Source organism: Pempheris klunzingeri, chromosome 16 (assembly GCF_042242105.1).
Source record: "Pempheris klunzingeri isolate RE-2024b chromosome 16, fPemKlu1.hap1, whole genome shotgun sequence".
Lineage (NCBI taxonomy): Eukaryota > Metazoa > Chordata > Actinopteri > Acropomatiformes > Pempheridae > Pempheris > Pempheris klunzingeri.
The window spans coordinates 23,222,687-23,293,474 of record NC_092027.1 but is presented as its reverse complement, the minus strand read 5'-3'; the positions used below and the strand labels follow the sequence as shown (position 1 = coordinate 23,293,474).

Here is a 70,788-nt window from a genome sequence, read left to right as displayed (position 1 = left end):
GGGGTTTATTTTGGGAACAGTTTCAGGTGAGCGACCATGTGTTCATCCATTGTACCGTGATTTAGCTGTTCCCATATGAAAAACATTCACCTCCTGTGGAAACAGAGGACCACTTCCACAGCCCTTTATTTGGGTGACTTTAAAGGACAGTTACAATTTTCTACACCTTATTATCATGGTTTTAGCCAACGAAGTCTGAAAAGGTGATAAGAAAACATGAGATCAGACAGGTTGTGAATAAGCCAAGCGTAGTTTCTTTATATTGGCTAAAACCACCTCATTTGGTGGTAGAACCCAAAACATCAATAATCATTTTGCTGTAAAATGGTGTGCATTCATAACTGCAGCACAAAACAGTTTAGGTAATTATTTTATTGTTTGCTAAAGTTTTTCTCTTCTAAATCAGTGTAGGTAATTTTTGGTTTTATTTCAAATCTGTATGATAATGTGACTGTTTATTTCTTACCCCATCAGATTTCATTTAAAGGCCCGGATGGTGGAAGATAAAATAACATCTGGCCCTATCTGCCCTTTTACACACCCTCTCTGTGTCATTCAGGGTGCACAGGTGAACATGCTGCGAGCGTCGTCCAGAGCCTCACCGACCCACACCTGCTTCATGTTGACTTGTTTATGTAGCTAATGTTTGCTAGCACATTAGCTACAGCAGCAAAATAGATGGTATTTATGTTCATTTTTGCCCTTGACAGTGGCGCCTGACCTCACCAGAGGGGCATCTGTGTACTATAGCAGTACTACATTTCTTGCTGTAAGCTCAATCCAATTAGCCAAAATGGCCTGAATCTGGCACACCTGCCCGCATGATTAATGATGCAGCAGAATCGTTACACTCCCAATACCCAGTAAGCACTGATTTGCAGGTCAAAAGATATCTCCACATCGAGGCTAAAACCAGGCAAAAAGTGGATGAAAAGTCAAAGTTAGACCATGCTTCATGTAAAACAATTGTAATTTGTAAATACTAACAAGCTCTGTTGCCAAAATTGGCCCAACTCTGACCTGAGGGCTGCTAAATGAAGTTGACTGTTGAGTCAGTATGCACCAAACAAGGACCCTGGAGCTGGATCACATGAATGAAATGCAGTCATCATAATTGATATTAGACGCCAAAGTATAAGCGTGAAGGTGTCCCATGAGGACACAGGCATTTCGTAGTTGAATAAAGGTTTTTAAGAGCAGTTACACACTGGTGGCCCGAGGTATATTTCACTAGGAGGTCATGTATGACTTTGGTGCTCACTCTTGAACGGATAAGTGAATCCGTAGAGCAACTGTTGTGTTTCTTTAAGACACTGAGCACTGGCGAGAGAGATATTTCATTTGAAGAGGAGTGAGTGTAGGCCTACATGTGTGGGTGTTCATGATGCAAGCTTGTGAAAGCATGTGGGCTAAATGATAAAAGTGAACAGGCTCTTCAGCGTACACAGCAGTAGTGGCAATTAAATGACACGCCACGGAGTCAAATGGATGTAAGTGAGCTTGTGACATGAACGGGACAACTTTGTTTGCTGCATGTGTTTTTAGTCGACTGAAATTCAGATGGACCACACTGTCCAAAGAAAATAGAAAAAAATATGTTCAGTTCATTTGGGAATCAGTGCACACAAATACACATCCACAGACACGCTCATCCACTCTCTGGGGGGGTCAGTTCCTGTGGGATGCTCAGCAGGCGGAGGAGGAGGTCAAAGTTTGAGGGGAAGCGGGGTTGGTAAAAGACAAGAGTGACACACATGCATCCATAAACCTTGCATATCTCCCCTCCTCCTTCTGCACAATCTTCCACTCAGTCGACATAGTGACCTTCTCCAACACACACACTGACACACACACATGTGCCGGTGAACCCACACTTCATTCCCTGTTGCGTCGGTGTTAATCTCTCGCTCCATTTGCACTCGTCAGGAGATAACGACATCATTAGCACACATTAACATGTCTTTGTTATCATTCCCTCAGTGTCCCAGAGTCCCTTTGCGTGTATATGTGTGAGTGTGTGTGAATAGAAAGAGTGAATGGGGATGAAGCGTGAATGTGTTTTTTTAACAGTTCAGTCTATCATAGCCTTTCACAGAGGTGCACGTGTGTGAGCCAACACACCCATTTACACATCAGCCAAGATATTCCACAGCAAAAAGTACTTGTTAATCACTCTCATTATCTGGTTAATTGACACGAGGTGTTTCTTTTTGTTGGAGCTACATTAATGCTCGTAAAGTTTGAAGCTGGGGGATCATAGCTGTTGGTTTTTGGTCACAGTGGGAAAGTTTCTTTTGTTGCATTTTTGTATTATGGTTGTTTGTCTTAGCTTTATCATACCAAATAATAAACTATGTGCCAAAAAGAAAAGTCAGACTAATTTTTTTTAGTACTTTATTGGACCAATATAATGTGAAATTTTGAATGTCTTTGTCTTTTGTGTCCAAGGAATAAAGAGTTTCCCATTTACAACCCAGGATGCACACACAGGGTGTCATATAAAGTCATGATAGTGTAGATATGGACATTTTTAGTATTTAGTGGCAACTTGTTGGAGACTTAAGGTCTATACATACTCCGAAAGAACAGAGAAATTTGTTGGTGGCAAGAACAAGAACAAAGTTCGTTCTGGCCAAGACATTTCATACTTCACGAGAAACTCAAGTGCAGAAAACATTTCCACTTTTAGCATAAACAAAGTAATATTAGTATTAAAAAAACACAACATAGCATGTATGAAATTCCATTTGTTTAAATCAGAGCACAATAGTTTCCCCTTTCTGGAAATTAGCATGTAGGCTATGCAGGAATTCAGGTGTCTCATAATCTCATAGAAACCGTATTGACTTTGGGATTTTATGAAGTGTAACAACATGATGCACTTTCCACTCAAAGCCATCAGTCTGCACCTCTGTCAGCTGTCATTAAATCACCCACTGAGACTGAACTCAAATGTCAAACTGATCACCAAAGTATCTATCACAGAGCTTTCACTCTACGCTTTAAACAGCCATAAACACGCAACAACTGTGTCAGCTATCCTACCTTAAAAGAGACGCTTCCGCCTCACCAGTATCTGTGCAAAACCATCAACAACGTATTTAAGTCTGTATATACCAAATGGCACATTTTGCACTCTGAGCTAACAGGACTTTCTTTTTTGGTATACTGAGCATTGAAAACAAAATACTGAAACTACTGTCAGAATTGGGAATTTATTGTAGTAAATACAATTCCAAACTTATAACTTTGTGTTATTTTTGCGTGTTTGAGAAGGTTAAACATCAGAAATCCCTCCCATTAACTTTCACCTTTTACTCTGCATTCAACATGCCTCAGAGATCCTACTCTGAACGGCATGTTAACATTTCCAAAAATGGGTTGGGCCATCAGTGATTTGCTCAAGGTCACCCAGGAAGATCACACCGTCCATCCTAATAGCCAGTAGAAGGGCAATCTTCTCTCTCTGGACCCCCCCAGCACCAAAAAAGCAGGTGATGAGGGATACATTCTTAATTATCCTCTTTCTGGAAGCTATTTTTCCAGTCAGGGAATGTATTTTTACTGAGGGATCCTGTCACAGTTCAGACATTCTCAGTCACAAGGTCCCTGTCCATTCCTTGATGTTTAGGAATGACCATAAATCAGGTCCATCTGGGAGCTCTGAGGATGGGAATTGGATGCAATGTGTCATCTCTTCTGTATTAAAATTCCCAGAGGAACTGAAAGCCACCTATGTCAACAGCTGGTGTCCTGTACCTCAGGCACACTCAGATGCATTTGCACGCACCTGAAAAGCACCGTGTCAATAAACACAGATGGAAGGGTTAAAATGTCAAGGCTGTTCTTCAAATACGCTGCCAGTGAAAACACACGACTGTGTCCTAGACCGTACAAATCTTCTACCCAAACGTACAATTCACATTAAACAAAGAAAAACATGAATTAATTATTCAGGCAAAATGTAACTGATTTTTTTGGTTTGTTTTCAAGAATGACTTGTCCTCGTTCTTATTAGGTATGTTTCCATTCACCTTTATTTATACATGTGTATGTTTATACACGTTTTCATCTATTCATGTGATGTGATGTGCAATAATCATGCTGTCTAATCAGCACCTGTGAGGTGGGATGGATTATCTCGGCAAAGGAGAAGTGCTCACTAACACAGATTTAGACAGATTTGTGAACAATATTTGAAAGAAATGGGGTTTTTTTGCATACAGAAAATGTTTTAGATCTTTGAGTTCAGCTCATGAAAAATGGGAGCAAAAACAAAAGTGTTGCGTTTATATTTTTGTTCAGTGTAGATAACACAGCTGTAAATACAAACCACACCTCTCTTTTTCTCCTCTTAGCTTCTTAGCTTTCCTCTTCGGTCTCTTCACCTCGGTCATGATGTCTGTTCTGAGAATATCGCACTAGCTCCTTCTTATAGATAGATAAATGCCCATGGTTGGTGGTGGGAGCATTGGCTGAGGTGGGAAACTTTGCATATTGAAAAAAGAACATATAATAAGAGTCGATGGAAAGATGTTGCGGACCCTGCCTCTGCTTCTTCTTCTACTGAAGACAAAGACTTCACACCCTGCTGCCACCCACCAAAAATGTGTTACAGCTATATAGGTTTTATTCAAGTGGGTTCCCTTATTAATTTGAAAACATGGGGAACTTAAACCCCAATGTGTCGGGGGCGAAGAAAAACATGGCTTGGATGGGGGACCTAGAACACATTCTTCACATTATGTAAAGCAATGCTGAGAAATTGGATAAAGTAATGTTCAAAATGTTAACTTTAAAAATCACTCATAGAAACATTGGCTTGTTGGCATCCTGCAAGAGAGACCTGCACCTTCACTGAAACATTATTATGCATAAAAATGATATTTTCATAGTAGATCAGTGAGATTTTGTTGTCACAACAACTTAGAATCTGTAGGAATATTGAAATTTATTTGCCTGTGTTCAGTTTTTTGCTGTTGCCTTTTAACCTGCGTCATGTATTTAACTGTGTGATTTAGATGTTGAAGAACACTTGAATATATAAATGATTCCCAGATGAGAGTCCCTATTGCCATATTGTCACTCATCTTAGGCGGGAAGCAGGAAAGAAAACACCATCATGTGCCATCTTGAGTTACTGGCGTTCAATTAATTATGTAATCTTGTTACATCCTTTTGAAGACATTCACATTAATTGTGTTGACGGAAACGTGCACTGAGCCACATTTGATCGTGCAGAAATTTTCAAAAAACTTGTGCAAGACGTAAATGGAAACAGACTGTTATTTGCTATTGGACACTTCAACAGATAGACATCTGTTGACTGGAAGCACAATTAAAAAGATTTCATCTGTCATTTTGAAGGCAGTCTCTCCTTCCAACGACAGTATAAATCTGTTTTTCCTTATATTGGTGCACCAGCACACAGCGACACAGAAAGTAGGACTTCTATGAGGGCTGCATTTGTTCATCCTCTCTATCTCCTAATTCCTCTCCCTCTCCATGACCCTCAAACTGTTCCTCAAAAACCTCTGGCTGGGCCTTTTGGTGCCCATCCCAGGCCCACAGGGGTGTATGTGTCCAAGCCAAAGCCGCCTCTCCCTGCTTGACCTCGCTCGCTCTGCCTGCCTGCCTTCCCGGGCTTTAATCCTGATCAAGCATGTCTAGACCTCTCATTACCAGCACATAATCAGGGGGCAGGGGAAGAGCGGGGTGATGGGGCCGGAGGGAGCCTAGGATGGATGGTGGGAGGAGAGGAAAGGAAAGGACGAAGGGAAAGTGACCCTGACAGTGACCTGCACATTCATTCCACTGTTTACTCTCTGGGTAAACAGACAGACTTACACGGGGAGTCAATAGACAGGACGGAGGAAGGATGGAAGGGGAGATGTGAGGCGGGGGGGAGAGAGAGACCAGATGTAAACAGAGGATTAGGGGGAGAAAGGGAATCCTCAACAATATGTATCTTGAAAGTCTCAACATTTTGAAAAAATACTGCAAGGAATGGAATAGTTTATGAGCTTCAAATACAAGGCAACACTTGTTTTGTGATTTCCTTGATAGTAAAGCAATAGTTTGTCATTTAGTTTTAGGGAAATGAGCTTATCTCTTTTTTTTTTTTTTGCCAAGAATTAGATGAGAAGACACTACTGTTACGTCTGTCCATTCAGTATGAAGCTGGAGACTGTTAGCGTTTCTTAGCACAAACACTGGAAACATGGAGAGACAGCAAGCCTGGCTCTGTCCAAAGGTAACAACAGTGGCCTGCTAGTACCTCTAAAGCTCACCAATGTTACACTTCATATCTTGTTTGTTAAATCAAAACAAACAAAACACAGCTCTACTGGAGGTTTCCAGTAGAGCATAGCAACGTAACTTGTCGTTTTTACAATTACATTACAAAAAAGTGTAATTTAATTGATAGTAGTATTTGAGTTTTTAAAATAGACTTTTAAACAATAATAATGAAAACACTGGAAACAAATGAATGCTTTTCAGAATCCAATGACTTTTCGCCAGTGGCAATATAATCAAACAGAAAGGGCCACACTGATAGAAAATTAAAGGGAGGAAATACCATTGATGTGACTGGATTTACCATCATGAGCTCAATCCCATTACCACAGATATACTCAGGCTCCGCTAAGCCACGGCTCCAGTCAAGCAGCTGAGTGTGACATGCTGAGATTACTGAACATGAGAATATGTGATGATGAGGGGCTAAATGCATGAACTAATGACACGACCCATGTTGATGGCCAACCACGGGAAGGAACAACCTCACAGAACCATGAAATAATATACAGCCTGTTTAAAAAGCAAATAGGGGTACAGCTTGTGCGGTGTGTCTCCATAAATGAAGCATGCTGACACCCAAGGGAGGGAAGAAGATAGATGTGTGTGTGTGCATGGTAGAGGTGATGCATGCGCCGCGTTGTGCCATGGCACGTCTTTCCAGTGATCAAGCGCACTGGCGTGATCCCATACGAAATCCACCACATGGCAGGGTTTTCATCAAGTCTCAGCAGCTGAAGCTTATACTTCCACACACACACACACGCACGTTCGTAGAATCTGGTCTATATGATCAAAAGGAACGCCTAGAGTCTGCACCTGCATACGGCCCCACACTCAAACACGCCCTATAAAAAGCTGTGTTAGTATGTAGGGTGACTGGAGGCCTGTTTCACTACGTCTCTGAAACATTCATGTGGGCAGGCATTTGGCATCCCAGTCTCACTCTCTTCTTCTTCTTCTTCTTCTGCTCTGTTTCCACCCCCTCACCCTCTTGTCCTTTGCCTTGCTTCTTCTTTTTTAATCTCCCAGCCCTCCCTTTATCACTCTCTTTTCTTCCCACACTCAGTCCTCTCTTTTAAATACACATATATTCCTCATCGAGTTCCACTCTCTGCAGCCTCCCTAATTACATGTGCATTCATTTTTCAATTCTGCTGCCTATACTTTTGCCGTCTCCAGCAGCACTTCAGTGCTTTTCTGCAAATTCCTGGCCTCATTTACATAGGAGGGACTTAACATTGGTGCTCTAATTGGCTGTCTGGTCTGTATTCGGTGTGCTAATTGCTTGTCTGTGTAAGTGTCCACCCAAAGGGTTGATCAACCCCCCGTGGGGGTCGAGGGGCTTATTGCCTTGGCTGTCAATCACTGCAGCCCACCCAGAATGCCTCTGTGGAAACTGCAGTACCTTTGTCAATACACATATACTGTTGATAAGTTACAGTGCTTGACAACAAAGCTACTTCAAACCAACCATATGGCAGCGTTTTAGTTAGCAAAGGCTGGCCTAATGCAAAATTTGGTCCTACACAGAACTAATTAGTGATGTTTACTGTTAACTAAGTCGAAAGCCTGTTCCAACAGAGGCTTACACTTTCTCCAGCAATTAGACCCATCCTTAGGAATGAGCAAGGAGGCTGTCTGAGAAACACCCTTGGAAGAACCTGTGTTATCACTGTGTGGTTGATGCCTGTTAACGCGTTACACATGCTGTTGCTTTGTAATGGCAGAAGATGGTTGGTACCATAAAAGAATGAGTTGTTTTAGATAAAATATAAGCTCTCCAGTTATAAACATTACACGCATAAGGATTTAGATTGGCGCTGTTTTAGACTGATGTTAATTTCTTGTGTGATTACTTTTTTAAAACAGATGTCTCTACAAGGAACACTGATTTACTTTACATTGTCATAAATATCATTACTGACTTATTTGTAATTTGCTATAATATTTGCCCTAAGTGACCCTAAGTAAATAGTAGGTGACCTATGCATAAGTCATAATTCGAACCGACCTGACCTTACTTCTTTTTAATCTGTCACGTTAAAATCAAAAGATTCAATCAATCAGTTCATTTTCACACGAGAAATAACACGAGAATGAAGTTTTACCAGTGCACAACTCCCTTGTGTCCAACACCTCCTGCTGGCATCATCCCACTGTTAAATGTGTTCTGCAAACACAGCCTGTGATTCCAGGAATGTTTATCACTGAATCCTATAACAGCTGCATTGTGTGCCGTGTGATAATGTGGCAGAATGAATGCTAAGAGGCATTCGGGCTGCTGTGCTGTTTACCTTGCAGTCAAAAAAGCAAGTCATTAACATTCTCCTCATTGTTGTGTACCGCTTCTTAGACGCTGGGCTGCATCTCAATGGGCTTTTCATTGAGATAGTCAGGCAGTCAATTAGCTTATCTCGCTATTGGCAATATCTGCCTTGATGTTGTTGTTGTCCCCATGCAGGGGCTGTCCACATGAACTCACAACAGTTTCTGTACGAGGAGTCACGTAGAGGCACGCCGGCCGCTGATAACACCAGGGCCATCTTAAAAGAGACCTCACACACACATGCGCATTGTAGTATGGGCACACACACACACACACACACACACACACACTCCTCTCCATGAATGTTCCCCTGGGCTGTAATTGAGAGCAGGGAGGCCCCCAGCAGATAAACAAGACCTATTGATTCAGTGTCATTTGACTCACTGGGTGCCATAATGACATTATAGGACAGGACGGTGTGTGTGTGTGTGTGTGTGTGTGTGTGTGTGTGTGTGTGTGTGTGTGTGTGTGTGTGTGTGTGTGTGTGTGCGTGCGCGCAGGCACTTGCTATAGTGAATGATGACACATTATTCAGCTGTGCCAGGGGAATTTAGCTGATTGGAAAGTGATATGGAAGAGGTAGGAAGACAGAGAGACAGATAGAGAGAGAGAGAGAGAGAGAGAGAGAGGTAGATGAGGAGGTAGCAGAGTGAGTGTGTTTTTCCACGGGCACACAGCCATAAATACTGTCTCTCTGTGTAAAACTCCCAGGCGATCAATGAGCCATCAGAATAATGTTTTACTTGCTAATCAAAAGGAGGAAAGGCGAGAGAAAGAGGCCGCTCAATGGTGTGTGAGCAGATAAAGTCTCTAGCTGAATTCCAATCATTCCCCGTTTCATTCCAGGGTTTGACTACAGATTTGGAAATGTTAATCAGCCATCTGTTGATTGCAGACAGCAGATCAACGCCGTTCTTTCACTTCTGGTGGATGCACTTCAAAAATAGACACTCATTTGGAGAGCCAAGGCATTTGTTTGGTTTTACTTCTGGCGCAGAGCGTAGCAGGCTAACACATGCAAACACTAAACACTGTGGTGTTAAACTGATAACGATTTTTATAACCAATGGTGGAACTGCCAAGAGCAGATGTTTTGTGCTGATACTCTGCATCATTTAATGTGATAACTTTAATACAACGTATTGCCATTCTAAAGTCCAGCTTAACAATAGTAATAAAATATTTATGGATAGGCCTATTTGCGTGGAGTCCAATTGATATTTTGCGCTGTCGTCAGTTCAGGTTATGACCTGTCCATAAGCAATCTGTGTCCAATAATCTATCAAGTACAAACTCAATATCTGCATCATTTTTATGGTATTAGATTCACTCAGATAGCAGACTTTAACAGTGAAATCGTCCTCATCTAAGCACACAGGGTGAGCCACGCGGCATGATGTTGAGTTACGCTGTGTTCACAGTGCGAGTCATGTCATAAAGAAAATCATTTTAAATGGAAGCCCCTCAACGTGAAGCTGCAAATTTATGCTCAACACGTGTTGCTGCATGATATGCTACAAATTTTTTTAGCGCTCCAATGATGAGTAAACTCATCATATGTTTTCGTTTCAGAATGTTTTTACTTGTGCTCCCCTTCCCTCTCCTCGTGTTATTTAGCTAACATATGCTATGCTGTGCGGTGGAAAAATGTGATGCTTGTAGCTCTGTTTCTCACACTGCAAACACAGAGGCTCTGTTCCCAGGTTGTATTTTGTAGTTTTAGTTTTGTGAGAACAGAACTTGGAGGTTCTGGTTTCACCTTGGCTCTCTATCGGATACATTTACATTTTGAATTGATGACAGCACTAGTTGAAAAGTCATGGGATTTCTTAAGGTTTCTTAAGGAACATGATATCTGATGCTGCTCATGTGGGGATTCTTGAATCCTTAATGTTGAATTCCTGAATCGTTGGGTCTCTCTCTTAATTAAAGAGTTTGGTCTAGACCTGCTCTTTATGTAAAGCGTCTTGAGATAACGCTGTTATGAATTGGCGCTATATAAATAAAGATTGATTGATTGGACATTTTTGCCAAATTTCATGGCAATCCATTCAACAGTTTTTGAGACATTTAATTTTTTAAAAACCAGTCCGAAGATCAAGTGGGAGGTCAGTATAGGATTCACTTTCTGGTGTCTGTACAAAAGTCCTTATCATCCCTTGTTGAAATATTTTGGTCTGTGGCCAAAACGTTAGTAATGTATTGGTTTAGTATCAGACACACACACATACAGATCAGAGATCCTGGCTACTGTGAGAGTCTGTAACCCCACCGTGTCATCTTGACTTCCTCTGCCTTTGCTCTCCTCCAGTTGACAGGCTGAGACCGGGGTAATTGGTGCCACGTATGATTCTGTCAACTTGGAGGACAGGTAACAAGACACAGAGGGAGACACAGAGCGAAGAGGCAAAAGACAGACAGACATTTATTTCAAGCGGGTCTTTTGCTTGTTCTAGTGAAAAAAAAGATTTGTGTGTGTGTGTGTGTGTGTGTATACATTCCTTCCACTGTGACCTAAAAGTTTAAATCCCCTGTTGTGCTAATGTAAAAGAGTATCCAATTTTTCATATTTTTTGTTACGCCTCCACTCCTCCACAGAATTGAGCAAAATTCCTGCTACCCTAGATTTCTGAAAATTCAATTATAGTCCTGAAATTCAAAAACCTAAACCCTGAATGCTCAATTTGTTCAACAAGATGCATGAATTTGTTCCCAGTTTCTCCCCTCACTCCATTTTGCAGCAATGTCTCTCCTCCCCCAACACCCAGATACACACATTTTTGAGCAGTATGGCAAAACTATACCATATCGTATTTGAACACATGCAAGGATTAAATACACACTAGATACACACACACACACACACACACACAAGCATGGCTCAACTCCAGTCTTAGTCAATTACAATGTATAGCACCAACAATTCTGTCTATCACTCGAGCAGCCATTTGCACAGAATTAGGTCAACACTTCACCACACAACACCCCTCCTTCTCTCCATCTCTGTCTTTGCTGATTACCTACTCATTTGCCTCGTCTAGCTGCCTGGTTATCAATTCTCGTTACTGTAATTTATATAATCATCAGCCTGTAGCGCGACACCCCCGCCCCCCCCCCCAAAAAAAATGCTATACTGTGCACATATTGCACCCAAGGTAAGGATCAAATTCTAGACGTGTTTTAGGAGCCATTTCAATGGTGTAGTATCTGCACTGAGACCTGAAAGCATTTCCAGTAAAAATTATCCACCAGGAATCATTTTGGGATTTGCCCAATATGTGATGTGTGTTTCTTTGATATTTTTCAAAAGCACGGCCTGTGATTGCTGATGGCGAAGCTGCAGATGTTCAGATCTCAGCAAATGAATTATTCCGCGCGGTGCGTCTAGTTTAACAGCCTGGCTCGCATACAGTCTTTAATTTACCAGGAGTGTGAGAGGCAGGCTGAGCCGCGCAGCCATCTTGCCATCCCCGGCTCGCTCTCTCTCTTTTCAGTCTCATCCTTGGGCATGCAGCCTCCCTCCCCCCACCGCTCCATGTGCCAGCCTAGAGGGTGTGCTGGGAGGGCAAAGTCGATGTCTGTGTGTCTCTGTGTGTGTGTGTGTGTGTGTGTGTGTGTGTGTGTGTGTGTGTGTGTGTGTGTGTTTGTGTGTGTGTGTGTGTGTGTGTGTTGATGCCAAGGGCAGCCTTGCTACTGTAGCTGTTCAGGCTGCCAGTATGTCAGTGCCACTGCCCTCCTCTTACAGGTCGACATTTTGCCTCCAATGCTGCTTTCCTCCATCACCCATACTTGACCTCATTACCTCACCGTCATGCAAGACCACATGCTACTAAAAATGATACAGATTCTCCACATACTTTGGGAATGATATGACCTGCCTGCGGTCTGCACAGCCCTGGGTTGGGAGTTAGGCTAAGGATGGTTGTGGTTTCATGTCTGGGGTTTTACATAGTGGACCTTTATTTCCTCCAAACCAGCTGACTGACTTATCTTATATAAGCAGCGCCTTTGGCTAAAGCCCCATATGGCCAGCAGAGAACCTGCCTCACCTTGCTCTTCTGTTTATTCACACCTAATGAAATGATGAAATGCTTTATGGCGCCAACAACTACAAATACAAACAAAAGCCCTGCATTCACCGAGCCCTCAACTCTCTGTTTGCCCTATTTTTTCTCATAAAGGAGATGGCATCCCACTGGTGTGTGTTTTCATTGTGGAAGGTCTCTAATGGTGATATTAAAGGGGCAGTATCAAGCCACCCTGAAAGAGCACATATCCAGCCAGCATTCTCACACCAAACTGTCACTAGCTTTCAGTCACATCACATCCTAATACAGAGCACTGTGTGTGTGTGTGTGTGTGTGTGTGTGTGTGTGTGTGTGTGTGTGTGTGTGAATTCTCTCCCTGGGGATATGTGTCATCATTGCATTTTGGTGTGTGTTTGTATATAAAAGATCATTTCACAGAGACATCCATCACTGGCAGTGCTGATGTCTTTGCAAGGTGTTGAGCTTTTAATTAGATCTATATCTCCTTAACATACACAGATTGACTTCGTTAGTCAACTACACAGTGACGGTTCTTTTATGGTGATAATAACGATAAATGCAGATATTACAGAAATGTGCATCGAATGCGAAAGCCTCCCACAGTGGCCTAAATGTTTTCCACCTTAATCCTGGGAGTTTGGGTTATTTTGATTGGAGAGAATCAGAACCAAAGTTTTAAATCATCGGTCCGGTTATTCTGCAAACATTTCACGTCCACAAATAGCCACATTTTACAGATTCTGTCTTTTCATTAAAGGAAGAAATCTTTATTTAATCCCACTTTGCTTCTTCCCTCATCAACTCATTAAAGTTGAAGCTCAGGAGACATAAAGGAATAGTCTGACATTTTGGAAAATATGCTCATCCGCTTTTCTGGCGGAGAGTGAGATGAGAAGATTGATACTGCTCTCATGTCTCTGCAGTAGATATGAAGCTACAGCCAGAGGACATGTGGTTTAGCTTAGCATAGACCCTGTTCCAGCTACCAGCACACCTACAGTCGTCAAATTGGTGCCTTACATCTCGTTTTTTTTAATCTGTACAAAATCTGAAGTACAAAAATGACAAATTTGATCATATTTTCATGGCCAGGTGCAGCAATTTCCTGAAGTCTACACTTTGGTTTTTGAGAGCATTAAATGCACAAGTTATAGTGTGGTAATTAGTGAGCTTTAGAAGTGCTGAATGGTGAATTTAGTTTTTACTTTGGACAGAGCCAGGCCAGCTGTTTCCCTTGTTTCCAGCCTTTATGCTGAGCTAAGCCAACCATCATCTGGCTGTAGCTATTTATTTACCACACAGACATGAGAGTGCTATGGATTTTCTCACCCAACTCTCTGGAACAAAGCAAATAAGTGTATTTCCCAACATGTCGCACTATTCCTTTACATTCATTTAAAAGTGTAATTCAAACAATGAAATTTAGATTTCACATATTTTCTGCACTAGGCTACGACCTGAAACTGATATTTTACTTTGCACTCGTGATGATCGTCCTGACATGTTTTACCCTCTCACCCACACTGTCGAGGAAAAAGACTATACTCTGAGACTCATTAGACATTCTAACCCAAAAATACATTTGACAGATTTAGAAACACTAGTGGGGGCAAAAGTTGTGAAACTCGTGTGTGTATGTTTCCTGTACAGGCTCTGTGCTGCTTCCCCCATTTCATGACCTTTAGAAGCAGTCAGTCGGAGATATTAGCAGAAGTGTGCCAGCCTGCGGTCTCCGTGATTAATTCAGCAGCACATATTCAACATTTAATGTTACGTTTGTGGATGATCCAATTCTCTGGTACGAATAAAGGAAACTGAGTCGCACTCTGTGAGAACCGTTCCTCTTATTGTTTTTTAAAGAAATTCCACGTCCTGCCCTAAACCCACTCCCCTTAACGTGAACAATGAGACCCAGCCAGTCACAAGAGGTGGATGTATTTGTCCACTGCAGGGTTTATACTAGTGGTATCTGTATATTTGTCTCTATATATAATACATCAAATATTGTTCAAACACTGGCTGCAGTATATGCCTTTTGCACAAGTGTTATTTTGATATGTAGTGTTTTACTATACGTGCTTTTTTTTCATTCTGTCAATAAAAAGTGTTCTAATATCAAGTTCTGCATGAATTGCATTCAAGCCGAGGCGACTCTATTCACATATCACATCTCATACATTCAAAATAGCAAATTCACGGGTTAAGCAGAGCGATGCGGTGTCTCCTTGTATATGTTTACAATGCGGATCATTGACATTAGGTCTGGCAATATGAGTAATTTGGTGAAACGAAAGGAACAAGGTCATAAGATCTTCAAGGACTTGTAAACTCCACCACTAGTGATCTTAAAATCTCTGTCTGAAAATATTCTTTGGTGTGGTGTAAAGGAGTAGTACGTCAAAGTCAAAAAGCCAGTCAAAAGGGCTTATTAACGTCCATGTGGATGTGCATGTATCGCTGCCAGTGTGTGTGTGTGTGTGTGTGTGTGTGTGTGTGTATATGTGTGTGCATGTTTTACCAGGCCAGGCAGAGCCACTGGCAATACAAATGCAACATTAGTGGGTCAGTGTGCCATCAGCCCATTCATCAGCACTTCTCCCTCTCTTCTCTCTGCCTCCATCTCCCCTCTGACTCACCACCCGTCCATCCATCCCCCGCTGCCTACCTCTCACTCCCTCTCCTGCCCACTTAAATTCACCAAGTGTCCAAGTGCAGATTATTTTTTAGTTCTGAATGAGTTCTTTCAGATTGACGACGCCAAATGAGGTGTGGGAATATAATCAGCCAACAAGGTACACGTATGCACTGCTAATAGATTCCCAGCAAGGATCTGACGGATGGAGATGTGAAGGTGGTGGCAAAGCTCAGAATAATCTAAAATGATCTAAATTTGAGATTTTTGAAACACATGTCAAAGCAGCTTTGACTAGATGCAACTTTTACCTGTAATGTGAAGTTAAGGTGTGAGAGGTCTGACTTTCTAGGAAGGTGCAAGTAGCATCTCAAGAGGACTACTAGCTGGGATCTGGCAGATTTTGACTCTCAATAAGGTCAGTTGTTCAGAGAGGGTGAGTATGTAATTCAAGTGGAAGCAGGCAGTCGGAAAGGCTTTGGGCACCAAGTTTTTCCTCTTACATGGGAACTCTACTGACTTTACACATGGAGATGTGTTGACAGGTTTTGAGGAATACTCCTGCATATGTGAAAAAATCCTTCTGTGGCTCCAGAGGGAGAAATCTAACAAACTACCTTGAGTGATGTCACACGAGTCAGTGTCAGTCAGGGCCAAAGACTACAAGATTGGAAATGAAAACAATCTGGGGTTGTGGAATTAGAAAGCTGTGAGCTTATCAGACTGCTGCACATCTGCTCCTCCACTTAGGCTTGAGGCTACATTAGCCACCACTACCAGAACACCACCAAAAGTTGAAAGTTGTATTTTGGGTAATAAGGGCACCAGGTTTCAGGAATAAGGAATAATTGTTCAATAGTGTCATTGGTTTTTAACGCTAAATTGGGCGAGTACTCAGAGGCTAACCATCCGTTTCATCACAAACAAACAAAATTACATACATATTGTATATTCCCATCTGCAACTAGATCGATTTTCAGCATCATCAGGCTTATTTTGTGATACTTCAGGAAAGTTCTGTCCTGTACCATGAAAGACATCAACTACTTTCACTGACTGGTGAGTGGTACTCTTTGTGAGGATCAAACTGAGCCTCATACGTAAAATAGATGGAATGGCCCTTTAATCTAAAATGAATTGAGCTGAGCTACCATATTGAATATCCAGCTGTTGTTGTACAGTAGTGCCTTCTATTTTACTCCTATTCTAATCTCCCTTTCCTCGAAGCTGCCGCCCCTCAATGCATTCATGAAATAAACATGAAAATGTTGACGTGAGACAAAAACGAGACAAACGGAGACTCTCACATTTCTGGTCAAAATAGCAGGCAAAACCCAGATTTTCTCTCTTTCCTGGTCTTCCCATTCCCCTGCTTTCCTCTGACATCCTCTCCAGCTCTCTGTCTTAGGATGGATGGAGGAAAGCAAAGGAGAGAGGAGAAGGCAGAAGTGGAAAAGGGAGGGGGTGGATGTGTTGTTCAGTTCTGCTGAATGCGCTCACATGTATGAAAGAAGAAGCATTTATTTTAGGACTCTCGCGTGGGTGTACACAGATTTGAAACACACACACACACACACACACACACACACACACACACACACTGGGGAAGTGAGAGCTCACAAGCCCAGAGATAGGCCTGACCTACCTTTATATCACTCATGTTTTGAAAGCTGCTGGAAGGATGCTTTTCCTTTATAGCTCAAAGACTTTTCCATATACCTGAATTTGCCAAATGCATTTCACATTACCCGACACACACACACACACACACACACACACACACACACACACACACAGAAACACAAGCAAATCAGGGCAAATAAAGAAAAAAGACATGAACTACATGAGGCGAGGGGCAGAGAGAAAAAGCGGAAAAGCAAAATAGAATGCGAGTGGTTCACCTCTCAGCAACACATCGCACAGTAAGTGTCCGCGCTGTTGTGTCATATTGTGTCAGCATTGCCACAACGTTATTATCCTGTAGAAACTGTTGTCATGGTAATAAGGTCACTGGCATGCTCATATGTCAAAAGGGATTTATACTGGGCTGACACCATTTCCAGTGCTGCATGTGCCAGGCGTGTGTAGGCCTGTGTGTGTGTGTGTGTGTGTGTGTTTGTGTTTGTGTGTATACAGCACATTAGACAAAGACAGACTGGGAGGCTGAGTCGGGTAATTTCTTCGTTGGTGAGCAACAGCGAAACTGAAGTTCCGCATTACAGACAAATTACGCTTTATTTCCTGAAAACACAGCCTGTTTCAGAATCTTATAACACTCCATTAAAGAAAACACTGGAAATTCTCATGTTGCTTAAAAAATAGCAGCATTCTAAAGAGACAGCTCATCTTCTCTCTGTTACCGTACTTACACTGTGACACATACACATAAACACTTGGTGTGTAGGGGAAATCCCCACAGGGATTCTCCTCTCTGACCATAAATCGATGAGAGATGGAGAAAGAAGAAGTGGACAGAAAGTGAAAGTAAAACGTTGTGAGTGTGCTTTGAAGGCTGGTCTGTTGCTCTGAATGGGCCAGTAGTAGTATTAGGGTTGTAAATGGAAAGTCCCAAACACTTCTCTCATTTGTTGGCCTTGTGCAGTTCCCCTGAAAAGAGGACAATAAGCCAAAGTCTTGTACTGTAAAGTCAAACATCTCCTTTGTCACTCCAGACAACATGTTAATGTGACCTACTTAGCTGGTATTTAACTGCACTGGAGTATTACAACACTCCACCTCCCTGTTTCCTTACACCGTTGTTGTTTGCCCCCCAAATCTGACCCCCCGTGACCCCCAGGCCATTCTGGCCTTTCAGAGCTAAAATCATGATTATTTTGTTATTGCTCTCTATTCGTCCAGCGTGGACATCTGTCAGTTCAAACACTAGGCCATATGCTATCTATTGTCCCTCCGCGGGCTCTGGGAATCAGTGCTTATATGATTGAGCGAGCACTTGAGAGATATTGACCGCAGCTTGGCCTGCTTTGATTAAAATGGCTGATTATAATCAAGGGCGGGGACTGATATGCTTTTCAAAGAATTTGAATTAATCATCTAAATATTAAATTGCCTGAGCTGATCACTCTCTTCAGTGATCAGCCCAGTTTGAGCTGATTTAATACCCATACTCCTTTATCCCCTCAGTCTCTCTCCTTAACTAGCTTCACCCACCCATTGCTACTTCTTCTCGAACCCCTCCGGCCGGACTTGTGATGCTCATCCATAGGGTGCTAAAGCGCAGAACAATGGCGCCTTTGGGAGACAGAGCTCACCCGCAGTCCAACATCGAGGAATACATACAGAGAACTTCACTGACTGCAGCCAGACAAACAAGAGTGAAGGGGTGGGGTATGTAGCTATGTGGTGAGCTGACATGAAAATGAATTACGGCTGCCGCGGGATGAAAGACACCGGGCAGGTAGCAGCGACCCAGAGGTGAAGTCCTGCACCAATCAGGGCAAAGCTGCACGGCGGGCCTCGGGCGACGACCCCCAGTCATGCGATCAAAGGGTGGTAGTAGGCTGGTTCAAAGGACAGAGAAAACTCCTACAGAGCAGTTTCCCCTGAGGCTGAGCAGTTTAGCACGGTGTGACACGGTGACACCAAGCAGTGGGGAAAGTTAAAGGCTTTCATTGGCTCAATTAGACTGTCAATGAGGTAACAAGTTCCTAATAACCCTTTTTCCGGCAGTTTGAGGTGATTGGTGGTGAGTGACTGGTTCGGGCTGTGAAACTAATCTGATATCTGCTCTTTGAAGCTTTAATGGAGTTAACGGAACGTCTTTAGTTCTGCACACCATGAACCATGACCGCTCAACTGAGCCAGTGCAGCTCGTCCATCATTCAGGACCATCAATCATCAATCATTCAATGCTGCGTCAAACCGATAAAAATGGAAGCTTTTAAAGTCCTGATGTGAAAACTAAAGGACCTGTTTCATATTGGTGGGTATTCCCCTTTGTGAATGTGACATTGTACTTTTAGTTTCTCACCTTTGTCTTTCCCCAGCATGACACTGCTGCCTGAGTGGAAAGCACCTTTCTCACACAGCACACCCTGACACACAGTTAAACACACGGCCACGGGAGAGTTAGGTGACTTCCTCCAAAAGAAGCACGTCATTGTTTGTTTGCCTACACAAAATGCATCACACAGTCAAGTCAGTTTCATGTCTAAATTGCAATTGCATTTGCATCCTCAGCCCTGATTCCTCCTTGTAATCATCTTAATGTATTGCGTATAGTATGATCGATAACTATTGCAGCATATGTTTAGATAATGAATGCTGCATTGGCGTTTAGTTTTCTTCTTTCTTTTGGCACTTAAACTTGCACATCACAATGATTGCGCATTCTGTACATACATAGTTTTGCTTTCATTTCTCCCTTTTACTGCCACTTTTATATACTTCTATATTCTATTTTATTGTTTTATTCTGTTTTTATTTACAGATTTGAATATGTGTGTGTGTGGTATTGCATGATGCCAATAAAGTTGAACCTTGAAAATAAATTGACCGCACAGTTTGATCAGGCTCAACACGGGTACATAAGCATGATAAGACTTATGATCATTACTCATTGACAGCCGATTGCACCAGCCATTAGTAAATTCACACTTAGCCTAGCTTAACTGGACCTTTACGTGCTACAGGCCACTCATTCTGAACTGGCTGAACACCTAAACACAAACATTCCTCCGTGTATGCAGAGTTGCACCTTCATTATACAAAGAATTATACATTGCTTGCATTAACAGTAATGCCCTGTTAACATAGCTGAATGCTCATGATTGGACAGCACTACACCCATGCAGTAATTGATTTACATATTAGTATTTACTCGCTAAGACATTCCTTATCTTTGACTGGCGCAGCCTGATTCAGTACATTTGTGGTTTAGAATTTAACCCAGGCCTTCTCCTCCCACTTATCGTCACTGAATCCTCTTTGGTCTTGTACCATTTTTTTTTTCTCCATCTTGCTCTCCTCTTTCCAATCCTAGAATCCATCCCTTGGCGGTTTGTGTATGTGTTGGGGGGGGGCTTAATCATTGTTTGATGACATCTTATCACTCAGCTATCAGCACGTCATCCCCTCGCCTGTCACGTCTAAACAATGATGTGACTGCCTCTACCTGTCTGTCTTCTTTCACCCCCACCGTCCTCTTCTTTCCATCTAAGGCGCTATCAGAAACCTCCCTCCTCCTCCTCCTCCTCCTCCTCCTCCTCCTCCTCTTTTCTCCTCCCCTCTGCATTCCAACCTTCGGCACATCTATATGAACTCTGTCACAGCTGATGCCCTCCTCGCTTTGTGTCTTGTGTGCGCGGATGCATAATGTGTGTCTATGTGCGAAGGATGGCTCCTCTGTGCCTTTCACCCCCTGACGCTCACTGGTCCCATGACAATGCTTCCCTTATATGCACAAAACACACAGATGCACACGGGCGAACACACACAAACACACATTACACAGAGCAAAGTGTCAAGTGCAGTGATGAGGAGACGATGAGCCTGTGTCTTGTCACTGCCCTCAACATTGTCGTCATTAGCATCACACAGGGGCTGAGTTTTCGAGGAAGAAGAAGAAAGGAGCACTTGATGTAGCTCCATCTGTAAAAGTTAACCGTGATGGCGTCTTCCTTTGGGGCTGAGTTACCTCAGGCAGGCTGAAGAAGCCTATTCACGGGAGAAGATGGCCTGAGGACCCGGGAGGGCCTGCGTGCCAGGCATTCCACAGTACACAGTGGACACATTATTATGACATTTACAAGGCTGGCTAGATAGATACAGCGTGATATGTGTGTGAGAAAAGGTTGTCCTCTCGGTGTGACTGCCATGAAGCGAACACAGGCGAGGGCAAACCACAGAGTAACGCAGAAAAGGCCCTGATGTGTTGTAACGACGCCGCTGCATCGATTTTTTTAAAATCACATTTGGATGTAAATGAGAAATAGAGTCCTGCAAATGCAGCAAGAAAACCTCTTCCAACTCCCCATGACAACCCTGATAAATTAGTGCAGCGCTGCTCCTCATTTAAATAGAGATGGTAAGAATTACAGACTTTTGTGAACAACACAAGAACTATTTGTTTTCAGCCGCCTCACTTTAAGATTTCAGTCAGTTGTTGTTCTCCACCGTCATCTTGTTCACATGCTGTAGTTTTTCCTCCCAGTCACGTCTTCCAAACTCCTCGTGTTGACTCCTGGAGCCGTTCGATGCTCGAGGCCTACTCCTCTTCAGCCTGCACATGACAAGCATGCACATGTAAAACACAGTTCAAGAAATGTGACAAAGGCATACAATTTGGTATGTGAACCCCTCCTTGCCCACGTAAGGTTGTGTACCCTGCAGGGTAGGGCCAGCTTAGTTTTGGCTGTCCCATACAATGATATTTTAGACAGTAGACTAAAATAGTAGTTAGCTTAGCTTAGCTGTCGTACGTAACAAAATCTGCCTTTTCACATATCGTGTTGACTTTTTTCGTCACTGTGCAGCTGCTGGTAGACTGATCTGTTTATTAACCTTTGGACAGAGCCAGGGTTGCTGTCTCCCCCTGCTTCCAGTCTTTATGCTAAGCTAAGCTAACCAGCTGCAGTTTTAACTCCACCACACAGACACAAGAGGGTTATCTAATTCATACAACATTAAACTCAAGCAAACTTTTCTTGATGTCTAATTCCTGTAAGACAGTCACATGAGCAAACATGAGTCTTCACCACATTAGTGAAATGTCCTCATGGGCTGTGAGACACTCGCATAATTGTCTTAACTGCATTATAAACACATTTTTATTCCATTATAAATATAATAATGTGGTTAGTATGGAGGAGTAACTTGTGCTCTGCAGCACTGATTTAACTTGATTAAGTCAGACGTGAAGTGGAGAGCTGGTGGATTTAGCATCAAGACGGGCTGCTGACACGCATTCCAATGTTCCCAAGTCTTGCAAAATCAATTAGGCTGACTGGTCGCAGTTAAATATCATTTGTGACATTGAACACTGAAGTCTTTTCCTCCCATAATCAAGACCCGTAACGTGTACAGCTGTTGTGAGGAATGTGTGCGGGCGAAAACGATCAGATGGAATGTGCATGATCATCACATTGACATATTTTGCTCCTGGTATGTTGTTGACAAGCGGAAGTGAACAACAAATCCAGTCATAGAGCCATGAGGACTCAGCGTGACATGTCATTAGCCCCAACGCTGATGCTGGTCTCCAGTCAGATCAGACCACGTCCCCGTGTCCCAACAATATATTAAACCCCTCATTCACCATTGTATGCCAAAAGTGGGTCCGTTTTTGCTGTTGAGCTGCTCCTACTGGCGAGGACAGACGGACAGACAGACAAAAGGGAAGGGTGTGACGGGGAAAGTAGACACAAGAACTCTTAAGTTACGTAAAAAAGTTCCTGAACTCGTCTTTTTCTCCTCTGTCATGTCATCCCCCCACATATTTTACACTTATTTCTGAGAGGCTGTGACCACGATCTCATGACCGTTATAATTCACTTATGCGGAATCAGTGCCGTGCGAACCTGGCTAGCACCAGCTCATGAAAACAGGAAGATGTGCACCCAGGTGTTTCTGGAGAATCTGATGTATTGGTTAAGCATATAAAGATCATAAAACACATTAGAAATGCTTATGTGGTAGACTACACATTGCCCCGTCCTGTCATAACAGGAGCCTGAATCATGGCATGACAAATATATTCTTCTGGCAACACCAGTTGTAGTGGATTTTACTGAAACTGTGACTAAGTCCTGTGTCAGATTGTAATCTAAGGTGCTTGTCTACATTTGTGACAGTGAAACCAAAAGAGACACTCTCAGGAACATCCCTGTTTGCTAAATAAATACTCAAAAGCAAAACTGTTTCTTCATGCTGTGAAGTGAGTCAATGGCAGGAAACTGGAAGTGAAATGATTAGCTGATCAATGGATCAAAAAAAAAAACAACTGCTTTTTTGTGAATTACTTAATCATTTATTGCATTTTTAAGCAAGATAAAAGAAAAAGAAAAGAAGAAAGTGAGCTGTTTGCTCGTCTTCAGTGGTAGTTGATTGAACATTGTCATATTTGGGGTTGTCGTTTTGTCAAAAACAGGCCGTTTGAATAAATCAACTTGAGCTCTGAAAACTTTTTTGACATTTTTCACTATTCACGGGCATGTTATGGATGAAACACTTCATTGATTAATCAAGAAAATTTAAATAACCATTATTTTCAGCCTTATAAGTGGAGATTACTGCTTTTTATTCGTATCAGCCGATCTGGATGTTATAACAGTGAATAGAGTTAATAGGACTTTAGTTTCATTCAGTTCTATTACAGACTTGTTATGTTTATAACAACTTGTAGAGTAGTGAGGGAACACAGGTCCCTGCCCTGTCACTTGAACGCACTTAATAAAGCTAGTTCTTATTATTGCTTGTATTACTGGCAAGATGCCCCAAGTGTTGTGGATATTCCTCATCTTTGAATGCTCAGAGGAGGTAAACGAGCACACACACAGTAACAGACACACCGATACAGGGAGAGAAAAGGATTTTATGGAAAACATGTTCATCTTCCAGCCCGGCGCCATGTGAGTGTTGTTTTTTACTGTCATGCCTATGAAACAGTGCATTCAGTGGAGCTAAATTGATTTCATTGCTGGGGGTCCTCCGGAGGGGCGGGGACAATTAGGGAGTCAGAGGTGATTGGCCAGAGCCGGTCGGACTTGCCCTTAGACTGCGCGCTGATTGGCCGGAGCCGGTCGGGTGCCGCCCACGGGTGGCGCCTTGAACCTGCTGTATGTTGAAGCGTTGCGCTCAACCAGTGCCGAGCTTAGAGGGTCTCTCTCTGCCGGGGTGACAAGTCCGAGCGCAGGAGCACCGAGGGGAAGTAGTTACCGTGTGAAGAGAGAAAAAAAAACAAAAAAAACACCACTTTTCATCATTTCACCGCTGGATACTTAACTCACCCTGGGGTTGGATTAACTTAAAACCACTCTTTTTTAGTTTTTCTTTTTAATTTGCTTTTGAAGACACCAAAACTCACCGAAGACAATGGGATCCCAGGCATCCAAGGGAGATGTGGCCGCGGAGGGAAACGCTGCCGCCGCTGACGGTGCAGCTGTCAAGACCAACGGACAGGTAATTACACTCAGCCCGGTGCTCCGTCTGTCTGTCTGTCAACGGAGGGGGTGGGAGAAATCAATAAAAGTGTAATTTCTCACACGAAAACATTAGTTGGACACATTTTAGTCGACGCTGGCTTGATTAAACTTGACTGTGAGGGCATTTGGGGCACGTCAGGTGGGGCTCCGAGCATCGCTGTGTCTCCTTCCGCCACTGAGCACACAAAAAGTAGGAAAACGAGCCAGCGGGTCGTTGTTACTTATTTCGGTCGACAAGTTCAAGTGTTTATTTGTGACTGAGGTCTTTAACCCAACGCCCTCACAACGTGTTTGATAGTGCCAGGCTTAAAGGGGGAGGGGGGGGGGGGGCAGCTCGGCGCACGTAGGCAGTCTACCTCCGCCCCCCCCCCCTCCTTAAAACAGAGCCTGACTGTCGTCTGGACTCATCTTATTCAAAGTGGGACTCCACTAAATGTAATAAAAGTAGGATGAGTCACATCTAGACACACGTTTGATGCTCTAGTCCATAATTGGATCAATTTTGAATGTAAATTATTATTATGTGTTAATTACATTTAAATAAATCAGACTTTACTGAGGTGTTAATGAAGCAGTTTAAATGTTAGGCTGGGTGTTTGTGTAAAAATGATCAAGTGGAAGTGTTTCCATCCCTCCATCGATGGGCTCCAGCCTCGTCTTTGTTGAGCCGATGTCTGTCTGGTACCTCAGGCGCTCTGTGAGGCGCTACCGCCGCCTATCGCCCGATGAGGGAACTGCAAGGCGTCGCCTCTGAGCCTGGCGACACGGTGGTTAATTGATGAGCACGACGATGCTGTGAAAAGAAATGAGTAATGCACATCTAAAGTCGGCCCCTTTTGTGTTTTATGCTTGTGCACAGAGGTTTTTCTATAGCAAAGACGTGGTTTTCTCTGTCAGACGCTGTAGGAACAGTTGACTTATTTTGTGACCTGTTTTACAGGAGAATGGACATGTGAAGACCAATGGCGATGTCTCTACAAAGCCTGATGGGGATGCTGCCGCCACCAATGGCTCCGCAGAGGCGGCCAAGGAGCCTGAAGCCGGCGCAGGGGGCGACGCCATCGAGCCGGCGCCCGCCGCAGATGGAGAGGCAGCCAAACCTGAAGGCGAGGCTGCAGCTAAGGAGACCCCCAAGAAGAAGAAGAAGAAGTTCTCCCTGAAGAAGTCCTTCAACTTCAAACTGAATCTGAAGAAGAACAAGAAGAGCGAGGCCGTCAAGGAGGAGGCGGCCCCTGCCACCGCCGCCGCCGCCACCCCCGCTGAGGAGAAGCCCGCCGAGAACGGAGCAGCCGCTCCTGCAGAGGAGAAGAAGGAGGAGGTGAAGGAGGAGGCTGCTGCCGCCGCCGCTCCTGCTCCTGCTGCTGCAGCTCCTGCTGCTGCAGCCGAGGCCCCAAAGGCAGAGGAGGGGCCGGCTAAAGAGGAGGCCCCCAAGGAGGAGGCCAAGGAGGCAGCTGCTCCGGCCCCCGAGGCCACGAAACCAACAGAGGAGAGCAGCTCGACCCCCGCTCCCTCTGAAAAGAAAGAGTGATTGTACCTTTAGCTCACAATGAACTGGGTGAACTGTTTTTCAAGAGAGAGAGAAAATTTAAGAGTATATATATATATATTTATATATATATGTGTATATGTATACATATGTATATGGATATATGTATATGTAAATATATACACATGTATGTGAGAGACTCCTTTGACGTGCCACTTTTCGTCATGATAACAAGACGACAGACTAGATTCACTAGATCACTTCCCTGGTTACTGCTCGACATCTGGACCCGGACTGAGTTTGAGGCTGTGGGCTGGTCGCTGTGTGGAAAATGGATTTTAACGGCTAGAGCGCGAGAAGAATAAACTGACGGAGGATGGATGGAGAGGGATGGAGTCAAAGCATCTTTTCCCTAAAAATCTGCAGATCAAGATGCCTCCTTGCTGAAGGAATGAAGCTAGATAAGATACTAGGACACCACCACCACTTGAAATGACTGTTGAATAGAGAAAAAAAAAAATGAAATCAGAAAAATTAAGAGACTCGCCAACTTTTTACATTCCTATATTTTAACCCAAATTTGAAGTATTTTGTGGTGTATTATAGAGAATCATCTTAAAGATTCAGAGAAGCTATTACTTGTTTGTTTAAAGAAAAAAAAATAGACAATTTTGATTTTTACCTTACTATGAAAAAAGAACACTTAAGCTTGCTATGTTCACTGTCGCGGTTTGATATGAAGCAGAGTTGTTTATCTGTCGTGTGTGAGCCTGAATCTGCTTTGTCTCTGTAAATACATTGGATTGATTTCTGTTCTTTATTTTGCTAATGTTGACAGATGTTACTGGTTTTATTGTAAAGTTGATAATGGTAAATAAATGTTGGTTACCTGCCTGTCGATGTGTCTTTATGGTCATTCACACCACGCATTACATTCGTCACCACGTCAATGGGAGCGCCTGGAGCCTGTCTGTCTGTCTGTCTGATGACAAGTAAGGACGCACCACCTTAATTCATCCTCCCATCATAACACCTGTAACTGAAGAAACACAGATTAAAGGCTGACGCTCCATCGACTCTGACATTTCACATCGTTTTGGCGTAAAAACACGCCATAAACCCAATTTAAAGCGAGACTGTCAACATTTGAAAGATTAAATAAAACCGTTTTCCTTTTACAAATTAAAAGCTGAGGTCATAAGCAATAAAAGCACTCTTTCTAGTTTGACCACACTGCTACAGTCTCTCTTGGTCTGGTATGACCAGTAGCTCCTGGTAGCAAACTTTACCTAGAGTTCTCTATGTTACTGACATAACTGAGGTCAGTTTTCTACTTGTGCTTGTGCTACACTACATTATACCTTTTACCATTATATTAGAATTGTCACCTGTGGCCACAGTGGCTGGTGTCCAGCACAAGTTTAAAAGTTTGGCTTTAAAACGCTCATAATTTTCACCAGGAAAAACAAAAAAGAACATTAACACAAAGTTGAACAGCAGGTGGTGACAGTACATTAGAAGAAACCTGTACATCACAGAGCGGTAATAAGGTTTATTAGTGCTATATTTCTATCAGGTGCAACATACAAAGTCCGAATAGGCCAAACTTTGATACCAATAAAGTTTTATTCTACTTTTACTTGTATGGCTATAAATTATTATTGGATTGGCACCGACTGTGACCAAGCTTCATTCAATCCAGGAAAAAGGGAAAATGATTAAACGGTAAAAACAAAGATGGGCCGCTGGCTATGAAAGCAGAGGCCCAGTATTTTATCTGCTTTGAGATCAGGTGCCGAACGATTCTGAGATTTGCTATCAAACAAGAAATACGGACATGATTACATCTTGTTGGTGTGGAGATAAGCGAGCACATCAACACTGCCGTGTTAGCTCCAGTGACCCCCGGCCCTCTATTAGTCTTATGGCCCTGGGATCAGCACCCTTACCTCTGCCTCCCCTCCCTCACCCTTCACATCTACAGTACTCCTTTCAATATAAAGGAGGCGCGCGGCCTCCTGGACATGGCTAACTAACTGAGCACAGCAGTCCGGCTCCGGGTGAACTGACCTAGTTCACATGGTGATATGATGAGTTGAGATCTGTGCTACATTTGGATGCAAGCCTTCAAACAATTATGAATTATTTAAACGAAGCTGTGGCTCCACACTGATACAGCTCTCTGCCTCTGGAAGCAAACGATTTGTTCAACCTAAAGCGGGAGATTTATTTTATAATAAGTGCCTTTAAAAACCAAAGCAAAATCATGAGAACTCGTGCTTAAAATGTGGAAACCATCCACGTCTCGGCACGGTTCTCTGGCACCAGGTACAGCACAGCATAAATTATGAATGGCTGCTCCACAAGGAGTCGAGCTGCACGTTGTTGTGTTCATTCTCTGTATCGCTGTTTTGTTTGCACAGCATACTATACATGAGATTCTGTTGAGGGATCAGCTCAGGGGTGCAGCATTTCTCATTCAGCGATGACAGAGTCTGCAGAGATTTGGAAGGTACAGTCACACACACATGAGCTCACCCTGACACCTCCTGGCTGTGATGGGGAACGGCACAAAGGCGACCACCGATTGTCTGGTCTCCCACTTTGCTCCAGTGCTGCTGAAGAGTCAGTCTCGTTGTGCACGGCAGAATAAAACGAGAAATATACATCTCACATTTTCTGTATTCTTTAAATTGTGTTTACAGCTGAGATGCACACACATTGGCAAGAACATGCATTTGCGCACGTTCTTGTCTTACATTATTTTGAATGTTTAAAGTACTCAACCTATACCAGATCCTTGCAAATGTAATTGTATTCTATTTTGATGCATTCACATTTTTACTGTTGGTGGATGAAAATCCTGTGAAATCAATGAAACACAATAGAATAAATGCAGTAATAAGCTGCACAGTCGATGTTGTGCAACATCGGCTGTCTTGTCCTAGTATTACATGCAAACAGAGGCGATAAATGTAGATACACTTCGACCAGATGACTAAACCATCAGTACATACAGAGGAAAGCCTTCTGAAGCCTCCCATGTTAATGCTGCTTTGTGATAGGAGCTATTTATTCAAGGCATGGTAAGCAGTATTAAACCTGTCGTTGTGGGATCTTCTATTTTGAAGAATTTTGCTTTCATACCCACAGTCCTTACACCCCCTGCACCCACATCCCCACATGGCCATGACACTGAAGCCCAGTGACTTATGACCCCCTGCAGAGGAGGAAGCTGCTCATGTTTTGTGTCATCAGGTGATTCCCTGGTTAACTGGTCATCACTGTGTGGACCTCACATGTGCTCCTCTGACCTCTAACACCAGTGAATGAAACCCTTGAGCCTGTGCTCTGCACCAGTCTAGACACTGTCTGGTTGTGGCACTAACCTCGGCGGTCCTCGGTTTGTAATACCGGCGCCTCCCAGGCGGGCGGCTCGGCGTCTGTGATTGGCTGGCGAGAGCTCAACGCGAGTTCCCTGGTGCAAGAGAGGAACCGGTGGGCACGGAGCAGAGGGGTAATTGGTGTAAAATGGCGCTGTCTCAAGGAACAAAGAAAAAAGTTTGCTATTACTATGACGGTAAATATCCAGCATTTGCACCTGAGTTTGTCAGTGACTGAAGCGGTGTTGAAGGAGCGCACGTGGCTACCAAATTGTACATGAATTGTTTCAAAGTGTGCCGCAGGACCAAGCTAGCACGGCTAACGTTAGCTTCCCCGGTCGGCTAACTAGCCTGCTTCAGCTAGCTTACACTGTACAAGCCTAGCTAGCTGTATTTTATCATCCGGCGTGCACACCCGTGTCAAGTTATCCAACAACCAGCCCAGTGTCCCCAGTGTGTTTAAACACCTGGACTGGGCTGGGAGCTGTGCACGTGAGGGAACCTCAGTCATTTTGGGAGCGCGGAGGAGCCGTGAAGCTAGCCGGCGCTAATAGCATCACTGTTCCCTCAACTTGATCGCAACTTCCGAGAAGTGGGGACCGATGCACCGCTTGTCGGTTTGATTATTTAGCGACCGGTGTTCGTGCGAATGACTGCTGTTAAAGTTACACTGCATTTCCCCTTTTTCAGATGTCAATGAGCACGTTTACTGTAAGGCTACACAGGGAGTGTGGATGGTGTAGCGGGTGTTAAATGTGGTTATTGTCCGGTGGTCAGGTGTGCTTTTCTGTTTTTCTCTTTGTGTGTAAAGACAATAACCCAAGTGAACACTGAAACATCTGGTCAGTGCCTCATATGTTGTGTGCTGGCAGACATTTAGGTCAGATGGCTAGCAAATCATTCATATCGAAAGGAAAAGCTCAGAGTTTAATAGCAGGTGGTGTTATTGCCCACAGTGTAGTTAGTGTGCAGTAGAAGACTGTAGGAATAACAAGGGAATCTGTCGAACACGCTGTGAAAAGGAAGGACTGGGTGTCAGTAAACTGCAAAAATTGAATGGAGTTTGGCACAAAGTTTCCCTCAAAATGCATTAAGGCAGCAGGGTTTCATGCAGATTTTGTGATATCGACTTTGTCCGGGTGATGTTTTCTTTCCAAGGGGATGTGGGGAACTACTACTACGGACAGGGTCATCCCATGAAACCACACAGGATCCGCATGACGCACAACCTCCTCCTCAACTATGGACTGTACAGGAAGATGGAGATCTATGTGAGTTACATCACTCCACAGACCTCAACCCTCAGGTCCATTCATACATTGTGCATTCCCAGTATTCTTCCTCAGGAAAATGTGGCACTGTAATCTTTGAAGCTAGAGTCTTTAACCAATCCACTGCACCGTGATCAGCGTGCTCAGCATCTTTCTCTACTGTTTCCAGAGGCCACACAAAGCCAGTGGCGAAGAGATGACAAAATACCACAGCGATGACTACATAAAGTTCCTGAGGTCCATCCGACCAGACAACATGTCTGAATACAGCAAACAGATGCAGAGATGTGAGTGTCTGCTTTTCTCCCGCCGGACCATGAAGCACTCCTGCCTGTTCACGTGTTGAATCTCTTTCTCTTTCTCTTTCTCGCAGTCAATGTCGGAGAGGACTGTCCAGTGTTTGATGGTCTGTTTGAGTTTTGCCAGCTCTCAACAGGTGGATCTGTCGGTATGTTGTTCCCTTAATCCTTATCGTGCACCAGCTTCACACAGGAGTCACCTTTGTGTCTGTGCATGGCAGAGAACCTGCGTTTTGATTGTGGCGTCTCGGACTAAGTTAAACAAGAATATTTCAACCGTCTGCGGTGGTTCTTCCTACGGAGAATCTATGCACACGGCGCTGTCCAGAGCGTGCTCCGCAAAGCTGTAACGGATTCACACAAAGCCCAGAACAACCTGAGTGGGGAAATTATACACATTTATAAATGTTAAAGCAAATAATCTCCGTTGGATCAACACACCAAAGTCCTGAAGTAATTTGACTCTGTTCTTTCTGTCCTTTAGCCGGGGCGTTGAAGCTGAACAAGCAGCAGACGGACATCGCCATCAACTGGGCCGGCGGACTCCACCACGCCAAGAAGTCGGAGGCCTCTGGTTTCTGCTACGTCAACGACATCGTCCTGGCCATCCTCGAGCTGCTCAAGTACGCCGCCGCCTTTTTTTAATGCGTTAAACCATCCCTCCTTTCCACCCATCTGTCAGCCTCTAGTTCTTTCGGTGCCTTAAAGAAATCTGGCACGTACAAATTGGACATGATTAGCTGGATTGCATCTACACCTGACACACCGAGCACACAGTCAAACTATTCTTCTTTCACGCCAAACACTTGATTGTTGCCTTTTGTCATTTTCTTTTGGTGCTTCTGCCCTTTTGAAGATAAGGGATAAGATAAGTGCCTCGCTGCGCTCACTTCCCATCCATCAACAGCGTCCTTTGAAAACTAGTTTGTGACGTTTCTGAGCGGTTGGCTCGACGCACAAGATAAATATTTTGATATTTCAGGAACACCTTGAGGGAATTTCTTTAAATTTGGCTCAAACATCCACTTGAGTTGATCAGAAGTAGATGGTTACTGTTGACCTCAGAAAATACACTTTTGGCCATAAGTCAAGAATTCATCCACCAATTATGACAACATATAACATTTCATACAAATGTCCAATACGATAAAATAATGAAGTGATGACATCTTATATCCAAAAGGTCAAAGGTCAACTTCACAGTGACACCGTAGTGTTCTGTAAAAACATCTTCCTGGCCGTTCTTCATCATAACTTTGGAACAGAGGAGGAGAATGTGACTGTATGCCAGCTCAGTGGTTTTGCTGATATTGAGCCTCGGGTCACTGTGGTCGCTTCATGTGATGAAGCTCTCTATCAGGCCTCGGTACTCTTCTGTACAGCATCTTCCTCACTGGAAATGATTCACTTGAATCATCCATGTCAGAATAGTGACAATATAAAAATATCCACTTAATACCTTTCATTAAGTTCCCTTAAAGCCGTGCAGTCTGCCGTCCTGCAGCTGACAGAAGACATACTTATGTCCATGTTATTGGCCCGTCACCTAACTCGGGTCATTAACTGAACTCTCTGTCCTCTGAAGGTACCACCAGAGGGTGCTATACATAGACATCGACATCCATCACGGCGATGGAGTGGAGGAGGCCTTCTACACCACAGACAGGGTCATGACGGTCTCTTTCCACAAGTATGGGGAATATTTCCCCGGCACCGGAGACCTGAGGGTTAGTTGGATTGTTCTAAGTGTTCCTTCAAAGACCATTGGAATGCCTTGTGTGTATGTGGGCAGCAGCTTAATGATGTGTCCGATGGGTGCAGGACATCGGAGCTGGAAAGGGAAAGTACTACGCAGTAAACTACCCGCTTAGAGACGGCATCGATGATGAGTCCTATGAAGCCATCTTCAAACCTGTAAGAGCTTCATTTAGGTAACACGTAATCACCACGCCAGACTCCTTCCTTCCTTGGGCATGGTTGTTAACGTGTGTGTTTGTGTGTGTGTGTGTTAGATCATGGCTAAAGTCATGGAGATGTACCAGCCAAGTGCTGTAGTGCTCCAGTGTGGAGCTGATTCTCTCTCTGGAGACAGACTGGGCTGCTTCAACCTCACCATCAAAGGTATAAACACAATTCAGCCTCCCTGGGACAATACTCAATCAGTGCCTTTCCTCCTCCTCTAATTATATATGTGTGTGTGTGTGTGTGTGTGATGCTCTCGCAGGCCATGCCAAATGTGTCGAGTACATCAAAAGCTTCAACCTGCCTCTGCTGATGCTGGGCGGCGGCGGCTACACCATTCGCAACGTGGCCCGCTGCTGGACCTATGAGACGGCCGTGGCCCTGGACTGCTCCATCCCCAACGAGCTGCCCTACAACGATTACTTTGAGTACTTCGGGCCCGACTTCAAGCTGCACATCAGCCCGTCCAACATGACCAACCAGAACACCAACGAATACCTGGAGAAGATCAAGCAGCGTCTGTTTGAAAACCTCCGCATGCTGCCGCACGCCCCCGGGGTCCAGATGCAGGCGATCCCAGAGGACGCCCCCCACCCGGACAGCGGGGACGAGGACGAGGAGGACCCTGACAAACGCGTGTCTAGTAAGAGATCCATATCATATATATAATTTTTCTGTCGACTTGACTAACTGATCTTAGTAATATGTCTGAACTGGGGGGGGGGTGTGTTATGGTCACGGTCTAGTCTGTGTTCAAAGGGATGTTAATGAAACGTGGCTTTGTCGACGTTGTGCGTTTCAGTCCGGGCCCACGACAAGAGGATAGCCTGCGAGGAGGAGTTCTCTGACTCGGAGGACGAGGCGGAGGGGCAGGGAGGAGGCCGCAGGAACGCAGCCAACCACAAGAAGGCCAAGCGAGTGAAGAAGGAGGAGGAGAAGGAAGGAGAGGAAAAGAAAGGTGAGAGCTCCCCTCCAAGTCCTCAGCCCTGTTGGTATTCGTAGATGAAGAGGTGTGGTAATAATCGCTCTTTGCCTTCTAGAAGTGAAAGAGGAAGAGAAGGAGGAGGAGAAGATGGACACATCAGGGTAAGAGGATTGAATTTTAAAAATCTGATTAATGAAGTCATCTTGGAATATAAAAATGTTTCAAACCTGGTAGTGAAAACTCGTCCACGTTGTGCTGTTTCAGTTTAAATTAAAATCAATTCGAAGCTCACAGGCAGCTGAATCTGTTAGGGAAGGGTTTTCAGATCTGACTTGTTTGGTTTTACTGACCACATCAGAGACGGTGATGTCTGCAGCCTTTGTCTCAGCTCAGTGTTAACTGTAACTTCAGCTGTGGCGTCTTTGCTACAGATTTTAGGTGTCATCTTTTAGTGCGCAACACAAAACCAATTCTGATTTAAAATGTTGTTGCAGTAAATCAACATTGCATGAACAGAAAGCTTGTTAGTTAAAAATGCGGGTCCCTTTTTCTTTGTGTGACGAGGATAAAACGCTAATAGTAGCCCTCATCATCTCTTAGACATGTAGAAGAGTGATAAGATGGTTGACTCTGACATATTTGTATATTAGAAATCCTGCAAAAACCCTCCTGACTAAGGCTGTTGTACATGTGAGTAAAGAGAAGTTGGTCCTCAGGTCTTTTGGTGCTCAAACCTCTCAACTGTTGTTTCAGACCAAAAGAGGAGGTGAAGGCCACTTGAAGTCCGGCCCAGGGACACACGGATGGTTGAACCGTTGTCCTCAAGCCCCACTGATTCCTATAACTCTCCTGCTGCGGCCATAGGACCCTATTTTGTATTCCAGTTTTATCATGTATTGTTCCGGGCAGACCTGGCTCACGCTGGATCGTTTGCTTTTGTTTCCAAGATCAGTGAGCGCCACACGGCCACAGCTGCGCGTCTGATTATCAATTTGGCAGCCATTTCTGATTCAAAATTAGTAGACCCCACCCACCTGGGGCTCCACGTGGTACAAAACAAACGCCATAAATCCTTCTCAGCTGTTGCGTGAACCAGGTCTGCTCTCAATGTGAAGAAAAACCAACCAAGTAATCACTGTTCCTATCATGGCGTTTCAGATTTAAACAAGTTTGTGGGGCTCGCGCTAAAACACCTGCAGAGACGTAGATGATTTCCAAGTCTAGTGCTCACATGCAAAAAAGGTTGTTTTTTTTCTGTTAGTTTTTAAACATCTATTTATGATACTGTTAATAACCAGCAAACTGCTGTTTGGCTCGCTGTGTTAATCTGTCAGTGAACGCATGTTTAGAATGATCTCGCCTTTAGCATGTACGTCACAGCCCCCGACCTCTGCTCAGTAAGTTATTTTAAAGAGTCCCTCTCCATCTTCCTAGGAATATCTGCTCAGTGTTTTTTTTTCTCTTCCTGCATTGTTTGTATGTTTACGTGTGAATGGGCGCGGACCTCTCTGGAGGCTCAGTTGCGAAGGAGTGACTTGTTTTAGATATTTTATATCATTATACATAAAGGTGGAGCGGGCTGGCAAAATGGCCGTCCACATGTGGTTGTTTGGAGTTCTATCCTTGTGAAATGTGCATTATCATAACTTTGTTATAAAAAAAATAAAATCTAAAACCAGTTTTTCCTCAAATTCATGTATACGCTCTGAAGATAAAAACCAAAACTTCACTATACCTTTGTGGAAATGTAGGTTTGTTAGGCTGCTTCAGTATTGCATCTGAATATACTTTTTTTTGGCTCCAGGTCTAATTAAATTTCTTCTCTGGTAACTTCACGTAGTCACGTGTAGTTGAAAAAGGGAGGTGCATAGATCACACAGACAACTTGAATTCAGTCATTTTATTGTGACTTGTGGCGGAATGGCTTACAACAGAAAACACACCAATACCTTTCTGCCCTTTTGTAGAATTACATTAAATAGAGGTGGGAATCGGGGGAGTGTGGGTTTGAAGGTCCGGTCACCGTAGCCTTGCAGATCCAGGGTATAAAAATGCTTCTGATCTCTAACAGGTTCCATGTGACGTTAGAAAAATGAGTTGAAAAAGACACCACATCCTTGTCGGGGAGATGCAGCCACCCTTTCGGACCTTTTTTCCGTTATTCAAAGTAATCTGAGAAGTAAGCTAACCTGATCAGTTCAGACGAAGGGAAGGAGGCGAGGTGGTCGGTAGACTGAAGAAAAAAAAAACACTTTAGTCTGTTATTCCTTCTTCCTGACTGGACTGAGTGCGGTGTTAGTCGAAGCTGCGGGGTCGAGGATCCTGACTGTTTATGCCTCCAGCTCAAAGTCGAAGTACTGTGGGTCAAAGTAATGAATCCTTACGTATCCGTCCTCTCCTCCGCTGCTGTAGCTGTAGACGCAGAAGGATTAAAGATTAAACTGTGAGCAGTGACGAAGAGGTTTTGACTGGACCGCTTTACATTTTAGGGCAGCAGATTTCCAAGTATGTCGGTCTCTTACCTCTTGCCGTCAGGGTGGAATGCCACACAGTTGATGGGGCCGAAATGACCTTTGACCCTGCCGAACTCCTCTTCATAGGCAGCGTGGAAGAACCTGAGGATGGAGGAGAAAAGGCAGGTTACCACTGAAAATCCTGAACTACAAACAGTGTTGTATATACAAGCTGCACAACATGGGACCAAGCACCCTGAGGCTGGTTTTCACCATCAGGTTTCCTGAATGTGGGGAGGGGGGGGGTTCTTTTCCTCACCTGGCCTCAAACTTGCCGATCCTGGTGGAGGTAGTGGTGACCTCCATGGCCTCCTGTCCACCTCCCATCACCACCTGAATCACACACGCCGTACACACCAGTGTCAAAAGTTAGTGAAGAGGGACAGGTAGCCTTTGACAAAGTGGGAAACGGTACATAGTCACAGGACACACGTCCCTACGGCCCTTAGTGGTTTCCACAGACAGTCCTGTGTGAGTCACTTACATGATCCATGATGGGGGAGATGGCGGCGGAGTTAACGGGTCTCTCTGTCTTGAAAGTCTTGATGTGATCCATGGTAGCGCAGTCGAACAGCTGAGGGGCAACACAGACGACACCCAACCCTCAGTACCACAGTGTGTTATAGGGCTCCAGGAGGCCACCAGTTTTTAATGTGAGTGACTTCAAATTTCACTTGACAGAAGCAGTAAAATCACACCATGGAAATAGTCCGTTATAAGCAAAGGTCCTGGATTAAGAATTTGATTTCATGCCAGAATAAGAGATTGGATAATATTATTGGATTATAACTATTAATGTGCTCATCACTTTGATGCTGAAGCTCATTTTACTGATTTCTGTATCTATTTCATATATTTACATACAGCTGGATAGCTTGTGAATTTCTGCTGGGGAACATTAAAGACTTCATGATATAATTCATTTATTCATCATATTTTGTATTTGTATCTTAGTCTGCAAAGTAATTTAAGCTATCGGACAAATGCAGTGGAGTAAGAAGTACAGTATTTGGTTCTGAGATGTCGTGGAGTAGAAGTACAAGGTAGGAGAAAATACAAATACTCATGTACAAATACTTCAAACTCGTAGTGAGCTACAGTTGTTGAGTAAATGTACTACTAACACAGTACCTGTGGTTGCAGTTATATAATACAGAAACTTAAAAATATTTGTAAATATCAAGTCTCGAGTCGTTCACTCAGCATACACCCAAGTTATTCATCAGCGTGTGAGGACACTGATTAATACCATGCTGTGCAACCACATCACCAACAGGTTGGACCACATGAGTACGGTGGTGACAAAAATGCTCTGCGATATCAAACAGCAGGCAAATTAAAAACCACATTATACTACAAAAGAAGCGGTTTGGTGCGCCACATGTTCGCCAGCTGTGTGGTTGTGTCTGTGTGAACGGGCCTGGGGAGTACACGGGGCTCTCACCTTGGCGGAGTTGTCCTTGGAGGCACTGATGAACATGGTGAGATCCACTGATGTCTGGATGTCGTTGATCTGCTTGCTGTGCTCCTTGATCTTCTTCAGGACCTCTCCAGACTGTCCATAAATAACAGGCACAACAATCAACTTCACAGATTCTGAAAAGTCGTCTCTTCAAGCGAAATACCGAACATCTTTGACCAAAATGCCATGTTTCTATGCTTTACAATACTGTTTTACTATTAAATTGGTTTATTAGCGTTAAATCCTGCAGCCACTTCCACATGAGCACAGCTTATCTCATTCCCATATGTTCCCAAACAGACTGTGTGTGTGTGTGTGTGTGTGTGTCCAACCTTGGCACTGAACTGGTTGAACTCTCCGTTCTCATGGCCGGCGATGACAAACTCTCCCAGAGGTCCCCACACAGCACTGGTAATCTTGGGGTCACTGCAAGGTACAGAGAGGTAGGGCTGGTTGTCCTCTGCAGAGAGAGAGAGGGAGAGAGAGGGGGAGGGAGAGAGAGACTCACTCACTATACTGTTGAGAAACATGATAAAGAACGCCATAAAGTTTCCCGCAGAAGAATACTGCAGTTTTTACTTTGTCATTTAGAAAAAGATACATTCAACATTAACAAGCGATCGATCGCCCGCCGTGAATCTGCATCAATAAGCACCTAACAATCTCTCCCAATGTTCTCCAACAGAGCCACGTGAGTAATAATATGAAGGGGAACAACGGTATGTGCTATCAGAACTTTATATTATGTGATCTGACAAGTTAAACAATGATGATTTTAAAATCATACAATGCATGTTTCATGTAATAACCCCAAACAAAAGCTAGTCAGATTTGGATACGGCTGCCGCTTTTTCAGATCAACAACTTCCTGGTAAACTACTGAAAGTGGCAGAAGTCAGTGTGTGTGTTTTGTGGCATGTACCAATCTGCTGTGGATCCCTCAGGTCGAAGAAGTTCAGGTAGCACTGGTAGCCCATCTGCTTGTCTGTGGAGAACATGATGATGTTGCCGCTGAAGTCAAAGCCGCACGTTCTGACAGCCGAGTTGGTGTGGAGCAGGGCCAGCTGTTTACCTGTGCAGCGCCGAGGGATTAGACGGGCATGGGGGTTAGCGGATGTAGGATTTGACTATTGTGAGCTGCTGCTTGTGCGGCGCTCTGATGCTGAAACCTTTGCATGGAGAAGACAGTGCAGCTTGTTTCCACCTACCGGTCTCGCAGTCCCACAGCCGACAGCTGTTGTCTGCTGATCCTGTCAACACGTTCTTAGTGTCCCCTGAGGGAGGACGTGTTAAGGAGCCCAACATGTATGACATCACTGTATCAGATGAATACATGATCGCGCACTACATTTGTTTGAGATAAAACACAAACATAAGCGTATTTCCAGAAAAAGGATACAGTCACAGTCAACACACCACACGGCTCCTGTGTGCCCATTGTACGTGCCAAGCCTCTCACCGTTGACAGAGTACCACACGTTGGTCACCTACAGTGGGAGACAAGGCAGATGTTACCAAACATGCTTTAACAGCAGGAGGCTGAGCGTGTCTTCATTACGATGAACTCACTGTGTCTTTAGCCACAGAGAAGAGCAGGTCTCCCTCTCTGTTGTACTTGATCTGTGTGATGGACCTCTCATGGCCCTGGAGCAGGATGGGTTTCTGTGGAGAGGAGAGTACATCGGCATCTGGGCAGTCTCACAGATGTAGAAACACACTTCAGGCTGTCAGCTAGAGGTAACAACAGTTATACAGCGTTACATCCTCACTGAAGCAGCTCAGTGTGTGAAGTGCTGTGACGGTTTTTAAATGTGGAGGCTGTGGTTAGTGATGACAAACTAGTTACCACTGTTTACTTATTTATCTTCACATCAAAGTAATCGTGTCCACATCCACCAGCTGACAGAGGCCAGTGGATCGTCTTGCATCACCCACATAATGCCGCTAACAGTAGCTAGCATTTCTGTTAACGTTGGCTTGTTCGGAAGCTAAGCTAAGCTAAGCTAACGTTAGCTCTGGTAGATATGCTAGCTAAACTGGATCCAGCAGCCTCAGCGAGGGAATGAGCATTATTCTGGGTGAGATATGACTCAAGCAGACGGTCACCAAGAAACATAGTTACCATTTTGTCAGCTGAGTGTTGCCACTCGGTCCAGTATATTAACCGCGTCTTCAGTAAAGGGAGGAAAGATGAACACTCGTGTTTCAGGCGCCGGAGCCGCGGCGGAAGAGGAACATGACGTATTTCCGGCGGCAATATGGCGTTAGCGCGCCCTCTAGCGGACGGTGTACGAATTACCACCGTCCGCTTTATATTATACTCTTAATACAACTGCTGCAATAACAGGACACCTTAATATGCTTTCTACGTGGTTTTATGGGTTTGAAAGTGTTAATACACGTTTGAACTTGAACTAAAACCTTTAGTCCTCTCTAAATAAGCCCACAAGGTCAATCACCCAAAGACCCAAACACGCACTGTTACATCTTTTATTTAACAAGAAACAAAATATACAGAGCCAGATAAAAGTACTGCAAAAGACAAAAAAGGAAACATCTTTGGTTCCTTCTCATGGTCAACAAACCTCTACACCCACCACGGGACCAGAGGAATCTGTCCTGTGAGACAATGGAAGAAATTAGGTTTGCCATTTCTGTTTCAAGTTCAAAATGACTGTGATGAGTCTGTAAGTTGACAGCTTGTTACAGTTGCTACATATCAGGTAGTACATAAGAATGTCTGAAGAGAAGTGGATATGTTTGGATGTGAAACTACAATTCAGAAGTCCAATAACATTTTCCCCCCCATGTTCCCATGTCACTGCACCGTCTAAAAGCATTAGGGAGATGCACAACGTTACGTTCAATGTCAAACAGTAATTTAGAGGCAAATGAACAGGGGATAAACGTAGACAAAAATAGAGTTCTGCTGTGAGATATGTTGTCTGTTTCCATGCAGGACAGTGGATATAATGAGTATACATTCTCAGCTAAGTGCTTGTCAGTTCAGACTGCCACAAAATAAAACCAAGAGGCAAGCGTTGCATAGAGGTCCTTGAACATTCTCTTGTTAAAACCTGATCACAAACTACTGCAGTTACCAGGGCTGGGAGGAGACAATCATAGCCATGTAAGACACACACACACACACACACACACACACACACACACACACACACACACACGCAGACACGCAGACACACACACACTACTTTTCAAACATGGAGTTCAACAAGCTTAAAGTGGTCGTCATTACAAGGTTGTAAGCAGACTGACTGAAAACAGGTCAGGAAGGTTAATCATGAAAGTAACACCTTTATAAGTTTTCTAAATTAATAAAAATAAACTGATTTGTTTTAATAGTGGTGCTCTGTAAGATACATACATGTCAGAGATTATGCTTCAAACAATAAATACAAACTACAAAAATCAAACACTGCGCAAATGAAGCAGTGTGATGCAAACAAGAAAACAAAGAAATATTTCGCTAAAATGGTATCCAAACCAAGAACTGACACCTCTGGTGAAACAACATGCTCTGAACATTTGTGCAGTGTAAGAAAAACAAAAAAGAACTAAGTCAGAATGTGACATTTCCTTCAATAATTACGTATAATTCTGTAATATTTTTTATGATATTAAGAATTGGATCCGCTAAAGACATTATTTGTTTGACATCTCTGTTAAGACTTCACCTGAAAGGAAAACATGAAGAGGCCTTTAGGATACTGCAAGCTATGGATCAAACCCCCTCAAACGCCGACACCATAGACCGTCTAAAAGAAGTCATCGTGGCCTCCAGGTCTGAAAAGTGAAGTCAATGTGGAAGTGCCTTAAAGCTGTATTCTTTCTATTGGCCAGTAGGGGGCGACTCGACTGGCTCCAAAATGCAGTATGGATGCATTACCTCAGTAAACATTTCCTCATGAGCTAATTCCAGGTCTTCTTCAATACAGCATGATGGTCGTTTAGTAAATTGAGGTTCCGTTTAAAAGTAAACTAGATGATAAAGCGGGGCACGCTGCTTTGTGACTAACCAATCAGAGGCTGGCCGTCCCTAAGTCCAACCAATCAGACGTGGAGTGAACGTCACTTCTTATACACAGTCTATGGTTAACGCTCAAGATGCACATGATGTAGATTTAGTGACAACACGCGCACGCACATCGTACAACCTGCGGTGACTCCTCTTGTCATACACCTGTCTGTCTGTCTGTCTGTCTGTCTTGTGTCATCCCAAGCAGCACTGGTGTTCGTTTAGCCGAGCAGTTCTGTGTTTGATGCGAGCTGAAAGGGAGTGTGTAGTGAGACGGTCTGTGCACTTACATGCACGCCGGTAATGACGTTATTAGATGGTTGCATCTAGCGTGTAAACCAAGTTAAGGTTGGAGTTGGAGCGAGTCTAACAGAATTGGATAACTTGTCACTTATCTTTGTAACTCCTGTGATGTGTGTGTGTAATACTTTATATTACCATGACTGCACCTCAGGTCTGTTCTCTTTCAGTGTTTCTATCCACGCTTTTTGAAGTGTCACCAAAAATGGGGTAATTCTATGACTAATTGTTGAAATTAGTTATCAACTTGAAAAACAAACCAAAAAAAAGATGCTCCTATTTTCCTCCTGGACTCTATGCTAATAAGATATAAGGCTGCCTGTGGAAATTACACCTAATAAATCATGAAAGTCTGATTATTGTGAAAATAAGGTTTTTGCCAACTGTTGCCTTGATCGGGCTGTTCACAGTATCGGAGTTATGGTGTGCATGTAAATGTACTGACGGATGAGGCACCTTAGTTAAGTCTGCAGAGCATGCTGGGAGGACACAGGTTAACCTTGCGGTCTGATCTGCTTGTGGACCAGTGTTAAACTCAGCTCCATCCAGTAGAGGAGTAGTGGCTTTGCGGGCTGGTGGCGTGATGCTGGAGGGGAGGGAGGAGACGCCGAGCAGCGTTGCCTCATTCCTGCGCAGCGACGGGCTGAGCCTTCGCCCCTTCTAAAAGGGTGTCAGTGTCCAGTTCTGGCTCACAGTGGCAGGACTGGGGGCAGGGGGTGGCGTCTGGGGCGGGGAGGCTGCTGGGTTCCAGCAAAGAGTCCGTCGGCGGCGGAGAGGGGGAGTCGGTCCCTGGGTCTGAGGTGGGGGCTCCTGCGGTGCCACTGTGCGGATCACTGAGGTTCTGAACCTTCTTGTTGAGCTCGTTGCGCTCGACCTTTAGTGCCCGCCGCAGCTTCTCGAGCCGCTGGACTTTACCCTGAAGCGCCTCAAACTCGTGGTCCCGTACAGATTTCTGCAGACAAATAAAACACACATGAAATGATGCAGACGTCTGTCTTTGTGCCTTTGGTACTGATCTGATACACTTTGGCAGACAAACTAACTCTAATGTTCACATTTTCATCCTCTTAGGCCAATAACACAAACATAACATAAATGATGGGATGTTTCAGTCTGGCTTGGCCCGATGTAAATTAATGTTCATACCACAGTGATATTAAGACCGGACTAGACCAGCAGGTGTTACATGGAGCATAATGAGAAACCAGTGTGCAGTTTTATTCAGGTTAAAGCGCTTTACCTCCTCTGCCATCTCCAGAAGAGCCTTGTTGCTGCTCTCCCACCGGGAGCGATACATGGCCGTCTCCTTCTCCAGCTTTTTGATCTTTTTAGTCATCTGTAACGCAAAGAAAATGAGACAAATCCAGCAGAGGGTAAAAACAACTCTCACACCAACACGGCAGCACAGACGTCTCACCTTCTCCATCTCCTGTTTGAATGTGGTGAAGACCTCGTTACTCTTGGACAACGTGGTCTGAAACTCTTCAAACTTCTCCGTGTACAGCGACAGCTGAGGAACGGCACAACGCAGGTTTGATTATATAAAGACGCTTATTGCAGCCAAAATGTTCGCGGTCAAGCGAAGCACAGCTGAGCTATAAACGTGAAGTGTTAAGACTGATGGGAGACCTGCTGCTTGAGGTGAACTTCCTGCTGCTTCATCAGCTCACACATCCTTTGAGACTCCACTGCTTCTTTCAGCAGCTGAAGAAACGACAGGAGAAATGCAAATCGATTAAAAACACGCGTACAACAACAGGACCAAATGCTGCCGTTTTATTTTGTAAATGTACGAGTGCCCGTTAAGTGCATGATTACAAAGTCTTTCTCTCTGTCGTGGCGTTCCTCCGACTCCTTCAGCAGCTCCTGAGCCTGGTGCAGCTTGGCGTCCACCAGCTGCTGCTGCAGGTCCTTGTGCTTCACCACTTTGTCTATGTGCTGGTGGAGGTTTCATGAGGTCAGAGATATAAAAACACGCCTGTTACACGTCCTGTTAAAATGTGGTAGACGGCTGGATGAACCTGGCCACGTACCTCCTCTCGTAGTTTGTACTGTTCGTAGAGCTTCTTCAGTTTCTCAGCCAGCTCCGTATTCTCTTGTCGAAGACTGGCATTCCTCTCATTGTGCTGCTCCATCTGAGCCTGGATGTCGTTCAGTGTCACCTGGAAATGGGAGGTCACTTCCTTCCTTTTCTCCTCCTCCAGACGCGTTCTTTGCACGCCTTCCTCCTGCGGAGCCAAACAAGTGAAGCATGACACTATCGTGTGCAGAGGGAACGTCATGCTGAGCATCTCAGAATCATGACTTAAGAGATAGAATCTGGCCAGAACTTTAAAGTAAAACATTTCACTCTTTTTATAAAGTACCTCCACAAACCACAGGTTGGTAGACATCTGTCCCAAATAAATTTAGTTGGGTATTTAAGTCCTGGTTTAGTATATATACACATCGTAGGGGTCTAACGGTACCCTACTGTAGTAGCTGCTGAAGGAGGAGTTGGACCATAAATCAGCATGTGTCCTGACTACTTGCAAGAAACTACAAAGTAGTTTTCCTTTTTCACTGTGGCAAAACTAAACTGTTTCAGTAGTACTTTTCTGTTTTAGACTACCGAAAATGTACCAAAGCATGACTGAAGAAAACCGAGGTACATACCGAACCATGAAATTTGTGTACTGCTACACCCCTGTGTTATAACTGATCCATACGAATATCACCGTATATGAAGGTGGCCGAATGAATGTAACAGTTAGGAATCTGTATTCATGACATTGCTGCCTGCTCTGTACCTTGAGCGTGCGGTTGTGTCTCTGCAGCTCCCTGCAGAGACTCTCCAGCTTGCTGCGAGCCAGGATGGCCTTGCTGTGCTCGTTCCTCAGGTTGTCTTTCTCCTGCACCAGCTGGTTCTGCTTCTTCTGCAGCGCTCGCATCTGCTTCTGGGTGTTACGGTGCTCCTCCAGCTGTCGCAAAAACAGACATGCGTTTGGAGCTGTGCTACTGACAAACTAAAATTAGACCAGTATTGGCGTCTGTTAAAATAATAGGATGGCACCAAAACATGGCCGCCTCCTTTAATGTGCTGCCGCTTGTTGATTACATGTATGTGTTAAGGTTAAAATGTCCTGATCTGTTTGGGGTCATAAGTACTCCTCAATCTAGGCTAATTTGTAAAAACATTCTAACAAAACTTGTGTGTACTAAACTGATTTTTTCCCCCAACAATCTACTGAAGAACATGATTTAATGTGACCTGAAGGACAAATCTGCGTGCATGCATACACGATGTGGACAACTTTTCAGTCAGCTGCTGTGTAAACGATATTTTGGAGGCTTTTTTTTGTTTCCTCCAGCCAAAAACAACACTGCATATCAATCCCCCCCCCTCCATCAGATCTCTGACACCCTGCCAACTCACACACATCCAAACAAATGCTCTGTATTAAACACACACACACAGTCAATATACTAGATCATTTGAGGCCATCACTGGTGCAGCAAAATGCTACACAACACACCCCCAGTGTGAATTGAGGTCATAGGACAGAGCTCTGCATTGCACCAGTCTGTGTCCGTTTGGCAAGATCGCTGCATCACCTTGAGGTTCACTGGCAGACTCACTCACCCTCATACCCCAGACATTAGAGAATACTTATACGTAAAGTGGACATTTTTGTCTGGTCGTTTCTATGCAAGTTATTGGACCAGATGGTAATTATGTATGTAATTCACAGGTCAGTCAGTTTAAGTGTGGTGCCACGGGATCGACTTTAGAATAAAAAGGAATCCCATTTGCTGGAAACACTCACTAGTTCAGCGTACTTCTTACAGAGGCCAGCAAGCTTTTCCTCTGGGGTGCTCAGTGTGTTCAGAGTCTGCATGAGAAGAGTGATCTCCTTGCCTGTATATGCAGGGACAACAGAGACAGAACAGAACTAGTGATTTAGCAAACTCTTTAAAAGATGACACACTTTTCATGTTAGGTTTTTTGTTATCTGTATATAGCAACATCTACAACGCCACAGTGGTAGTGAAAAAAAAATAAAAATACACACACTATCTCTTGGACAAGCAGTGTGCAATGTGATTCTTGAGATTCTTACAAAAAGAGTAAGTTGCTCCTTACCGAGACCCTTCACTTTCTTCTTCTCCTGAGTCTTCTTCGGCTCCTTCTCCACCCCATTGTTTGCTCCATTGACTTTGCCCCCCTCTGGCTTGTCGTCCTCCCTCTCATTGGCCAGGCCGTTGAGCTCCGGGCTGTGTGACTGGCCGTTGGGCAGGGTGCCGCTGTCGTCTGAAATGCTTTCCCGACAGTAGGTGCTGAGGATGTCCTCCAGCTGCCGGCTCAGCTCCTCGGCCATGTCACACTGAGACAGTGCCGCCTCTGCCACTACACACAGCGGAGGGAAAGACACGACACGATTTAAAATTTTGACATCCTTGTGAACCTATAAATAAAATACACCCTTCAATGTAATATGTGGGACAGCTACTGGCAATGCATCCGGTATTTAGAGGCCTTTTTCTCTCCAGACAAAACTAGGCAATGACACGTCATAAAGTTGAGTGACTTGCAGTGCAGCTATTAAGGCTTTCAGTCCCGTTTATAGCACATCGGATCTCACCTCTTAAAAACACCCACGGTTGTCAGTATGTATTCCTGTGACGTAATAAAATCCCTCTGTCGAGTTCAAGGTGTGTTGGACCTCTGTCACAAATATTGCACCATGTGCTGTTATGCTCTCTTGACTAATGAAACAAACAATATGTGACTGTGAAATTAAAGAATTCAAGTACCCAACTTTGACAGACCCTTCAAATTACTTTTGAAAGGAGTAACAGGCACAATTGTCTTTGTTGAGATGTTGTATAAGGATCTCAGCTATATTATATATATATATAGCAGGTAAATATGGTTAAAATAACAGTTTTTAAAGTGTGATTTGGTGCACAGTTTTCAACAAGACACTGATCTCAGTCACTGTGGATTTAACTTCACCTTCACTGGCCGCCTCATCGCTTTGTGGGGGGGTGTCGGTCTGTGGCGTCTGTGGCTCAGACTCCTTGGGGCTGTTGCTGTCCACACTGTCTTTTACAGCTGCAGGTGACTCCATCCCCCCCGCTGTAGGTGGAGCATCCTCGCTGCCCTGGCTGGCACACTCTTCCGTGTCCTGTTTTTTCATCTCTGGTATCTGTTACATGCAGAAAAACCTGTGGTACTTGGCTGACGGGGAATGACACCAATCTCCAAATGAAGTAAAAATATGGAACACCATAGACGTGTTTTTCTTTTTCTAGGTTCAATATAAGCTTCAGCAGTGCGCAGGCAGCATCACGAAAAACAGCTACTGACACTGACGAATAAATAAACCTGAAATTCAGGCTGCTCAGTTATTAGAGACGGAAGAGCAGGTTTGGACGTTACAGCTAAAGATAACCGATGCCTGTAGGTTTAGTCTTTACAGCTGAACTTAAGCCTGAAGGCTGAAATATCTTTATTCTTGGTAATTACTATGTGCGCCTGATCATTTGTGCAGGAACATCCAAGCCGCCTGAACTTAACTGTCGTTCTGTAACATCCTTCGGTAAGTTGGGTTAGTTAACTGGTAGGTTGGCTAATTTACACGTTTGTTACAAAAGCACGACGTCTACACATGTTTATATAACCCTAGTTTTGGCTTGGCAGCTTGACTTAGAAATCTCGTCGCACATCTTAGCTACGTTTCCTATCAGGTGTGCCCTGCGCTCGCCAGCTTTCGTTTCACCACTTGCACTCGAGCTTTCACATTACGTTAGCTAGCACATGCTAACGCTCGCTAGCCGCCAGATGCAGCTATCTAAATTAGCTCGCACGACTACCAGTTAGCCATCGTTAGCTCATGTATAACAGCTAAAAACATGGCCAGACTACACATGTAGTTGTGTCTAAATTATATGCCGCCTTCGCAGATACTACGGAGTTGTTTACCTGCAGGCTCAAGGAGGAAATGTGTCTGTGAACTGTAGGTTTCCTGAACAGCGTGAGCCAGAAAGAGAGACTTCCGGTCATAACTTTGGATTTTTCTTCTTCGCTGGAATTTTTAACGGCGGTTTATATCTAAACTTGACGCTTTGCCGCCAACTACAGGATTTATACATTACTACTTGTGCTTTTAAAAAAAAACCCCAAAACTTACTTCTACAATTTAAAGTCATTTAAAAGCTTTGAGAAAACTCATACACCAAATAAATTGTGTAGCATTTCTTTTCTTATAGAATGTGATTATTATGAATATTGTAAATGAAAGAGGGAACACTGGTATTAAAGGGTTGCAACATAACTTTATTTGTTTTGTACAGTATTTCCACTGAACAATTTTAAATTCAATATATTTTCTTTACATTTTTAATATTGTTGCTGTTTCCTGTATGTACTTTTTTCATGTTCATGTTTGTGTGTCATGTTCAGTTGAAGTGTATTAGTTTCTCGTCACTCATTCATACCGTCGGTAAAGTCAAGTCAAGTCACAGTTTAAGATGGGTAATTCTGAGCAAATGAAAACTCATAAACAAGAATAGAGAAAATAAATACATGTAAAAGAAATGAGAGGACCAGAGCAGAGAATACATCAGGACTGGTCAGTGATGGCATATGAAAAGTATTTTACAAACATGTAGCATTGTAAACATTTGTAGCGTAGACGACATTACTTGACCAAACCAAGCAAGGCTTTGGATTTTGATATATCGACATGAACAGCTCCTAGGACGGAAGACAAGTCAGATTTGAGATATTTAGTGATATCTGTTCATTCCCCTAAAGATAACAAGGTTCCTGATCATGCAGCCTGACTAGGACAAACTTTTACTCTAAACACAATTATCCAAAAATATAGCCCAGAATATCCTGATCAGGAAAAAGATCAAGAAAAGCAGAAAAGGCTTGTATTCTCACCTCCTATTTTATTTTCTCTTTTTTTTTTTCTCCTGTGACGTGTTCTAATGAGGCTTTTTCTCCACTTCTCAGAAGTGATTAGAATTGCATCTGAATCCCTGTCAATGTATCAGAACATACATATAGTTTAACTCATAATACTTTTTAATGTAAATCACTGCGCAATTTCTGAATCCCAGATTTCATCTTAGAAAAATGTCAAGTAGTTGCCTCTGTTAGCGCCACCCAGTGGAAGGAGTGTCACCTGTGAGAGGAGTTAGTAGGTGGATCTTTGCCTCTGGGGTGCCTGATTTTGGACAATATTTATTGCAGTCTCCTGGATTATTTTGCAGCTTCCAACTCCCTAAACAGTACTTGAACTTGAGAGAAATCAATCTGAGAAGAGAGAGACTGAGCTATTAAAGCTTCTAATGAAAAGAAGCAGGTTTTAAGTGGCCTGGAGAGATCTCTCAGTCGTGCTGACTGGGTTGACACAAGCCAATTACATTAACTATTGAAAACAAAACATCCAGTAAATGATTCCAACCAGCCTTCAGGATCACTAAACTTTGGTAAACTATGACAATATGCTTAGTACCTGCAATTGTCTGTTATGATAGTCGCTTACGTTTACTCAATTTGCATCATCTCAGTACTACAACATTTTTACCAGCTCAGTTTGCTTGTTTTTTTGTTTTTTTTTGCACAGCAAGGGACTGGCTGCGGGCCGAGACCTCAGGAAAATGCTAAATATTACACTCTGCTGTGTCCTCCTCATGAAATCGGTTCTTTTGACTCCCAAACATTTGCAGCTTAGCTGTGCACAGTGAGAACCATTAGAAGACTGCAATAGTGGGGACCATCACACCAATGGACAACAAGTAGCCGGAAAGAGCAGTTTTATGCAGTTAATCAAGAATCCCCCCCCCCCCCCCCCGCGCGCAATTCCGTATTTAGGTGCCCACAGTAAAGAATACCACATTTCCAAAGAAACAATGGCAAATAATGTAACTTTAAAGATAAGGAAAATAGAGCAGCAATGTTCTGCACAAAATGTGTGCACATTCAAGTAAATAAAAGACAAAGAAAATAATCTATAAGTCAAAGACAGACACATAAGAACCTCCAGTCTTTGTTGGTCAGATTGGCACTTTTGTGAATAGGAGTGCATTTTCATTTTTTTCAGAAATATAAATATTTTTTCCTGGTTGATGCAATTCTGGCATTATTTGCAGGCCAAGCACAGAATGGCCATAAAACCGAAGACTTCAGTTATTATAAATGCTGCTCTACACATCTGTCATGTAGAGGTTAAGTTCTTGATGCTCAATTATTCATGATTTGAACTCTCATGTCTACTAGGAGCACACGTGTTCTGTGGATAACATCTCAAAGTCAAAGAGCGACACTAGCAAGCCTCATGAACTTATGTTCCTCACTCAATTGATGCTTAAACCTTTGCGTGTCAGCAGCCTCTTGTATTGTAATATTTTTTGCTGACGCACAAGAAAACGCACCATTGAAACAAACCAAATGGAAAAATCTAATTCTGCACATCCCTAGATGTCTTATCGTGTAAAGGAAATTTGTTTTTGTTTTATGCACAATATCCAACTGACTGATCTATCATGTTTGTTGAGATGTACATAATTCTGTTCACAGGTCCATGATTTAATGCCGGGCTGTGCTCAGTAATCCACAGAACAGGGGCTCCTAGACTCTGATGGGGACATAGTCATAGAGTCAATCAACCTCTTCCTCACACAGTGCCTGTCAGTCAAACATCACACGACCACCGTTCTGCTCCATCCACAAGGCGCCTTTAACCCTGACCCAGGATCAGCCCCCGTCGCTGGCAGAGCTGACCTGAGGTCAGGTTTACAGGGCTAATTTAAACCATCATAAGTCATGTGGTTAGAAACAACAAAAAAGTTTCCATAACGTCTGTGTTTGAGCTCCGAATCACTTTTGAATTCGAGAAAAATCTTTTCATCGTCTCAATTAAAACAGAAATCAGGCTTAATTAAATCTGAACCAAGGGCAACTTTTTTTTTATATAAATAAAGAAAATATACTAAGTGCGCTGAAACAACAACAAAACAAAAAAACAGCCACAATGGCAATTTTCACACTTAGAGAAAATCAGAGCTTCAAAATAAAATGAAAAAATTACTACTTTTTTTTAAATCCAGAGACTATGGAAACTATTTTCCTTGCTAATAGCCACTCATCTGTGTGAGGTGTGTGTACAGTGTCTGCTGGTGTTGTATGCAAGTGTGCATGAAGTGTGCGCAAATATATATATATATATATATTTATATAATGCAAGTACATCAAAATTCAAATATATATTCATACTTGAATTTTTTGTTGCAGTTAGGCTTGTCACTTGTCTGAGATATATCCCTAGCCAAACTCTGGTTGTTATTAGACCCATGAGGGGACAAGGAAGCGGCGTAGACTTTCCTAGCCAGGCAGAGGATCGGCTATTTACATCAATACCTATACGAATCACAATGGACCCATGCAAAATCATTAACAGTTGTCATTCCAGTTCCTCAAAGTTATAGTGATATAGAATGTCAAAGGTTATATATCAACTCTACCACTATACACAACACCACCACCGCCACTACACTAACACTGTCAACATCACCAAACCAATTAGCTGTGGCCCACTTCCTGCTTTTTACCTCTGCTGAGCAGTGTACAGCAATGTCTCTCAGTCTTTCTCCTCACTGTTCTCCATCTCTCTGTTCCAACTGTCTGTGTTCGGCCAGGGATACTCAGTGACTGTAGGCAGGGTAATAGAACACCATGCAAAAACCCTACCACATACACCTGGGGAGGAGGGGGGCCCAGCTAACCAGCAGCCACCCATTTACACAGGGCTTCAATGAAATCAGAAAGTCCAAACTATAAATGTTGTGTCTTTGACTGATGTCTGTACTGCAAGGGGCACGTCACCCTGCTTTAAACATCCGCAAATCCATTGAATTCAGCTCAATACAAAAATAAGTTTGGTTTGCTGCTGCCGCTGGCTGTTTTCCCCCTGAATCCCCAACTATGCCTTGTTTAATAGTTAGATCACTTCATAATTCAAATGTATTGTTATTAATAACACAGCACACGACGAACATTGGATCTCTAACTATACCACCCTCGAAACCTGGATTTTTTTTTTTCTAGATCTTTAAACATTTCCACTAAAAACCCAACTCCTTTCCCAATATCCTATTCAGATCCTTTCCCAAGTTCAGATAGGTCTCCAACTTTTTACATTTTGCCCCTCCTAAACCCTCCCCCCCGAAATGTGTCCCACTACGGAAAAAAAAATATGAATAGATGGAAAAACAAAAATCACACTTTCAAGCTTGGGCATCAGACTCAGGGCAGCAGAAAGCCCTTGACTTTGGGTGGACATGTGTGCCTCAGGACCCCCATAAAAATAAGATTCCTCCCCCCGTCATTAGATATGCAGAGACCAGCCCTAAGCCAATCAAGAAAAAGAAAAAAAAAAAAAATCACAAGCACTAAAAAGGAGCAGATAAATAAGGGTTGGGGGAAAAATAACCAATCATAAAACAAAAAAGGGACCATGTTACAAGTTTCTTCCTTTTGAATTGCACTACGTCAAACTGACATCAAGAGCTAGGCATATTTTACCTCATGCACCCCAGTCTGTGGACTTGCATGGGGATGCGTGGGTAATCCTGAAAGTAGGAATGTCCCATTGGAAAAGAAAATAAAGTGTATATAAAGATATTAACCAACAAACCATCGTTACTGCCAATGAGAGAACCTAAGAGCTATCAAATGGCAGGAAGATGTCTGTGTGTGCGTTTTAAGCCAGGGCAGACTCACACTTTGGGCTATGATGTGATCACTTCCTCTTCTAAGTGTGACGGAGTTTGTGGGGCGCTCTCCCCTTGGACAGGTGACACACGAGCCTGCCCCGCAAGAAGTCAGTCTACTGGTTGAGAAGAATGTGAAGGGGGGGGGGGGGGGGGGGGGTTTCAGTCTGGAGAGTGGGAGAGTTTTACCTTTCCTCCAAAGGGTGTGTGTGTTTGTGGGGGGAGGGTTGGTGGTAGACATGGGGGCTAAGGTGGGTAGTGGCAGATCAGAGAAGAGGACATAAAAGGTATGACTTGGGCAACTAAGGGTCCTCCATGAGAGGGGAGGCATGGAGGGGGTCAATGGTGTACTTTAGAGGAGCGGGGGTGCCGACTTATAGCTGGAAGCCCTCCATGGGGGCCTCCTGCTGGGGGAAAAGGAACTGCTGGTTGGCCTGGTCCACCTGAGGGGCTAGACTGGTGTCTTCGTCGTCCACCCCAAAATAGTGCTCGATCAGGTCAAAGGCCTTCTGGTAGATCTCCTGGTTGTCGTGGCTCTGGAGGAACTCTATCTTGTCAAGACCTGGGGGAAGCAGCCAGAAACGGACCCTTAATACTATAAGAATAATAACTAAGTCACTGTGGTAGCCTGGGTACGAAACCTCAATCTAAAATTCCATCAAAAGTTGGCTACTATTTGGTGAGATTGTCACACTCATTTGCTTATCGCTTGATCAAATATTTGCTGATACAAGATCAAGAAGCCTTTACTTTAGACGGCAGCAATTTCTACTTAATACTGCTGCACTGAACAGTTTTTGCAGTGTTTTGTTAAAGGAAAAACTGGACAAAGCATGTTAGTTGTTTCTCCACCTAAAGGTATGAAAATAGTCGTCTTTGTATTGGTACCAAAGCTCACACCTACCCATCCTGTCTCTTATCTAATGTCCAGCATGGTGACATTACTAGTGAAATTTCTTTGCCACTAGCGAAGCGTTATATTTTGGAGATTCCACATGGGAATGAAGGATAGTTTTCATTATTCTGGTTGTCCATACAAATGATGGCCTTCCTTTGTACACGGTTTATCGGCTACTGTCAGCTCCGTTATCCACTAGTGTATGATATAATATATCAAACCTGTATTAAATTGATTTTCGGTACGCGTACGTTTGTGTGTGTGTGTGTATGAGGTACAGTACCGTAGGCTTCTTCAATGAGGCTGCAGTAAGGATTAACTCCAGTGCCGTTGTTCTCTTGCTTGGCCTCTTGCTCGCCCAGCCTCAGGATGTTCTCCAGCCCATTGAGAGCCACCTGGACAATCTTAGAGTCCATCACCGTCAGCAGGTCGCACAGGGGCTTAATGCAGCCCAGGTTCACCAGATATCTATATGCAAGCAGACACAGACATGATGACTCCATCATATCATTACCTATGATTTCTATCACAAGCAAACATCCATTACTTTGCCTAGAAATCAGGAACAAGATGCTCCTTAGAACTCCAGAACTTGCAAAAGAGTCTCGACCTTAACGTTTTTGTATTCAAGTAATCCAGTGATAGCAGTCTGTATATGAAGGGGCACACTGCAAAGAAAAACTGCTTATCTGCTAATTCAGCACTCCCCACGCCAAAGCGCCCAAATTATTGGAAGATAACAAATAATGATGTGGAGTGACAAATTCTTGTAATTTCTGTCGTTTTGTTATTTTTGACAGTACTAAGGTCCAAAACGTCCCACTAACATGGTTCAAACCTGCTTTATTATTATACTACACAACTTTACTCAAGTACCAATTTGATTCATTTATTGAATGAACAGCATTTACTGTAATTAATCTAAACTAAAATAATCAAAGATAATAATGCTTCATGGTTCCTACTATGTGCTGAATTTTCAGCATAATAATATACCTTCACTTTTTGCTTTTTAATCACGGTGGTTAAAGCATCACTCCACTCTTTTATTTATTTCTTAATGAGACTCCAATTTATTTACTGTGGTCTGACCTGATCTGTTCAGGCGTTCCTCCTGAGGTGGCGTTAGTTATGGCCCAGGCCGCCTCTTTTCTGGTCCTGAACTCTGCTTTCTGTAGAATGTCGATGAGCACTGGGAAGATGTTGGCATCAATTACCGTCTGTGGGGAAGGATAACATCTGAAGTCAGGGACATAGTTATATCTTTACCTTTGCAAATCCCACAAAATCCAACCCAGGTGAAAGAATGGGTAAAGTAATCACATACATAAAACTTTATACATATAGATACACAAAATATTACAAGCAGTGTCAGAAAACATGACATTTTGAGGCAGTGTTTGTAATAACTAGTCACCCAATGCAGTGCAGATCCATATTAGACCATTAAACAAATATGAGTTGGAGTTTTGGAAAAGGGAAGCATCAGAAACAACTCTAGAACATGAAATGAACCAAAACTAAGCACAGACTAAATAAGACCAGCTGGGATTATACAAGGTCAAAATCACTGCATAATGCTGACATTTCAACACATAAAGTTTAATCTGCAATAAAGAGGATTTCATAGATACAATTACTCATTTGTGTTCTTCTCAATGTGCAAATTATTACAATGCCATTCATGTTGCCGTTTACGCTATTATTATGAAACAATACAGCGCCCAAATACAAATTTCTGCTGCCACAGCTGGAGAGGGAAATGTCAGACTGTGGGATACCACGAATAATGAATGAGCTTATTACTGGTAACGTACTACAGTGCACACTTTTCATCAATGCAGTAATATATCAATGCCATTTTGTAGATCGGAGCACACTGAAATGGGCAAAGGGCATGAAAATGCAACAAATACTTATTATATTTGAAATAATAAATCATCATGAGCTAAAAATTGATGTTGGAAAATGTCACTGTGTGAGCAGAGCTCTTTAATTGAAAGAAAGAAAGAAGGGGTAGTGTTCTTAATAATCCCTAGATCTCTGAACATGTACAGCAGTTATGGCAGTGCAAGGTTTGACCAGAAGGAAGCAGCTGTTGTTTCATGTAGAACAGAATAAAGAAAAAATTGGATGTTTTAATTATCAGAATTGACTCGGTATCAGGAGCAAAACGTCATTAAAGTTATCTCCTTACAAATTCAACCAAACCCAATGTATCCGCCTATTCTTTGCCAACTGGGTATTCTGCAGGTAGACCCCATTTTAGTCATGAGCTTAGAGTGTGTGCGCCACCTGTATTTGTGCTCGGTTTCCTGCTGTGATGTTTGAGATGGTCCAGCATGCCTCCTTGCGAATGGACTCTTTAGCACTGCTGAGAAGGTGCAGCAGACAGGGCAGGGCTGAGCAGTTCAACACCACCTAAACACAACAACAGAGTGGGTGAACCCTCACTATTAAGCATGAACACTCAAATAAAACGAACCATGAATTCATCCCACTGACAAATAAGCCTATGTGAACGCACCATACTGTAGCAAACTTCTTCTCTCACCTGTGTTTGGATATCATCTCCAGTCACTATGTTTCCTACAGCTCTCAAGGCAGGGGAGGCCACCTTATAGTCAGTGTGCCTGCAGAGACAGAGAGAATTTTAAGAATTTATGTGCCACATTTAGTGTGACAAAGACGACAGGGTGTTTGGCTGGACTTACATGAGTAATTCTACAAGGCGCCTGCAGACGCCCGAGTCAATGACAGCTTGGATCTTGTCATTGGGGCCGTCTGAGAGGTAGGACAGGGCCCAGCAGGCGTCTGCCAGCAAGTCTGGGTCACTGCTAAATAAAAGCCTGGACAGTACTGGCAGACAGGGTGACACCTAAACAGCAAAGACATAATTTCAAGCACTGCTGTACAATGAAGGCTGGCATTCAGACAAGAAAATACAACCTTTTTTTTTTTTTCCCTTTCATATTCATGCTGTTCAGTAATTTAACAGTGCTGTCCGTGAACTTGTATGGTATGAGTATTCAAATATCGGTATACATAATAGTGGCATTAATAGTTCTTTTCAAATAAGTCCTTCATATACTGCTGCTGTGCCCTGGGATCAACCAGCATTTACTATAGGACTAAATGGATAAAAACAGGTAAACTGAGTGTGCTGTGCCACCCTGTTCTCGATCAGGATTTCACATCTCCTCACAGCGAAGGGCTTTGTTACAGCAGCTATAGGTTTTGTTTAACAGCTATAGCTTTCCTATATTGCTACTATGCAATTGATATATTAAATGTATTATGTATGATATTGAAGTGATTTCTGACCTTGTCAACCAGACATTCTGCTCATCTAAACTCACCAGACTGTACGTTATTGAATTACTTTTCCACAAGGTGACCAGGTTAAGAAAAGAAAATCCTATAAAGTTACAATATTTTTCTGCACTGAGACATTTGATCTCCAGTGTAAATATTGTCACAACAACTCAGCTGAACTGAAAGTCAATAACCATGTTTTGCTAAATCTTTCTATGGTTAAGCAAGAACTATAGAATTTCAGTTGTGGTCCAAGGTTTTGCATGAATGGCAGTGACAGTGAGTTAACTCTATCCTGCACCTGAATGTGTGTCCAAGCAGCACTGACCATTATGCATGATTTGAAAGCCACATTTGTCCCTCGCAAAATGCTCAACATTAAAAAAAAAAAAATTGCACGCCTGATCACTAATCATCAAAGTGGTTTTGGTGTTGACTTCATAAGGTGAAGAGAAACCTTTTCAAAAGCAGGTGGAGGGTTTTTTCCTCTACAGAGATTAGACAGAGCCCACACTGCATTCCTAGTCATCGTCAATCTAGTGGATTTGGTCAGAAGCCTGAAATGACAAGGAAAAGCCAATGTTAGTACATGAGATAATGTAAAATGTGTTAGCATAGAAAACTAGAGGCCTGAATAAGTATTCCCCCTAAAGAGACAAAAGACTTACATCAACAGTGGTGGAAGGATGTTGCAGTTCAGCACATAGTCCCTGCACACAGCACTATCCCCTGCAATATTGCCCAATGCCCACACAGCCTGCAGAAAAGAAAAATACACCAAACCTTTGTTACCTATGGACACTGGGTACAAGTAAGCAGCGCGATATGATAAAAACATCATAACCCGATATAGACTATGTCATATCCAGGTAATGGTTCATAGCGTACAGTTTCTGTAAATTCAAAAGCCAATGCTATATCATGCCTGTGTGTTACCTGTTCTTGGACATCCTCAAAGTCAGAGTTAAGTAGTTCTATGAAGATCGGCACTGCCCCAGCCTCAATCACCGTCTTTGTCTGCATGGATGTGCCTGACGCTATGTTGGTCAGTGCCCAAGCTGCTTCAAACTGCAGCAGCACAAAAAGTCATAGAAAAAAAGAATCATTTTCAACATCTTTTACCAGGGAGCTGTAACATGTTGTTTAATTAAATTAATTAATCAAATGACAGTAAACTTTGGGATCCCAATTGGAGAAGTGGGTCACCTCAACAAATAATTGCACCCATTTCAACTCACTTTAAAATACTGAGCTACTCAGAGACAAGATTTCACACATCAAAAATGATGTCTGATCAGAAACTTGTTTAATGCAGAGCGATTGTCTTGCTTTGAGTGTGCAGTTGCTCGAGGCAACAAAATCTAACATAGATTGTGTATTAACCCGAATGGAAAATCTAAAATTTCACTAGTCAGCAATGCAAAAAGAGACAAGCATTTTACAGGCACTAGTCACCTGATGGATGCTAAATATACACCTTCTGTACACGTTCCATGGTTTTCAACCAAACTGACCTGTAGTGTGCAGTTGACACTCTTCTTCAAGAACTCCACAAACCTCTCCACTACTCCAGGTGTGTTTATAACTTCATCAATTGGTGGGTTGGGCTCTGAAATGAACAGAGGTAAAACTGAATGCCACTTAATGACGGGTACCACAGCTATACAGAGTCATAAGTGCATGTTATGTACCTTTGGAAAGTAGTTTTCTGAACTTTTGTGTTGTGGTGAGCTGAAGCTCCGGGTCCTCTGAGAAAAGCATCTCAACCATGTCTCTGGTAATGACTCCTTCCTGCAACAATACATGCATAAACACTCTGAACACTTGATCTACTCTGCACCATTTATAACCTGCAGTCTGGGAAAACTAACTAGACAACAATATCTACCTAGAAATACCTAAACATGTAATGTAAAATAAATCTCTGATAAGTCTTGTGTGAGCCACTGTCCATATTGTGAGAAACAGACACTCACTGTCACTGGAGAGCTGAGGTAGGAGTCCACCAGAGGGCTCTCGAACATGGCTTCCTCCTCATTGAGAATGTCCACGTTCCTCCTCTTGAAAAGCTGTGATAAAAAAAATTGTCAGAGCAAACAGAGACAGCCAGGTTAGGCTACTTTAGTACACATAAACTACATACTGATATAATCTCAAACGGATATATAAAGGATCTGACAAGTAGAATGGACAGGTATGGTGTACTACCTGTTGTTCTCGTTTCTGTTTCCTGAGTTGGATGCCCTCCTCCTCTCTCCTGCGCCTCATCTCCTCTGGGTTCAGTGCTTTGTTCTTGTAGCGATTCATCCTGTAGTTGTCTTTGGCCGGACTGGCTGACGGCTCTGATGGGCCACAGACGAAAGGTAAAAATCAGGATTTACAGTTGTGCACCATTGGCCTCACCCAAGTTGAACTTAACAAGTGTACAGTGGGCAGGGAAGAGTAAGTGAAGATGTGATGGGCAAAGTTTGCTTGGCATCTCTTATAATAGGTCTTGATGATGAAACGGTGTGTACGAAGGTCTATATATAAAAACGACCTGTATAAACAAGCTCATAAAAGCCGGACAACACAGCCTAACACACACACGCACACACACGCACACACACACACACACAGAGCTAAGCTCTTCACTAACCAGTCAGCTGGCAGGCAGAACAAACGTATTTATTCAGTAGAGTTAAATCGCAGAGTTAGCATAAATTGGTGCCCACACAGGACAAACTGCCCATTCTCAGCATTTGTGCAGTCATGCCACCAGAACAAGGCACTGGGCAGATCCCTGAGTCACCCAGGGCTTCAGGGAAGAGAGAAAGAGAAGTGGGGACAACATTGTAACCTGCCACCAGTGCAGGATGGTGCCAACCTTCTGTGCCAAAAGTCCTGCATCGTAATAGCGGGAGTTTCCTAGGTTAAATATCGGAACAAGTGGCGCAAATTGAGGTCATGTTATGGTTTAAGGGCAACAAGCCTCATAAAAAGCTTAGGCGTGTGTGTAATGTGTGCAGATGGTAAAGCCACAGGCATGGACGGCCCACGAGCACAGGTTGCGGCTGGATGGGCTCATTTCTGTGTTGTGATACTTAGATTAGCTGCTGTGTATGAACTGCACTGACTTTGCTATTTGGGCTGCAAAAATAACTCTGCTGACAGCATGTCTACATTGGCATTTCAGAGTGGAACCTTCCTACAGCAAGGAGGCAAGAAACAAAACAAAAACATGTTCCTACTTACACCTTGTATCCAACCACGCTGGTAGATAAGGTTTTTATTTGCTGAAGTTTTGGCCGCTACCAAGGTTTGGACCACAACATTAAGCCCTCTGTCGTAGAGTGGTGGCAGAAATCTTAACAGCAGATATATCAAAACCAAATAAATCAGAGGCTATCTGCGTATCTATGTAGTATCATTTATTGTATGTTTGATTTGGCACAACAGGCTGCTTTGGTGCCAATCCAACCAATGGAGCCCAGGGAAGGGTGGAACAGGCCTCCTGTTATAATAATAAAATAGATTGACTGGAAGTTTATGGTTCAAGGTTTGCTGGAGAAGGTCCCTGCCCATCTGTTATTCGCATTTTCAGATATGTAACCAACTGTTATATTGCTGTTAGCTACAAATGGAAAACACAAAACAAAAACACACATGAAGGAGCATAATGCTGTCGGGAACAGTCTGGAAAACGTGGGGACCCCTGGTGTCCCATGTATGTGCAGGCTGGTCCATGAGAGTGCAGTCACATTTGTCAATAACGTTACTGTTTCTCAGTGATGTTAGCGAGCTGCCAAACATGTCCCACGTTTTTAGTTTGACGTGGATTTGCCAGCTCACCGATTCCACTTTTATTGTCAAACTATTCAAAAGAAGAGGAACGGATTAAATAGTAAAATGTTTACTCTACCGTGCAATTCTCCAGGTTTTAAGAGCTAGGCTGAATGTCAATGCTAACACTGCTAAGCTAACGTTAACGCTAGCCACTCCGCGGACACAAATCTGTCTAATAACTGTGTCTATTGAATTGTGTCATTTCATAGGTGATGATTTATAACCCGCTCCGACTCAGTGGGAGTCTCTTGCCAAGTTACAATCGACATATCCACCAAACAGCCCAGAACAAACAGCTAAATAACGTTAGAAATAGCCACTAACCTGCACTAGCTTATCGTTTCACTTGCGCCTCCACAGCTTGCTACTGTTAATGCTAACTACACCTGACTGCAAAGAAACACTGGTGTCCGACAATCTAGTGACTGCTGCTTTACAGTTGCCGACAGACTCGCTAACATCTCGATAATAATAACTCGATGATTATAACTTATCAAACTATACGTGTGTCATTCCATCTAAGCACAGACGGCAGAGCGCGGTGCTAATGAAGTTAGCTACTAGCTAAGTTTCCTTAAGTTGGCTAACAAATGAAAATGGTGTTTTCTCGGGTTAGAAGTGAGCTAGTATACCCTGTATGACATCTCATAAACGATTAAACACTGTTTCAAGACTAGACGGTCTAATATATTAATATTATTAAACAGTAAAAGAACTAGCGTAAACTGGCAACTCATCTTGCGCTACTACGTAGCACTGCTAACTAGCTAGCTAGCTAATGAGTTAGCTAACTAGCCGAACAACAGTGACAGGATGAGGATTTCATAACCATTACTCCCGTCGACACGGCCCAATCTTCAACTATCTGACCGCGTATCTGTACTCTCGGTGTGTCGAACAGCTTACCCATTGTGTCCTATGTGGTTTGAGAGTATCAAGTCGAGAAGATATAAATCAGTTTTAAATCCTTTCTCTCTTCAAGCTTTCCAGAATTTGCTCCTGTAAGCAATATGTCTGCCGGAGACGGAAACGTCAAAATATAACGCCGACTTCCTTCCACCAGAGGGCGCACCAGCACCGCAAAACCCGCTCCTCACCTTTAGCCACCTGCTGTAAAGGATACAGGATCACATAGATTCATAATCCATTTAGGATTAGATTTAATTAAGGCTCGGACGGAAACACTGGTCAAAACTACTAAGCTGAACCACCTGTTCGTTCATGTATTTATCACTAAAGCGCCTTAAGAGTTACTGCAGGAGGGTGAGGGGACGCGTGATTTTAAGTGGCAATTTTCCTCCAACGTCTCTCACACCTCTCCATCACGCATACCCTCTGGCATAGTTCAGATAACTCTCTGTCTTGGATCAGCAAATCTCCCTCTGGTTTTGAAATGCTGTGTTTGTGAACAGCCGTGGTTCCCCTGTGTTTTCCTCTAAGTGAATGTGACAGTGTAATACAGGTGAGGTGCATCCTTGGTCAATTTGCTGGGAGCAGGTAGTGGTAAATAACTGCACTATATTGCAGTGCAGCATTGTCCTCTGACAAGGGATCCACAGGGAGCCTGTGGAAATGCTCCAGAATAAAACTTTAGGGGGCAATGTTGTACAGATAAACTGAAAGTAATGGGGCATTCACGGCTATCAGTCTGGCTCTGTTCCCTATTAGAGAGGGTGTGGGAGGTCGAGTCAACTGTTGCACAGATACTTCCCCATGATTACAATTTCTCAGCAGACAAGAACAAATATTGTTCGTAGATCCAGGCGCTCACGGAGTCGCCACAGGCTTCGGATTGAGCTTCTCTCAGCCGAGCCGCGAGAGCCGAGAGTTCACAGCCTTTAGCCGGAGTTGTGGCACAGAGATGAATCAAAAGACAGTGCTTTCTAGATAGCAGCTATCCGCTGGTATCAAACAACAAACGCACAGGACCAATTTGTGCAACGGAGGCAGCATTCAAACGCTCTCAGATCCAGTCTGCAGGGCTGTAGCTGGGGCTCGTCCAGGCTGATTTCAGTGGGCCTCCTTTGTGAGTTCTTTACCTTTCTCATTTCTAGGCCTGCTGAAGCACATCATACAGCAGCTTACACTTTGCAGAAAAGCAAAGGCTATCCATTAGTCAATGCCACAGAGTAAAGACTGCCTCAGTAATGGAATCATAGGAGCCTAGTAAGGCATATCTGAAGGGTTTTAAACTGAAGTAGACAGGACATGGTTACCTCCACTGTAAGTCTCCCCACTCACTATCAGCTCCTAATGCAGATATAATAAACACTGCAATCAATACCCTCCTTTCACATCCGAATCCAAGCTGTTGTAAATGAAAAAGAAAAAAAGATGTAAATGAAGAGACAGGAAGACCTCTCCTGCCGACCTCATTAGTGGCCATTGGCCGTCCAGGCCGAGTCAGCAATATTGAAAAATCGCACTGCATTTCCAACAAGCAAATTAACAATGCGAGCACGACGAGAGCAACAACCGGATGCTGATTAAGTGCAATATCATCAAAATGAGTTTTTAATAATAACGGCTAATTATATTTTTTCATCGGGCGCTTTTTTGGCCCCCCGCTTTTGTCCAGATTTTGCAGCATCTAAAAAAGGGAGCTTTAGTCACAGATCTACACATCTCTGCATGCCGAATGCTTTCTTAGACTGGTGACATAAATCCTTTTCATTTTGTGGGGAGACTGTACTTTATCCAGCGGAGAGGTTTCACAGGCAAACGTCTGCCCTGTTTTGCATCATGCTCCTGGCAGTCTATCCATGATAAAACATCAAGGAGGACTCAGATCTCTGCAGGTGGATCAGGAAACAAGAGGAAAAAAAAAAAAATTGCTTTGCATGCTCAGTTCTTGCCAGACAAAAATGATATGTACCACATGAGGAGGCTAGCAACATCAAGGAGCATGTTTGCACAGTAAAAACTCAATTATGAAGCGTCAAAAGCAGTTAGGTTTTGATTGTGCTTATTTGATTGTGCAAATATACCCAGTTTAAACGGCTCCTTAATTCAATTACACCCAATATGATAATAAGGCCGGCATGCTGAAATGTGAGAATGTGGTCGGGCCGCCTGTGGGAGAGAGAACATCTGCAAAGCTCTGTGCTGAACGCTTTGTGCGAGAGTAATAAAGGGTGAGAGAGATAACGCCATGGGGAGGATAGTGTGTGGAGAGAGCACTGTGTCAGTGCATGTGGGGCCTGAATGGAGAAGACGAGATATGTCTTCATAATGTAGTGTTGAAAATCCATTCAGTGCTGTCCACTCCTTACTTTTTTATCTGACGACTGGGGCCCTCTCGCTCTCCGTCTCTCTGTCTCCCGCTCGCTTTCTGACATCTACCAGGTGGCGGGGCCGATAAGTAGGATGCTGAGTAGGTGATTTTAGAATATTCTTGAGGATCATTCGATCATTCCTTGTGTGTGAGGGGGAGATTTGTGGGAACCATTTGAATACTAATGTATAACTTTCACCTCGCAGGATAAAAGACTCGGGGAGACAAATCTGTAGCAGCGGATTGAAAGCAGGGATTGAAAACCACACCGTCATTGGGCAAATGCAGCAGCCACTTTGCATTGAAGAAGAGCAGAGCTGCGCAGGATCTCACTGTTCTTGTAACTCTGTAACTGGGGTGTCCCGGCAGGATAATCTTTCTTAAACAACAATCCAATAAACCTCTTATGATATCACAGGGAGGTTTTCTAAAGGGCTCTGTATGCTTCCATAGAATTCTTAGATTGTCAAACAGACTCTTCTCACACAGATGGAATCTGGAGGGCAAGTTTTGGAAATTAACAATTTATTTTTTCAGAAACATGCATTTATATCCCCATTTTCCAGATTCACGACACTTTGTACAAACTAGTTCACTTCAAGCACAGTGAAGCCTTTACTGCAGCGGAGTTACATGTTGAAATAACCTGCTGTGGACTTGATTTGGTGTCTCTGTGTCATTCAGTTCTATGTCAGAGTCTGGGTGTTTGTTTTTTTTTCACTTTTCTCTCTATTGCTGTTTTCATTGTCTCTACATTATACTCACTGTGTTCTTCTTTACACATTACGTTCTGATTTAAGCATTTTTTAACGTAAAGCCCTTTAACGGTAATGAAGTGACCCATTTAAATAACATTGCTTTATCCTAATGAAGAGGTAGACAGAAAATTTGCTCTTGCACTATTTACTTCAGTCTTCCCATTTTATGCTTCTTTATAATTTTGCTGCTCTGTAACCCAGAGCGAAATATTGTGCTTGTCATTCCTCAACATTTATTTGACAGTTATGGTCACTTTTCAGATTTGGAATTTAATTGTCTTCTAAATTACTTCTTTATAAATTACCTAACAATTAGAATTAGCACTGCCAATTAGAACTGCTGATACAAGAAAGCATTAGTTATTATGAACAAATAATATAATATGTTGTGATACAATACTCAGAGGTATATTGTAATTCATTTTTCTAATAATACTTTTGTACTTTTAGGTAAGTGAAATTATGAATGTAGGACTTATTGGGGCATTTTTATATTGTGGGATTGCTTTTATTTTTTATTTTTTAAACCTTTTCTTTCCCAAATACAAATTCCAATAGCTCAACTCATGTCTGTACTAACAGATACCAAGTACCAATCCTTCACAATACAGGCCCTGGGTGATACTCTTTGGGGAGCCCTAATTCCTACCTACAGCCATCCCAGGCTTTGTGTGGCACCTGTTTGCTGGATGGCTCATCACCTGAGACAAATTTATCCTGTGAAATGGCACAGCGATGTCACAGCGTGGGCTGAGGTGGCAGCGGTAATGCACCAGCCTCATGCCAAAGACTGAGGGAGAGGTAGACACGTCGAGGGGGAGGGAGGGAGAGGAGAGGAGAGGAGAGGGGCACGGTCCTGCATCAGAAAACACTTAGGGACGCCAGCAGAGTAGATGAAGCAAAGAGATCAATATGGCACAATTATTGTACACACAGTGTAATTGGTGAGCACGTGGCTCGGGGGGACTTCCTCTGCGCTCTCTCACCCTTACAAGCCAATTTCAGCCCAATCGAACTAAATCAATAAGGCCTATTAACTGAAGGTGCTTTTATTTACCTGCGATGCACCTCTCCATTGGTATCCAAGGACATTTGTATCTTTATTTTTAGACTCTTTGTAAGTCACACAGCGGTAAGGTGCTCTGAAGCCCTTGACTAAGACTCCTCTGAGTCTCTCCCTTTTCTATTTACAATAAAGCATATTCAGCTCTGTTGCAGTGCATAATCCCTGAAATACCAACTCTCTCAACTCAACATCTCGCCATGCTTCCTCTGCAGAAAACGTACCAAAAATGAAATAAAAACAGTCTTCAAATTATTCAGCTTAGCCTCCGGCTGGGACACTTTAATTAAAGCCGTTTGATGTTTGCTCTCCAGCGTTTGGACTCCCACTACGGCTGGCTCTGATGGAAGTATAGTGCAGGAGTGACCATAAAGGTGATGTGTATGGCTGAGGATGTGCTGGAGCACCTAACTGCCTCACTATGGCCCTTTCACAGCCTCCCTGTGGCGGCCATAAATCCACCCTGTGATTGGAGAGAGGAGGTAATGAGGGGCCTGATGCACTATGCAGCCACACACACACACACACAGATGCACTCACATCCGAGCGCACACACACACACACACGCGTTCCTCCGTAAATAACACCACCAGTGACCCTGACAGCGGTCTGATCATCTTGGTCTGCCACAATCACCTTCCTCCAGTAAATCTATCTAATTAACTCCGCAGCTGAAACCGAAGAGCCTTCTCCTCCTGTCAATCAGAGGTCTCTGCAGCGTAATAGTTTCTGACAGGACACAAAATTAACTGAATAGCATTAAAAGTCTTTTCGCTTGGTGTTCGTGCTTTTCTCTACAGTATTAATTGTTGTTTTCAAAAGTGTTGAACGTGTAGAATTGATGGCCACAGAAAACAATTTAGTTCAGGGCGGACAAATGGCTTTTAAGTTAACGTCAAGAAACGAGGCCTGACAGCGTGTCACTTAACTGGAAGTATTCCTGTACTGTGCATAGTGCCACGCTGCCTTTGCTTGTTTTTCAAGCGCTCTGTTATTGACGTAACAGGCAGATTGAGTGGAAAATAGGAGAAAAAACAACACGGCGTGCTGATAAGTGGATTAGCAAATTGCATGGTGCCCTTTCACAGGCCTGAGAAGCGCCTGTCTTGTTCTTTACCTTTGACTCTGACCAAACTGAGCCAAACCTCCGCTGACCTTTCGCATGTAGAATCTGAGTAACTGAATGAGAACCTGGATAAAGTTAATTGGCTGTTTCCATATACTGTGAAAGCTGCTGATAATTAATCAGAGAAGAACAAAAGCCACTACATCACCACCTAATTATGGGTGAGCGCTTGGCAGGCTTGACACACAGGATCCTCATCGGTGCCTTTCTTTCATCTGCGGCGTGTTTGTGTGTGTGCGTCTGCTCGTGTGTGCATCACGCTCGTTGTTACTAAGCACTTGTTACCTGCAGTTCTGCCTCATTACATTCATGACAATAGCTTTTGATTACAGCATTGCTTACATTGTTGTAACATATGTCAGATATTTGGAATCCTTTCTCAAAATCTAATTAGCTAATAATTATGGAGTGTCAGCAAGGAGTCTGAGAGGGCTTTTCACAGATTAAAAACTCTGACTTTGGTGTATCAGTTTTGGGAAATGTGGATTAGTTGAAGGGCACGATTTATCTCCTCACACATGCAGGTCTGCTTTGTCCCAGTGTTTCTGAACACTGTGTTCAGTGTATTCAGTCATTATAAACACTTGATTCGGCCCCTGAACTTGAGACGAAACGCGTTCATTATATTTTAATCACACTCACTTCCAACAGCCAGCAGTCAAATACACTATTACGGCTACCGTGTTAAACTGTGCCCCCCTAACTGGTCTGTGTCAGGGTAGGAAGGAACGAGGAGACTAATGGCTCCTCGCGTGTTACAGGGATTATGCTCTGTCATCAATGCTACTGCTGTTAGCTATGGAGATGGGGATGAAGCCAGACAGCAAGTTAACTGTGATCAGAGGGACCAGCTCTTCTTCTTTTAATGAGATAATAAATAACAATGATATATATATATATATAAATACATAATATTTGCAAAACAAATTAATGGTTTTGGAATCATTTTGCTTTATGTGCAGCTGTCATATAAATCATATGCTGGCTCCTAAATTGACACTGAACTGTGAGGACCCCTGCTTTACATGTATTTAAAAGAGGAAAATGAATCAATCTATGCGTAACCTTCTCTGACCTCCGGTGGTTTAACTTCTCACCCGGCTGCGGGGTCGTACAGGTGTACTCCAGGGCCATTTCACATCCTGGTGGGTGTGGTTTCAGGTTCAACAGAGGAGACTTCTGCTGCACCCTGACACACCTAGCGGTGATGCTGTGTGTGGCCACAGGCGAAGGCGAACGCTGCGTTTCAGCCCGGTGGTAAGTTCCTCTTTAACTCAACACAACTAACGCGATGAAAATATGATTGTTAGCGCAGTATGTGAGTCATTAGCAGTGTTGATTTGTTCTGCTCATGACTGATTGATAGTTCAATGCTTCTGTACATGTACTCCTCGCAGAGACAGTTAGAAATACGACATGCAAATGTAAGATGATCAAACGTTCCTCCTTGAGGTTCACACCTGAAGTATAACTTCCTTTCCAGCTCGACTGACTTTCTGCAAAGGCTTCTTTTTGTGAAAAGGGAAGCACAGATGGAAGCCATTTGACAGACTGATCAGACTTCTGTAACACAGCTATCTGAACGCCGAGGTGGTTTTTGTGTTGCACAAATGACACATCCTCAGATGAAAACCTGTTGGGCCGTATATTCCTGCGCCCTGGTTTGGAATAATGGTTATGTCAGTGCACAAAAAGGCATCTCCCCTCGATCCAAAGCTTGCAATAATTAGAGGCCGGCACTGTTTCATTTGCACGATTATTGAATTCATTATCTCAACATGTTGGTCCCTGTTGTGATTGTGAAGATGAAAATCATCTTTTAAATGCCCCTCGGTGGGATAAGTAACAGCTTTCCTTTTTATTGGGAACTATCTGTCTTATCTGCGAACTGGTTTGGTCCACAATCAATTAATTAATCATTTTACCATCACAGCCTTCATTTCTGCGTCTGATGTTGTCGTCAGCTTTCATTTAATTATTTTATAGGGCAGGTCTTCCCTGTCTTCCTGATGATAGCAGACAAAGTCATCTTAAAAGTGAGGACTGTTTTCTCGTCTCCTTGTCTGTTTCTTCTCTTGCTATTTTTTTTGCCCAGCCCCTCTGTGCCTGAGGCATCAGCCTTTTATTAAGGGATGTAATATCCACCATGCCATAGGACCAATATTCCTCAGGGCTTCTCTCTCTCTCCCCTCCTCTGGTTCCCCCCTTTTACACACACTCTCTCTCTCACACACACACACACACGCACAGCATGGCAGGAGCTCCATCTTAAAGAAATGAGGGGAGCTAGGGAGCAATTAGATTCAGCTGGAGACTTTTTAATGTGAATTCCTCTCCAATGCAGCGCTGCTTTTCCTCGCGAGAAATCTCAAAGTCAAATATAGGATCTTTGATCACTTACAGCCATATGGCAGGGCAAGGCATGGTTCAACATAGTGTGCATACAAGCGTGTACCGATGATGTCTGCAAGGTCAAACAATGCAAAACGAAGTGAAATGGCAAACTTCCCTCGGTAGACATTCAACCAAGAAAAGTCAGCCAAACGAACTTAATTTGCAAAATGAACTTAGTTGGACAATAGTGGAGTCGTCACGCTGAGAAAGACAATGCTGATGTGACCTTTAAGATGAACAAGTCAGTGAATACTAAAGTTGTTGTGGACCATTGAGATTCTATGTTCCTGCTAAGGATGGGATCTGTGAGCAGCCTTTTTTCACACTTTTCTGTAAAGCGCTGGATTATTTGTTGAAATGATTCTGTTTTCTATTTTTTTTTTTGGTTTCTAATATTTTTCATTGTCAGACACTGAATGACTTAATCCTGATAAATGATTGGTAGACTGTGAAAATACTGGAGGCATTGATAGAAAAAAGTCAGGACTGCTGGTTCTACAAGTGTGTTTATTAAATCTTATCCTCAGTGTTACCCAACGTAGAAACACAAGCCTGTCCAGGATAATGTAACAACCGCATAGGTTCATGTTATGATCACTGCTTTTAAATATGTCAGTAGTGTTTCTGAAAATTCAGGTTTTTCCTGTCATTTTGGCTTAGTGTGTGGTTCAAAATAATACAATAGAAGTGATAATCTTTCAGAAAAGACCTTGCCTCTGATTGGTTAGGGTTAGACATGACCTGCCACTGATTGGTTCATCACAAGTAAGTCCTGCCCTAAAGCATAGCCTCCCATTTTACACGAGACGATAATCTACTAAATGAAAAAAAAACTGTACTGAAGAAGACTGTCGACTGAGAGACTTTATATACTTTATAAAGAGGTGCAGATTCAAAACGCTTTGTTGTTGCACAAAAGATGGCAAAACAAAGTATGTGAACTCACCCAAAACTGACCCAGATCTTAAAACTGAACTGATTTAGGCCACAGATTCACATTTGTATTGTCGGTTATTAGTAACATTTTCTTGTCAGTAACCTGTCACTGTCCTTCCTGCAAACAGCGTCTCCTCTTCTTCGGCGCTTATTTCGCCAAGCAGTTATAAAACAAGAATATAAACACACATTATTCCCAGAATGAGAGGTCAGCCCATCCCCTCTTTGTCTCCTGCCAGCTCGATTTTCATGTGTCAGAACATGCATTTCTCCAATTTGGTATCAGATTTTCTCTCAAAGGAGAAACCAGAGCAAGTGCTTAACAGAGCA

At 43.3% G+C, this 70,788-nt stretch overlaps 5 protein-coding genes across 5 annotated transcripts; 2 read left to right on the top strand and 3 right to left on the bottom strand.

The window, feature by feature from the left end:
• Window positions 1-24,138: 24,138 nt before the first annotated feature.
• Window positions 24,139-26,848, top strand: marcksl1b (MARCKS-like 1b). The gene is made up of 2 exons (XM_070846467.1): window positions 24,139-24,445; window positions 25,409-26,848. Exons 1-2 carry the CDS (start codon window positions 24,359-24,361, stop codon window positions 25,994-25,996), a joined length of 675 nt encoding a protein of 224 aa, XP_070702568.1. The 5' UTR covers window positions 24,139-24,358; the 3' UTR covers window positions 25,997-26,848.
• A 2,593-nt stretch (window positions 26,849-29,441) lies between these two features.
• hdac1 (histone deacetylase 1) lies at window positions 29,442-35,474 on the top strand. The gene is made up of 12 exons (XM_070846420.1): window positions 29,442-29,534; window positions 30,496-30,608; window positions 30,778-30,895; window positions 30,982-31,056; window positions 31,392-31,530; window positions 32,493-32,634; window positions 32,729-32,821; window positions 32,920-33,028; window positions 33,132-33,512; window positions 33,672-33,827; window positions 33,910-33,955; window positions 34,548-35,474. The coding sequence occupies exons 1-12, from the start codon at window positions 29,486-29,488 to the stop codon at window positions 34,573-34,575; spliced, it is 1,449 nt and encodes a 482-aa protein (XP_070702521.1). The 5' UTR covers window positions 29,442-29,485; the 3' UTR covers window positions 34,576-35,474.
• Window positions 35,475-35,679: 205 nt separating this feature from the next.
• On the bottom strand, window positions 35,680-39,993 carry eif3i (eukaryotic translation initiation factor 3, subunit I). Its single transcript, XM_070847069.1, has 11 exons — window positions 39,892-39,993; window positions 39,339-39,431; window positions 39,169-39,256; window positions 38,978-39,043; window positions 38,692-38,841; window positions 38,102-38,229; window positions 37,752-37,862; window positions 36,792-36,881; window positions 36,567-36,640; window positions 36,317-36,409; window positions 35,680-36,206 (listed from the first exon to the last, which is right to left on the bottom strand). The coding sequence occupies exons 1-11, from the start codon at window positions 39,892-39,894 to the stop codon at window positions 36,125-36,127; spliced, it is 978 nt and encodes a 325-aa protein (XP_070703170.1). The 5' UTR covers window positions 39,895-39,993; the 3' UTR covers window positions 35,680-36,124.
• A 252-nt stretch (window positions 39,994-40,245) lies between these two features.
• On the bottom strand, window positions 40,246-48,117 carry txlna (taxilin alpha). The gene is made up of 11 exons (XM_070846464.1): window positions 48,071-48,117; window positions 47,102-47,294; window positions 46,229-46,492; window positions 45,912-46,003; window positions 44,895-45,065; window positions 44,139-44,333; window positions 43,924-44,043; window positions 43,735-43,809; window positions 43,523-43,615; window positions 43,346-43,441; window positions 40,246-43,057 (listed from the first exon to the last, which is right to left on the bottom strand). Exons 2-11 carry the CDS (start codon window positions 47,283-47,285, stop codon window positions 42,728-42,730), a joined length of 1,620 nt encoding a protein of 539 aa, XP_070702565.1. The 5' UTR covers window positions 47,286-47,294; window positions 48,071-48,117; the 3' UTR covers window positions 40,246-42,727.
• Window positions 48,118-53,090: 4,973 nt separating this feature from the next.
• On the bottom strand, window positions 53,091-61,924 carry kpna6 (karyopherin alpha 6 (importin alpha 7)). The gene is made up of 14 exons (XM_070846465.1): window positions 61,814-61,924; window positions 59,291-59,424; window positions 59,059-59,151; window positions 58,774-58,873; window positions 58,597-58,691; window positions 58,019-58,150; window positions 57,751-57,839; window positions 57,540-57,639; window positions 56,482-56,645; window positions 56,322-56,400; window positions 56,063-56,188; window positions 54,860-54,987; window positions 54,051-54,235; window positions 53,091-53,431 (listed from the first exon to the last, which is right to left on the bottom strand). Exons 1-14 carry the CDS (start codon window positions 61,815-61,817, stop codon window positions 53,244-53,246), a joined length of 1,617 nt encoding a protein of 538 aa, XP_070702566.1. The 5' UTR covers window positions 61,818-61,924; the 3' UTR covers window positions 53,091-53,243.
• Window positions 61,925-70,788: the final 8,864 nt, after the last annotated feature.

Excerpts from the sequence above, each read along its gene's own strand:
- eif3i (XM_070847069.1), bottom strand. Across the intron at positions 37,863-38,101 it reads TCAACCAGTTCAGTGCCAAG|TCTGGAGAGGTCCTGAAGAA; the intron begins GTTGGACACACA and ends ATTTATGGACAG. Across the intron at positions 36,641-36,791 it reads TCTCCCCCATCATGGATCAT|GTGGTGATGGGAGGTGGACA; the intron begins GTAAGTGACTCA and ends TGTGTGATTCAG.
- txlna (XM_070846464.1), bottom strand. The coding sequence starts at position 47,285 with ATGAAAAAACAGGACACGGAAGAGTGTGCCAGCCAGGGCAGCGAGGAT. Across the intron at positions 46,004-46,228 it reads GAAGAAAGTGAAGGGTCTCG|GCAAGGAGATCACTCTTCTC; the intron begins GTAAGGAGCAAC and ends CTGCATATACAG. Across the intron at positions 43,616-43,734 it reads AAGTTCACCTCAAGCAGCAG|CTGTCGCTGTACACGGAGAA; the intron begins GTCTCCCATCAG and ends GCCGTTCCTCAG.
- hdac1 (XM_070846420.1), top strand. The coding sequence starts at position 29,486 with ATGGCGCTGTCTCAAGGAACAAAGAAAAAAGTTTGCTATTACTATGAC. Across the intron at positions 30,609-30,777 it reads ACAGGAAGATGGAGATCTAT|AGGCCACACAAAGCCAGTGG; the intron begins GTGAGTTACATC and ends TACTGTTTCCAG. Across the intron at positions 31,057-31,391 it reads CTCAACAGGTGGATCTGTCG|CCGGGGCGTTGAAGCTGAAC; the intron begins GTATGTTGTTCC and ends TCTGTCCTTTAG.
- kpna6 (XM_070846465.1), bottom strand. Across the intron at positions 58,151-58,596 it reads GTGTCAACTGCACACTACAG|TTTGAAGCAGCTTGGGCACT; the intron begins GTCAGTTTGGTT and ends GTGCTGCTGCAG. Across the intron at positions 54,988-56,062 it reads GAAACCGAGCACAAATACAG|ACGGTAATTGATGCCAACAT; the intron begins GTGGCGCACACA and ends CCTTCCCCACAG.
- marcksl1b (XM_070846467.1), top strand. The coding sequence starts at position 24,359 with ATGGGATCCCAGGCATCCAAGGGAGATGTGGCCGCGGAGGGAAACGCT. Across the intron at positions 24,446-25,408 it reads CTGTCAAGACCAACGGACAG|GAGAATGGACATGTGAAGAC; the intron begins GTAATTACACTC and ends CCTGTTTTACAG.